The sequence below is a fragment of the Anas acuta genome, chromosome W, assembly GCF_963932015.1.
Source record: "Anas acuta chromosome W, bAnaAcu1.1, whole genome shotgun sequence".
Taxonomy (NCBI): Eukaryota; Metazoa; Chordata; class Aves; order Anseriformes; family Anatidae; genus Anas; species Anas acuta.
The window spans coordinates 5,781,609-5,853,101 of record NC_089016.1 but is presented as its reverse complement, the minus strand read 5'-3'; the positions used below and the strand labels follow the sequence as shown (position 1 = coordinate 5,853,101).

General features: G+C 47.4%; 1 pseudogene; it reads left to right on the top strand.

Moving 5' to 3' along the window:
• Nucleotides 1-43,553: 43,553 nt before the first annotated feature.
• On the top strand, nucleotides 43,554-65,145 carry LOC137847546 (acid-sensing ion channel 2-like; annotated as a pseudogene).
• The last annotated feature ends 6,348 nt before the right edge of the window (nucleotides 65,146-71,493 follow it).

Below are 71,493 nucleotides of genomic sequence, written 5' to 3'. Positions count from 1 at the left end.
CGACTGCCAGGCGTGCTAGGGTTATATTTAGGCTTGCGGTGAAAGAGTGAACCCGGAGGGTCCAGTTGCATGTGGGGCTGCATAAAGGCTCCCCTGGGGAGTTCAGTTGTACTCAAAGCCTTCCTTTGGGGGCACTTCTGGATGGGTGAATGGGGCTTGAAACGCTTTTTCTGTGGCCCGAGTTTTCAGTTTTCTGCCATGGTGGCTAGGGGTATATTTAGGGTTGCTTGTAAACAGCGAACACGGGGGGTCCAGTTGCGTATGGGCCTGCATAAAGGCTCCCCTGGGGAGTTCAGTTGTACCCAAAGCCTTCCTTTTGGGGGCACATTTGAATGGTCGAATGGGGCTTGTAGCAGGTTTTCTGTGGCCCGAGTTTTCAGTCGTCTGCCATGCTGGCTTGGGTTATATTTTGGGTTGCTGTAAAGAGCGAACACGGAGGGTCCAGTTGCATGTGGGGCTGCGTAAAGGCTCCCCTGGGGAGTTCAGATGTGCCCAAAGCCTTCCTTTGGAGGCACTTTTGGATGGGCGAATGGGGCTCATAACACATGTTCTTTGGCCCGAGCTTTCAGTCGACTGCCAGGCGTGCTAGGGCTATATTTAGGCTTGTGGTGAAAGAGTGAACCCGGAGGGTCCAGTTGCATGTGGGGCTGCATAAAGGCTCCCCTGGGGAGTTCAGTTGTACCCAAAGCCTTCCTTTTGGGGGCACATTTGAATGGTCGAATGGGGCTTGTAGCAGGTTTTCTGTGGCCCGAGTTTTCAGTCGTCTGCCATGCTGGCTTGGGTTATATTTAGGGTTGCTTGTAAACAGCGAACACGGGGGGTCCAGTTGCGTATGGGCCTGCATAAAGGCTCCCCTGGGGAGTTCACTTGTACCCAAAGCCTTCCTTTGGGGGCACTTTTGGATGGTCCAAGGGGAATCGCAATGCGTTTTCTGAGGCCCGCTTTTTCAGTCTTCTCCCATTGCGCCGAGGGCTATATTTAGGCTTGCGGTGAAAGAGTGAACCCGGAGGGTCCAGTTGCATGTGGGGCTGCATAAAGGCTCCCCTGGGGAGTTCACTTGTACCCAAAGCCTTCCTTTGGGGGCACTTCTGGATGGGTGAATGGGGCCTGAAACGCATTTTCTGGAGCCCGAGTTTTCAGTCTTCTGCCATGGTGGCTAGGGGTATATTTAGGGTTGCTCGTAAACAGTGAACAAGGAGGGTCCAGTTGCATGTGGGGCTGCGTAAAGGCTCCCCTGGGGAGTTCACTTGTACCCAAAGCCTTCCTTTGGGGGCACTTCTGGATGGGTGAATGGGGCTTGAAACACTTTTTCTGTGGCCCGAGGTTTCAGTTTTCTGCCATGCTGGCTAGTGTTATATATAGGGTTGCTTGTAAACAGCGAACACGGGGGGTCCAGTTGCGTATGGGCCTGCATAAAGGCTCCCCTGGGGAGTTCACTTTTACCCAAAGCCTTCCTTTGGGGGCACTTTTGGATGGGCGAATGGGGCTTGTAGCACGTTTTCTGTGGCCCGAGTTTTCAGTCGACTGCCAGGCGGGCCAGGGTTATATTTAGGATTGCTGTGAAAGAGCGAATACGGAGGGTCCAGTTGCATGTGGGGCTGCATAAAGGCTCCCCTGGGGAGTTCACTTGTACCCAAAGCCTTCCTTTGGGGGCACTTCTGGATGGGTGAATGGGGCTTGAAACGCATTTTCTGGAGCCCGAGTTTTCAGTCTTCTGCCATGGTGGCTAGGGGTATATTTAGGGTTGCTCGTAAACAGTGAACAAGGAGGGTCCAGTTGCATGTGGGGCTGCGTAAAGGCTCCCCTGGGGAGTTCAGTTGTACCCAAAGCCTTCCTCTGGGGGCACTTTTGGATGGGCGAATTAGGCTTTTAATGCATTTTCTGGGGCCCGAGTTTTCAGTCGACTGCCAGGCGGGCCAGGGCTATATTTAGGGTTGCAGTGAAAGAGCGAACCCGGAGGGTCCAGTTGCATGTGGGGCTGCGTTAAGGCTCCCCTGGGGAGTCCAGTTGTACCCAAAGCCTTCCTTTGGGGGCACTTTTGCATGGTCCAAGGGGAATCGCAATGCGTTTTCTGAGGCCCGAGTTTTCAGTCTTCTCCCATTGCGCCGAGGGCTATATTTAGGCTTGCGGTGAAAGAGTGAACCCGGAGGGTCCAGTTGCATGTGGGGCGGCATAAAGGCTCCCCTGGGGAGTTCAGTTGGACCCAAAGCCTTCCTTTGGGGGCACTTCTGGATGGGTGAATGGGGCTTGAAACGCATTTTCTGGAGCCCGAATTTTCAGTCTTCTGCCATGGTGGCTAGGGGTATATTTAGGGTTGCTCGTAAACAGTGAACAAGGAGGGTCCAGTTGCATGTGGGGCTGCGTAAAGGCTCCCCTGGGGAGTTCAGTTGTACCCAAAGCCTTCCTCTGGGGGCACTTTTGGAAGGGCGAATTAGGCTTTTAACGCATTTTCTGGAGCACGAGTTTTCAGTCGACTGCCAGGCGGGCCAGGGCTATATTTAGGGTTGCTGTGAAAGAGTGAACCCGGAGGGTCCAGTTGCATGTGGGGCTGCATAAAGGCTCCCCTGGGGAGTTCAGTTGTACCCAAAGCCTTCCTCTGGGGGCACTTTTGGATGGGCGAATTAGGCTTTTAACGCATTTTCTGGGGCCCGAGTTTTCAATCGACTGCCAGGCGGGCCAGGGCTATATTTAGGATTGCTGTGAAAGAGCGAATACGGAGGGTCCAGTTGCATGTGGGGCTGCATAAAGGCTCCCCTGGGGAGTTCAGTTGTACCCAAAGCCTTCCTTTGGGGGCACTTCTGAATGGGTGAATGGGGCTTGAAACACATTTTCTGGAGCCCGAGTTTTCAGTCTTCTGCCATGGTGGCTAGGGGTATACTTAGGGTTGCTCGTAAACAGTGAACAAGGAGGGTCCAGTTGCATGTGGGGCTGCATAAAGGCTCCCCTGGGGAGTTCACTTGTACCCAAAGCCTTCCTTTGGGGGCACTTCTGGATGGGCGAATGGGGCTTGTAGCACGTTTTCTGGGGCCCGAGTTTTCAGTCTTCTGCCATGCGGGCGAGGGTTATATTTAGGGTTGCTTGTAAAGAGCGAACACGGAGGGTCCAGTTGCATGTGGGGCTGCATAAAGGCTCCCCTGGGGAGTTCAGATGTACCCAAAGCCTTCCTTTGGGGGCACTTTTGGATGGGCGAATGGGGCTCGTAACACATTTTCTGTGGCCCGAGCTTTCAGTCGACTGCCAGGCGTGCTAGGGCTATATTTAGGCTTGCGGTGAAAGAGTGAACCCGGAGGGTCCAGTTGCATGTGGGGCTGCATAAAGGCTCCCCCGGGGAGTTCACTTGTACGCAAAGCCTTCCTTTGGGGGCACTTCTGGATGGGTGAATGGGGCTTGAAACGCATTTTCTGGAGCACGAGTTTTCAGTCTTCTGCCATGGTGGCTAGGGGTATATTTAGGGTTGCTCGTAAACAGTGAACAAGGAGGGTCCAGTTGCATGTGGGGCTGCGTAAAGGCTCCCCTGGGGAGTTCACTTGTACCCAAAGCCTTCCTCTGGGGGCACTTTTGGAGGGGCGAATTAGGATTTTAATGCATTTTCTGGGGCCCGAGTTTTCAGTCGACTGCCAGGCGGGCCAGGGCTATATTTAGGATTGCTGTGAAAGAGCGAATACGGAGGGTCCAGTTGCATGTGGGGCTGCATAAAGGCTCCCCTGGGGAGTTCACTTGTACCCAAAGCCTTCCTTTGGGGGCACTTCTGGATGGCTGAATGGGGCTTGAAACGCATTTTCTGTGGCCCGAGTTTTCAGTCTTCTGCCATTGTGGCTAGGGGTATATTTAGGGTTGCTCGTAAACAGTGAACAAGGAGGGTCCAGTTGCATGTGGGGCTGCGTAAAGGCTCCCCTGGGGAGATCACTTTTACCCAAAGCCTTCCTCTGGGGGCCCTTTTGGAATGGCGAATTAGGCTTTTAATGCATTTTCTGGGGCCCGAGTTTTCAGTCGACTGCCAGGCGGGCCAGGGCTATATTTAGGGTTGCTGTGAAAGAGCGAATACGGAGGGTCCAGTTGCATGTGGGGCTGCGTTAAGGCTCCCCTGGGGAGTCCAGTTGTACCCAAAGCCTTCCTTTGGGGGCACTTTTGGATGGTCCAAGGGGAATCGCAATGCGTTTTCTGAGGCCCGCTTTTTCAGTCTTCTCCCATTGCGCCGAGGGCTATATTTAGGCTTGCGGTGAAAGAGTGAACCCGGAGGGTCCAGTTGCATGTGGGGCTGCATAAAGGCTCCCCTGGGGAGTTCAGTTGTACCCAAAGCCTTCTTTTGGGGGCACTTCTGGATGGGTGAATGGGGCTTGAAACGCATTTTCTGGAGCCCGAGTTTTCAGTCTTCTGCCATGGTGGCTAGGGGTATATTTAGGGTTGCTCGTAAACAGTGAACAAGGAGGGTCCAGTTGCATGTGGGGCTGCATAAAGGCTCCCCTGGGGAGTTCACTTGTACCCAAAGCCTTCCTTTGGGGGCACTTCTGGATGGGCGAAAGGGGCTTGAAAGGCTTTTTCTGTGTCCGAGTTTTCAGTCTTCTGCCATGGTGGCTAGGGTTATATTTAGGGTTGCTGTAAAGAGCGAACACGGAGGGTCCAGTTGCATGTGGGGCTGCGTAAAGGCTCCCCTGGGGAGTTCAGATGTACCCAAAGCCTTCCTTTGGGGGAACTTTTGGATGGGCGAATGGGGTTCGTAACACATTTTCTGTGGCCCGAGCTTTCAGTCGACTGCCAGGCGTGCTAGGGTTATATTTAGGCTTGCGGTGAAAGAGTGAACCCGGAGGGTCCAGTTGCATGTGGGGCTGCATAAAGGCTCCCCTGGGGAGTTCACTTGTACCCAAAGCCTTCCTTTGGGGGCACTTCTGGATGGCTGAATGGGGCTTGAAACGCATTTTCTGGAGCCCGAGTTTTCAGTCTTCTGCCATGGTGGCTAGGGGTATATTTAGGGTTGCTCGTAAACAGTGAACAAGGAGGGTCCAGTTGCATGTGGGGCTGCATAAAGGCTCCCCTGGGGAGTTCACTTGTACCCAAAGCCTTCCTTTGGGGGCACTTCTGGATGGGCGAATTAGGCTTTTAACGCATTTTCTGGGGCCCGAGTTTTCAGTCGACTGCCAGGCGGGCCAGGGCTATATTTAGGGTTGCTGTGAAAGAGTGAACCCGGACGGTCCAGTTGCATGTGGGGCTGCATAAAGGCTCCCCTGGGGAGTTCACTTGTACCCAAAGCCTTCCTTTGGGGGCACTTTTGGATGGTCCAAGGGGAATCGCAATGCGTTTTCTGAGGCCCGCTTTTTCAGACTTCTCCCATTGCGCCGAGGGCTATATTTAGGCTTGCGGTGAAAGAGTGAACCCGGAGGGTCCAGTTGCATGTGGGGCTGCATAAAGGCTCCCCTGGGGAGTTCACTTGTACCCAAAGCCTTCTTTTGGGGGCACTTCTGGATGGGTGAATGGGGCTTGAAACGCATTTTCTGGAGCCCGAGTTTTCAGTCTTCTGCCATGGTGGCTAGGGGTATATTTAGGGTTGCTCGTAAACAGTGAACAAGGAGGGTCCAGTTGCATGTGGGGCTGCATAAAGGCTCCCATGGGGAGTTCACTTGTACCCAAAGCCTTCCTTTGGGGGCACTTCTGGATGGGTGAATGGGGCTTGAAACGCTTTTTCTGTGGCCCGAGTTTTCAGTCTTCTGCCATGCTGGCTAGGGTTATATTTAGGGTTGCTGTAAAGAGCGAACACGGAGGGTCCAGTTGCATGTGGGGCTGCGTAAAGGCTCCCCTGGGGAGTTCACTTGTACCCAAAGCCTTCCTTTGGGGGCACTTCTGGATGGGTGAATGGGGCTTTAAACGCATTTTCTGGAGCACGAGTTTTCAGTCTTCTGCCATGGTGGCTAGGGGTATATTTAGGGTTGCTGTAAAGAGCGAACAAGAAGGGTCCAGTTGCATGTGGGGCTGCGTAAAGGCTCCCCTGGGGAGTTCAGATGTACCCAAAGCCTTCCTCTGGGGGCACTTTTGGATGGGCGAATTAGGCTTTTAACAGTTTTTCTGTGGCCCGAGTTTTCAGTCGACTGCCAGGCGGGCCAGGGCTATATTTAGTGTTGCTGTGAAAGAGTGAACCCGGAGGGTCCAGTTGCATGTGGGGCTGCATAAAGGCTCCCCTGGGGAGTTCACTTGTACCCAAAGCCTTCCTTTGGGGGCACTTCTGGATGGGTGAATGGGGCTTGAAACGCTTTTTCTGTGGCCCGAGTTTTCAGTTTTCTGCCATGCTGGCTAGGGGTATATTTAGGGTTGCTTGTAAACAGCGAACACGGGGGGTCCAGTTGCGTATGGGCCTGCATAAAGGCTCCCCTGGGGAGTTCACTTGTACCCAAAGCCTTCCTTTGGGGGCACTTTTGGATTGGTGAATTAGGCTTTTAACAGTTTTTCTGGGGCCCGAGTTTTCAGTCGACTGCCAGGCGGGCCAGGGCTATATTTAGGGTTGCTGTGAAAGAGCGAATACGGAGGGTCTAGTTGCATGTGGTGCTGCTTTAAGGCTCCCCTGGGGAGTTCACTTGTACCCAAAGCCTTCCTTTGGGGGCACTTCTGGGTGGGCGAAAGTGGCTTGAAACGCTTTTTCTGTGGCCCGAGTTTTCAGTCTTCTGCTATGCTGGCTAGGGTTATATTTAGGGTTGCTGTAATGAGCGAATACGGAGGGTCCAGTTGCATGTGGGGCTGCATAAAGGCTCCCCTGCGGAGTCCAGTTGTACCCAAAGCCTTCCTTTGGGGGCACTTCTGGATGGGTGAATGGGGCTTGAAACGCTTTTTCTGTGGCCCGAGTTTTCAGTCTTCTGCCATGCTGGTTAGGGTTATATTTAGGGTTGCTGTAAAGAGCGAACACGGAGGGTCCAGTTGCATGTGGGGCTGCGTAAAGGCTCCCCTGGGGAGTTCAGATGTACCCAAAGCCTTCCTTTGGGGGCACTTTTGGATGGGCGAATGGGGCTCGTAACACATTTTCTGTGGCCCGAGCTTTCAGTCGACTGCCAGGCGTGCTAGGGCTATATTTAGGCTTGCGGTGAAAGAGTGAACCCGGAGGGTCCAGTTGCATGTGGGGCTGCATAAAGGCTCCCCTGGGGAGTTCAGTTGTACCCAAAGCCTTCCTTTGGGGGCACTTCTGGATGGTCCAAGGGGAATCGCAATGCGTTTTCTGAGGCCCGCTTTTTCAGTCTTCTCCCATTGCTCCGAGGGCTATATTTAGGCTTGCGGTGAAAGAGTGAACCCGGAGGGTCCAGTTGCATGTGGGGCTGCATAAAGGCTCCCCTGCGGAGTTCACTTGTACCCAAAGCCTTCCTTTGGGGGCACTTCTGAATGGGTGAATGGGGCTTGAAACGCATTTTCTGGAGCCCGAGTTTTCAGTCTTCTGCCATGGTGGCTAGGGGTATATTTAGGGTTGCTCGTAAACAGTGAACAAGGAGGGTCCAGTTGCATGTGGGGCTGCATAAAGGCTCCCCTGGGGAGTTCAGATGTACCCAAAGCCTTCCTTTGGGGGCACTTCTGGATGGGCGAAAGAAGCTTGAAACGCTTTTTCTGTGGCCCGAGTTTTCAGTCTTCTGCCAAGCTGGCTAGGGTTATATTTAGGGTTGCTGTAAAGAGTGAACACGGAGGGTCCAGTTGCATGTGGGGCTGCGTAAAGGCTCCCCTGGGGAGTTCAGATGTACCCAAAGCCTTCCTTTGGAGGCACTTTTGGATGGGCGAATGGGGCTCGTAACACATTTTCTGTGGCCCGAGCTTTCAGTCGACTGCCAGGCGTGCTAGGGATATATTTATGCTTGAGGTGAAAGAGTGAACCCGGAGGGTCCAGTTGCATGTGGGGCTGCATAAAGGCTCCCCTGGGGAGTTCAGTTGTACCCAAAGCCTTCCTTTGGGGGCACTTCTGGATGGGTGAATGGGGCTTGAAACGCTTTTTCTGTGGCCCGAGTTTTCAGTCTTCTGCCATGCTGGCTAGTGTTATATTTAGGGTTGCTGTGAAAGAGCGAATACGGAGGGTCCAGTTGCATGTGGGGCTGCATAAAGGCTCCCCTGGGGAGTCCAGTTGTACCCAAAGCCTTCCTTTGGGGGCACTTTTGCATGGTCCAAGGGGAATCGCAATGCGTTTTCTGAGGCCCGCTTTTTCAGTCTTCTCCCATTGTGCCGAGGGCTATATTTAGGCTTGGGGTGAAAGAGTGAACCCGGAGGGTCCAGTTGCATGTGGGGCTGCATAAAGGCTCCCCTGGGGAGTTCAGTTGTACCCAAAGCCTTCCTTTGGGGGCACTTTTGGATGGGCGAATGGGGCTTGAAACGCTTTTTCTGTGGCCCGAGTTTTCAGTCTTCTGCCATGCTGGTTAGGGTTATATTTAGGGTTGTTGTAAAGAGCGAACACGGAGGGTCCAGTTGCATGTGGGGCTGCGTAAAGGCTCCCCTGGGGAGTTCAGATGTACCCAAAGCCTTCCTTTGGGGGCACTTTTGGATGGGCGAATGGGGCTCGTAACACATTTTCTGTGGCCCGAGCTTTCAGTCGACTGCCAGGCGTGCTAGGGCTATATTTAGGCTTGCGGTGAAAGAGTGAACCCGGAGGGTCCAGTTGCATGTGGGGCTGCATAAAGGCTCCCCTGGGGAGTTCAGTTGTACCCAAAGCCTTCTTTTGGGGGCACTTCTGGATGGGTGAATGGGTCTTGAAACGCATTTTCTGGAGCCCGAGTTTTCAGTCTTCTGCCATGGTGGCTAGGGGTATATTTAGGGTTTCTCGGAAACAGTGAACAAGGAGGGCCCAGTTGCATGTGGGGCTGCGTAAAGGCTCCCCTGGGGAGTTCACTTGTACCCAAAGCCTTCCTTTGGGGGCACTTCTGGATGGGTGAATGGGGCTTGAAACGCATTTTCTGGAGCCCGAATTTTCAGTCTTCTGCCAGGCGGGCCAGGGCTATATTTAGGGTTGCTGTAAAGAGCGAACACGGAGGGTCCAGTTGCATGTGGGGCTGCGTAAAGGCTCCCCTGGGGAGTTCAGATGTACCCAAAGCCTTCCTTTGGAGGCACTTTTGGGTGGGCGAATGGGGCTCGTACCCCATTTTCTGTGGCCCGAGCTTTCAGTCGACTGCCAGGCGAGCTAGGGATATATTTAGGCTTGCGGTGAAAGAGTGAACCCGGAGGGTCCAGTTGCATGTGGGGCTGCATAAAGGCTCCCCTGGGGAGTTCACTTGTACCCAAAGCCTTCCTTTGGGGGCACTTCTGGATGGGTGAATGGGGCTTGAAACGCTTTTTCTGTGGCCCGAGTTTTCAGTTTTCTGCCATGGTGGCTAGGGGTATATTTAGGGTTGCTTGTAAACAGCGAACACGGGGGGTCCAGTTGCGTATGGGCCTGCATAAAGGCTACCCTTTGGAGTTCACTTGTACCCAAAGCCTTCCTTTGGGGGCACTTCTGGGTGGGCGAAAGGGGCTTGTAGCACGTTTTCTGTGGCCCGAGTTTTCAGTCGTCTGCCATGCTGGCTTGGGTTATATTTAGGGTTGCTTTGAAAGAGCGAATACGGAGGGTCCAGTTGCATGTGGGGCTGCATAAAGGCTCCCCTGGGGAGTCCAGTTGTACCCAAAGCCTTCCTTTGGGGGCACTTTTGGATGGTCCAAGGGGAATCGCAATGCGTTTTCTGAGGCCCGCTTTTTCAGACTTCTCCCATTGCGCCGAGGGCTATATTTAGGCTTGCGGTGAAAGAGTGAACCCGGAGGGTCCAGTTGCATGTGGGGCTGCGTAAAGGCTCCCCTGGGGAGTTCACTTGTACCCAAATCCTTCCTTTGGGGGCACTTCTGGATGGGTGAATGGGGCTTGAAACGCTTTTTCTGTGGCCCGAGTTTTCAGTCTTCTGCCATGCTGGCTAGGGTTATATTTATGGTTGCTGTAAAGAGCGAACACGGAGGGTCCAGTTGCATGTGGGGCTGCATAAAGGCTCCCCTGGGGAGTTCAGATGTACCCAAAGCCTTCCTTTGGGGGCACTTTTGGATGGGCGAATGGGGCTCGTAACACATTTTCTGTGGCCCGAGCTTTCAGTCGACTGCCAGGCGTGCTAGGGTTATATTTAGGCTTGCGGTGAAAGAGTGAACCCGGAGGGTCCAGTTGCATGTGGGGCTGCATAAAGGCTCCCCTGGGGAGTTCACTTGTACCCAAAGCCTTCCTTTGGGGGCACTTCTGGATGGGTGAATGGGGCTTGAAACGCATTTTCTGGAGCCCGAGTTTTCAGTCTTCTGCCATGGTGGCTAGGGGTATATTTAGGGTTTCTCGGAAACAGTGAACAAGGAGGGCCCAGTTGCATGTGGGGCTGCGTAAAGGCTCCCCTGGGGAGTTCACTTGTACCCAAAGCCTTCCTTTGGGGGCACTTCTGGATGGGTGAATGGGGCTTGAAACGCATTTTCTGGAGCCCGAATTTTCAGTCTTCTGCCAGGCGGGCCAGGGCTATATTTAGGGTTGCTGTAAAGAGCGAACACGGAGGGTCCAGTTGCATGTGGGGCTGCGTAAAGGCTCCCCTGGGGAGTTCAGATGTACCCAAAGCCTTCCTTTGGGGGCACTTTTGGATGGGCGAATGGGGCTCGTAACACATTTTCTGTGGCCCGAGCTTTCAGTCGACTGCCAGGCTTGCTAGGGCTATATTTAGGCTTGCGGTGAAAGAGTGAACCCGGAGGGTCCAGTTGCATGTGGGGCTGCATAAAGGCTCCCCTGGGGAGTTCACTTGTACCCAAAGCCTTCCTTTGGGGGCACTTCTGGATGGGTGAATGGGGCTTGAAACGCTTTTTCTGTGGCCCGAGTTTTCAGTTTTCTGCCATGCTGGCTAGTGTTATATTTAGGGTTGCTTGTAAACAGCGAACACGGGGGGTCCAGTTGCGTATGGGCCTGCATAAAGGCTCCCCTGGGGAGTTCACTTGTACCCAAAGCCTTCCTTTGGGGGCACTTTTGGATGGTCGAATGGGGCTTGTAGCACGTTTTCTGGGGCCCGATTTTTCAGTCGTCTGCCGTGCGGGCCAGGGTTATATTTAGGGTTGCTTTGAAAGAGCGAATACGGAGGGTCCAGTTGCATGTGGGGCTGCATAAAGGCTCCCCTGGGGAGTTCAGATGTACCCAAAGCCTTCCTTTGGGGGCACTTTTGGATGGGCGAATGGGGCTCGTAACACATTTTCTGTGGCCCGAGCTTTCAGTCGACTGCCAGGCTTGCTAGGGCTATATTTAGGCTTGCGGTGAAAGAGTGAACCCGGAGGGTCCAGTTGCATGTGGGGCTGCATAAAGGCTCCCCTGGGGAGTTCACTTGTACCCAAAGCCTTCCTTTGGGGGCACTTCTGGATGGGTGAATGGGGCTTGAAACGCTTTTTCTGTGGCCCGAGTTTTCAGTTTTCTGCCATGCTGGCTAGTGTTATATTTAGGGTTGCTTGTAAACAGCGAACACGGGGGGTCCAGTTGCGTATGGGCCTGCATAAAGGCTCCCCTGGGGAGTTCACTTGTACCCAAAGCCTTCCTTTGGGGGCACTTTTGGATGGTCGAATGGGGCTTGTAGCACGTTTTCTGGGGCCCGATTTTTCAGTCGTCTGCCGTGCGGGCCAGGGTTATATTTAGGGTTGCTTTGAAAGAGCGAATACGGAGGGTCCAGTTGCATGTGGGGCTGCATAAAGGCTCCCCTGGGGAGTTCAGTTGTACCCAAAGCCTTCCTCTGGGGGCACTTTTGGATGGACGAATTAGGCTTTTAATGCATTTTCTGGGGCCCGAGTTTTCAGTCGACTGCCACGCGGGCCAGGGCTATATTTAGGGTTGCTGTGAAAGAGCGAATACGGAGGGTCCAGTTGCATGTGGGGCTGCGTAAAGGCTCCCCTGGGGAGTCCAGTTGTACCCAAAGCCTTCCTCTGGGGGCACTTTTGGAGGGGCGAATTAGGCTTTTAATGCATTTTCTGGGGCCCGAGTTTTCAGTCGACTGCAAGGCGGGCCAGGGCTATATTTAGGGTTGCTCGTAAACAGTGAACAAGGAGGGTCCAGTTGCATGTGGGGCTGCGTAAAGGCTCCCCTGGGGAGTTCACTTGTACCCAAAGCCTTCCTCTGGGGGCACTTTTGGATGGACGAATTAGGCTTTTAACAGTTTTTCTGGGGCCCGAGTTTTCAGTCGACTGCCAGGTGGGCCAGGGCTATATTTAGGGTTGCTGTGAAAGAGCGAATACGGAGGGTCCAGTTGCATGTGGGGTTGCGTAAAGCCTCCCCTGGGGAGTTCACTTGTACCCAAAGCCTTCCTCTGGGGGCACTTTTGGAGGGGTGAATTAGGCTTTTAATGCATTTTCTGGTGCCCGAGTTTTCAGTCGATTGCCAGGCGGGCCAGGGCTATATTTAGGGTTTCTCGTAAACAGTGAACAAGGAGGGTCCAGTTGCATGTGGGGCTGCGTAAAGGCATCCCTTGGGGAGTTCACTTGTACCCAAATCCTTCCTTTGGGGGCACTTCTGGATGGGCGAAAGGGGCTTGAAACGCTTTTTCTGTGGCCCGAGTTTTCAGTCTTCTGCCATGCTGGCTAGGGTTATATTTATGGTTGCTGTAAAGAGCGAACACGGAGGGTCCAGTTGCATGTGGGGCTGCGTAAAGGCTCCCCTGGGGAGTTCAGATGTACCCAAAGCCTTCCTTTGGGGGCACTTTTGGATGGGCGAATGGGGCTCGTAACACATTTTCTGTGGCCCGAGCTTTCAGTCGACTGCCAGGCGTGCTAGGGTTATATTTAGGCTTGCGGTGAAAGAGTGAACCCGGAGGGTCCAGTTGCATGTGGGGCTGCATAAAGGCTCCCCTGGGGAGTTCACTTGTACCCAAAGCCTTCCTTTGGGGGCACTTCTGGATGGGTGAATGGGGCTTGAAACGCATTTTCTGGAGCCCGAGTTTTCAGTCTTCTGCCATGGTGGCTAGGGGTATATTTAGGGTTGCTGTAAAGAGCGAACAAGGAGGGTCCAGTTGCATGTGGGGCTGCGTAAAGGCTCCCCTGGGGAGTTCAGATGTACCCAAAGCCTTCCTCTGGGGGCACTTTTGGATGGGCGAATTAGGCTTTTAACGCATTTTCTGGGGCCCGAGTTTTCAGTCGACTGCCAGGCGGGCCAGGGATATATTTAGGGTTGCTGTGAAAGAGCGAATACGGAGGGTCCAGTTGCATGTGGGGCTGCATAAAGGCTCCCCTGGGGAGTTCAGTTGTACCCAAAGCCTTCCTTTGGGCGCACTTTTGGATGGGCGAATGGGGCTTGAAACGCATTTTCTGGAGCCCGAGTTTTCAGTCTTCTGCCATGGTGGCTAGGGGTATATTTAGGGTTGCTCGTAAACAGTGAACAAGGAGGGTCCAGTTGCATGTGGGGCTGCGTAAAGGCTCCCCTGGGGAGTTCACTTGTACCCAAAGCCTTCCTTTGGGGGCACTTCTGGATGGGTGAATGGGGCTTGAAACGCATTTTCTGGAGCCCGAATTTTCAGTCTTCTGCCAGGCGGGCCAGGGCTATATTTAGGGTTGCTGTAAAGAGCGAACACGGAGGGTCCAGTTGCATGTGGGGCTGCGTAAAGGCTCCCCTGGGGAGTTCAGATGTACCCAAAGCCTTCCTTTGGAGGCACTTTTGGGTGGGCGAATGAGGCTCGTACCCCATTTTCTGTGGCCCGAGCTTTCAGTCGACTGCCAGGCGAGCTAGGGATATATTTAGGCTTGCGGTGAAAGAGTGAACCCGGAGGGTCCAGTTGCATGTGGGGCTGCATAAAGGCTCCCCTGGGGAGTTCACTTGTACCCAAAGCCTTCCTTTGGGGGCACTTCTGGATGGGTGAATGGGGCTTGAAACGCTTTTTCTGTGGCCCGAGTTTTCAGTTTTCTGCCATGGTGGCTAGGGGTATATTTAGGGTTGCTTGTAAACAGCGAACACGGGGGGTCCAGTTGCGTATGGGCCTGCATAAAGGCTACCCTTTGGAGTTCACTTGTACCCAAAGCCTTCCTTTGGGGGCACTTCTGGGTGGGCGAAAGGGGCTTGTAGCACGTTTTCTGTGGCCCGAGTTTTCAGTCGTCTGCCATGCTGGCTTGGGTTATATTTAGGGTTGCTGTAAAGAGCGAATACGGAGGGTCCAGTTGCATGTGGGGCTGCATAAAGGCTCCCCTGGGGAGTCCAGTTGTACCCAAAGCCTTCCTTTGGGGGCACTTTTGCATGGTCCAAGGGGAATCGCAATGCGTTTTCTGAGGCCCGCTTTTTCAGACTTCTCCCATTGCGCCGAGGGCTATATTTAGGCTTGCGGTGAAAGAGTGAACCCGGAGGGTCCAGTTGCATGTGGGGCTGCGTAAAGGCTCCCCTGGGGAGTTCACTTGTACCCAAATCCTTCCTTTGGGGGCACTTCTGGATGGGTGAATGGGGCTTGAAACGCTTTTTCTGTGGCCCGAGTTTTCAGTCTTCTGCCATGCTGGCTAGGGTTATATTTATGGTTGCTGTAAAGAGCGAACACGGAGGGTCCAGTTGCATGTGGGGCTGCATAAAGGCTCCCCTGGGGAGTTCAGATGTACCCAAAGCCTTCCTTTGGGGGCACTTTTGGATGGGCGAATGGGGCTCGTACCCCATTTTCTGTGGCCCGAGCTTTCAGTCGACTGCCAGGCGAGCTAGGGATATATTTAGGCTTGCGGTGAAAGAGTGAACCCGGAGGGTCCAGTTGCATGTGGGGCTGCATAAAGGCTCCCCTGGGGAGTTCACTTGTACCCAAAGCCTTCCTTTGGGGGCACTTCTGGATGGGTGAATGGGGCTTGAAACGCATTTTCTGGAGCCCGAGTTTTCAGTCTTCTGCCATGGTGGCTAGGGGTATATTTAGGGTTTCTCGGAAACAGTGAACAAGGAGGGCCCAGTTGCATGTGGGGCTGCGTAAAGGCTCCCCTGGGGAGTTCACTTGTACCCAAAGCCTTCCTTTGGGGGCACTTCTGGATGGGTGAATGGGGCTTGAAACGCATTTTCTGGAGCCCGAATTTTCAGTCTTCTGCCAGGCGGGCCAGGGCTATATTTAGGGTTGCTGTAAAGAGCGAACACGGAGGGTCCAGTTGCATGTGGGGCTGCGTAAAGGCTCCCCTGGGGAGTTCAGATGTACCCAAAGCCTTCCTTTGGGGGCACTTTTGGATGGGCGAATGGGGCTCGTAACACATTTTCTGTGGCCCGAGCTTTCAGTCGACTGCCAGGCTTGCTAGGGCTATATTTAGGCTTGCGGTGAAAGAGTGAACCCGGAGGGTCCAGTTGCATGTGGGGCTGCATAAAGGCTCCCCTGGGGAGTTCACTTGTACCCAAAGCCTTCCTTTGGGGGCACTTCTGGATGGGTGAATGGGGCTTGAAACGCTTTTTCTGTGGCCCGAGTTTTCAGTTTTCTGCCATGCTGGCTAGTGTTATATTTAGGGTTGCTTGTAAACAGCGAACACGGGGGGTCCAGTTGCGTATGGGCCTGCATAAAGGCTCCCCTGGGGAGTTCACTTGTACCCAAAGCCTTCCTTTGGGGGCACTTTTGGATGGTCGAATGGGGCTTGTAGCACGTTTTCTGGGGCCCGATTTTTCAGTCGTCTGCCGTGCGGGCCAGGGTTATATTTAGGGTTGCTTTGAAAGAGCGAATACGGAGGGTCCAGTTGCATGTGGGGCTGCATAAAGGCTCCCCTGGGGAGTTCAGATGTACCCAAAGCCTTCCTTTGGGGGCACTTTTGGATGGGCGAATGGGGCTCGTAACACATTTTCTGTGGCCCGAGCTTTCAGTCGACTGCCAGGCTTGCTAGGGCTATATTTAGGCTTGCGGTGAAAGAGTGAACCCGGAGGGTCCAGTTGCATGTGGGGCTGCATAAAGGCTCCCCTGGGGAGTTCACTTGTACCCAAAGCCTTCCTTTGGGGGCACTTCTGGATGGGTGAATGGGGCTTGAAACGCTTTTTCTGTGGCCCGAGTTTTCAGTTTTCTGCCATGCTGGCTAGTGTTATATTTAGGGTTGCTTGTAAACAGCGAACACGGGGGGTCCAGTTGCGTATGGGCCTGCATAAAGGCTCCCCTGGGGAGTTCACTTGTACCCAAAGCCTTCCTTTGGGGGCACTTTTGGATGGTCGAATGGGGCTTGTAGCACGTTTTCTGGGGCCCGATTTTTCAGTCGTCTGCCGTGCGGGCCAGGGTTATATTTAGGGTTGCTTTGAAAGAGCGAATACGGAGGGTCCAGTTGCATGTGGGGCTGCATAAAGGCTCCCCTGGGGAGTTCAGTTGTACCCAAAGCCTTCCTCTGGGGGCACTTTTGGATGGACGAATTAGGCTTTTAATGCATTTTCTGGGGCCCGAGTTTTCAGTCGACTGCCACGCGGGCCAGGGCTATATTTAGGGTTGCTGTGAAAGAGCGAATACGGAGGGTCCAGTTGCATGTGGGGCTGCGTAAAGGCTCCCCTGGGGAGTCCAGTTGTACCCAAAGCCTTCCTCTGGGGGCACTTTTGGAGGGGCGAATTAGGCTTTTAATGCATTTTCTGGGGCCCGAGTTTTCAGTCGACTGCAAGGCGGGCCAGGGCTATATTTAGGGTTGCTCGTAAACAGTGAACAAGGAGGGTCCAGTTGCATGTGGGGCTGCGTAAAGGCTCCCCTGGGGAGTTCACTTGTACCCAAAGCCTTCCTCTGGGGGCACTTTTGGATGGACGAATTAGGCTTTTAACAGTTTTTCTGGGGCCCGAGTTTTCAGTCGACTGCCGGTGGGCCAGGGCTATATTTAGGGTTGCTGTGAAAGAGCGAATACGGAGGGTCCAGTTGCATGTGGGGTTGCGTAAAGCCTCCCCTGGGGAGTTCACTTGTACCCAAAGCCTTCCTCTGGGGGCACTTTTGGAGGGGCGAATTAGGCTTTTAATGCATTTTCTGGTGCCCGAGTTTTCAGTCGACTGCCACGCGGGCCAGGGCTATATTTAGGGTTGCTGTGAAAGAGCGAATACGGAGGGTCCAGTTGCATGTGGGGCTGCGTAAAGGCTCCCCTGGGGAGTCCAGTTGTACCCAAAGCCTTCCTCTGGGGGCACTTTTGGAGGGGCGAATTAGGCTTTTAATGCATTTTCTGGGGCCCGAGTTTTCAGTCGACTGCAAGGCGGGCCAGGGCTATATTTAGGGTTGCTCGTAAACAGTGAACAAGGAGGGTCCAGTTGCATGTGGGGCTGCGTAAAGGCTCCCCTGGGGAGTTCACTTGTACCCAAAGCCTTCCTCTGGGGGCACTTTTGGATGGACGAATTAGGCTTTTAACAGTTTTTCTGGGGCCCGAGTTTTCAGTCGACTGCCAGGCGGGCCAGGGCTATATTTAGGGTTGCTGTGAAAGAGCGAATACGGAGGGTCCAGTTGCATGTGGGGTTGCGTAAAGCCTCCCCTGGGGAGTTCACTTGTACCCAAAGCCTTCCTCTGGGGGCACTTTTGGAGGGGTGAATTAGGCTTTTAATGCATTTTCTGGTGCCCGAGTTTTCAGTCGATTGCCAGGCGGGCCAGGGCTATATTTAGGGTTTCTCGTAAACAGTGAACAAGGAGGGTCCAGTTGCATGTGGGGCTGCGTAAAGGCATCCCTTGGGGAGTTCACTTGTACCCAAATCCTTCCTTTGGGGGCACTTCTGGATGGGCGAAAGGGGCTTGAAACGCTTTTTCTGTGGCCCGAGTTTTCAGTCTTCTGCCATGCTGGCTAGGGTTATATTTATGGTTGCTGTAAAGAGCGAACACGGAGGGTCCAGTTGCATGTGGGGCTGCGTAAAGGCTCCCCTGGGGAGTTCAGATGTACCCAAAGCCTTCCTTTGGGGGCACTTTTGGATGGGCGAATGGGGCTCGTAACACATTTTCTGTGGCCCGAGCTTTCAGTCGACTGCCAGGCGTGCTAGGGTTATATTTAGGCTTGCGGTGAAAGAGTGAACCCGGAGGGTCCAGTTGCATGTGGGGCTGCATAAAGGCTCCCCTGGGGAGTTCACTTGTACCCAAAGCCTTCCTTTGGGGGCACTTCTGGATGGGTGAATGGGGCTTGAAACGCATTTTCTGGAGCCCGAGTTTTCAGTCTTCTGCCATGGTGGCTAGGGGTATATTTAGGGTTGCTGTAAAGAGCGAACAAGGAGGGTCCAGTTGCATGTGGGGCTGCGTAAAGGCTCCCCTGGGGAGTTCAGATGTACCCAAAGCCTTCCTCTGGGGGCACTTTTGGATGGGCGAATTAGGCTTTTAACGCATTTTCTGGGGCCCGAGTTTTCAGTCGACTGCCAGGCGGGCCAGGGATATATTTAGGGTTGCTGTGAAAGAGCGAATACGGAGGGTCCAGTTGCATGTGGGGCTGCATAAAGGCTCCCCTGGGGAGTTCAGTTGTACCCAAAGCCTTCCTTTGGGCGCACTTTTGGATGGGCGAATGGGGCTTGAAACGCATTTTCTGGAGCCCGAGTTTTCAGTCTTCTGCCATGGTGGCTAGGGGTATATTTAGGGTTTCTCGGAAACAGTGAACAAGGAGGGTCCAGTTGCATGTGGGGCTGCGTAAAGGCTCCCCTGGGGAGTTCACTTGTACCCAAAGCCTTCCTTTGGGGGCACTTCTGGATGGGTGAATGGGGCTTGAAACGCATTTTCTGGAGCCCGAATTTTCAGTCTTCTGCCAGGCGGGCCAGGGCTATATTTAGGGTTGCTGTAAAGAGCGAACACGGAGGGTCCAGTTGCATGTGGGGCTGCGTAAAGGCTCCCCTGGGGAGTTCAGATGTACCCAAAGCCTTCCTTTGGAGGCACTTTTGGGTGGGCGAATGAGGCTCGTACCCCATTTTCTGTGGCCCGAGCTTTCAGTCGACTGCCAGGCGAGCTAGGGATATATTTAGGCTTGCGGTGAAAGAGTGAACCCGGAGGGTCCAGTTGCATGTGGGGCTGCATAAAGGCTCCCCTGGGGAGTTCACTTGTACCCAAAGCCTTCCTTTGGGGGCACTTCTGGATGGGTGAATGGGGCTTGAAACGCTTTTTCTGTGGCCCGAGTTTTCAGTTTTCTGCCATGGTGGCTAGGGGTATATTTAGGGTTGCTTGTAAACAGCGAACACGGGGGGTCCAGTTGCGTATGGGCCTGCATAAAGGCTACCCTTTGGAGTTCACTTGTACCCAAAGCCTTCCTTTGGGGGCACTTCTGGGTGGGCGAAAGGGGCTTGTAGCACGTTTTCTGTGGCCCGAGTTTTCAGTCGTCTGCCATGCTGGCTTGGGTTATATTTAGGGTTGCTGTAAAGAGCGAATACGGAGGGTCCAGTTGCATGTGGGGCTGCATAAAGGCTCCCCTGGGGAGTCCAGTTGTACCCAAAGCCTTCCTTTGGGGGCACTTTTGCATGGTCCAAGGGGAATCGCAATGCGTTTTCTGAGGCCCGCTTTTTCAGACTTCTCCCATTGCGCCGAGGGCTATATTTAGGCTTGCGGTGAAAGAGTGAACCCGGAGGGTCCAGTTGCATGTGGGGCTGCGTAAAGGCTCCCCTGGGGAGTTCACTTGTACCCAAATCCTTCCTTTGGGGGCACTTCTGGATGGGTGAATGGGGCTTGAAACGCTTTTTCTGTGGCCCGAGTTTTCAGTCTTCTGCCATGCTGGCTAGGGTTATATTTATGGTTGCTGTAAAGAGCGAACACGGAGGGTCCAGTTGCATGTGGGGCTGCATAAAGGCTCCCCTGGGGAGTTCAGATGTACCCAAAGCCTTCCTTTGGGGGCACTTTTGGATGGGCGAATGGGGCTCGTACCCCATTTTCTGTGGCCCGAGCTTTCAGTCGACTGCCAGGCGAGCTAGGGATATATTTAGGCTTGCGGTGAAAGAGTGAACCCGGAGGGTCCAGTTGCATGTGGGGCTGCATAAAGGCTCCCCTGGGGAGTTCACTTGTACCCAAAGCCTTCCTTTGGGGGCACTTCTGGATGGGTGAATGGGGCTTGAAACGCATTTTCTGGAGCCCGAATTTTCAGTCTTCTGCCAGGCGGGCCAGGGCTATATTTAGGGTTGCTGTAAAGAGCGAACACGGAGGGTCCAGTTGCATGTGGGGCTGCGTAAAGGCTCCCCTGGGGAGTTCAGATGTACCCAAAGCCTTCCTTTGGGGGCACTTTTGGATGGGCGAATGGGGCTCGTAACACATTTTCTGTGGCCCGAGCTTTCAGTCGACTGCCAGGCTTGCTAGGGCTATATTTAGGCTTGCGGTGAAAGAGTGAACCCGGAGGGTCCAGTTGCATGTGGGGCTGCATAAAGGCTCCCCTGGGGAGTTCACTTGTACCCAAAGCCTTCCTTTGGGGGCACTTCTGGATGGGTGAATGGGGCTTGAAACGCTTTTTCTGTGGCCCGAGTTTTCAGTTTTCTGCCATGCTGGCTAGTGTTATATTTAGGGTTGCTTGTAAACAGCGAACACGGGGGGTCCAGTTGCGTATGGGCCTGCATAAAGGCTCCCCTGGGGAGTTCACTTGTACCCAAAGCCTTCCTTTGGGGGCACTTTTGGATGGTCGAATGGGGCTTGTAGCACGTTTTCTGGGGCCCGATTTTTCAGTCGTCTGCCGTGCGGGCCAGGGTTATATTTAGGGTTGCTTTGAAAGAGCGAATACGGAGGGTCCAGTTGCATGTGGGGCTGCATAAAGGCTCCCCTGGGGAGTTCAGATGTACCCAAAGCCTTCCTTTGGGGGCACTTTTGGATGGGCGAATGGGGCTCGTAACACATTTTCTGTGGCCCGAGCTTTCAGTCGACTGCCAGGCTTGCTAGGGCTATATTTAGGCTTGCGGTGAAAGAGTGAACCCGGAGGGTCCAGTTGCATGTGGGGCTGCATAAAGGCTCCCCTGGGGAGTTCACTTGTACCCAAAGCCTTCCTTTGGGGGCACTTCTGGATGGGTGAATGGGGCTTGAAACGCTTTTTCTGTGGCCCGAGTTTTCAGTTTTCTGCCATGCTGGCTAGTGTTATATTTAGGGTTGCTTGTAAACAGCGAACACGGGGGGTCCAGTTGCGTATGGGCCTGCATAAAGGCTCCCCTGGGGAGTTCACTTGTACCCAAAGCCTTCCTTTGGGGGCACTTTTGGATGGTCGAATGGGGCTTGTAGCACGTTTTCTGGGGCCCGATTTTTCAGTCGTCTGCCGTGCGGGCCAGGGTTATATTTAGGGTTGCTTTGAAAGAGCGAATACGGAGGGTCCAGTTGCATGTGGGGCTGCATAAAGGCTCCCCTGGGGAGTTCAGTTGTACCCAAAGCCTTCCTCTGGGGGCACTTTTGGATGGACGAATTAGGCTTTTAATGCATTTTCTGGGGCCCGAGTTTTCAGTCGACTGCCACGCGGGCCAGGGCTATATTTAGGGTTGCTGTGAAAGAGCGAATACGGAGGGTCCAGTTGCATGTGGGGCTGCGTAAAGGCTCCCCTGGGGAGTCCAGTTGTACCCAAAGCCTTCCTCTGGGGGCACTTTTGGAGGGGCGAATTAGGCTTTTAATGCATTTTCTGGGGCCCGAGTTTTCAGTCGACTGCCAGGCGGGCCAGGGCTATATTTAGGGTTTCTCGTAAACAGTGAACAAGGAGGGTCCAGTTGCATGTGGGGCTGCGTAAAGGCTCCCCTGGGGAGTTCACTTGTACCCAAAGCCTTCCTTTGGGGGCACTTCTGGATGGGCGAAAGGGGCTTGAAACGCTTTTTCTGTGGCCCGAGTTTTCAGTCTTCTGCCATGCTGGCTAGGGTTATATTTATGGTTGCTGTAAAGAGCGAACACGGAGGGTCCAGTTGCATGTGGGGCTGCGTAAAGGCTCCCCTGGGGAGTTCAGATGTACCCAAAGCCTTCCTTTGGGGGCACTTTTGGATGGGCGAATGGGGCTCGTAACACATTTTCTGTGGCCCGAGCTTTCAGTCGACTGCCAGGCGTGCTAGGGTTATATTTAGGCTTGCGGTGAAAGAGTGAACCCGGAGGGTCCAGTTGCATGTGGGGCTGCATAAAGGCTCCCCTGGGGAGTTCACTTGTACCCAAAGCCTTCCTTTGGGGGCACTTCTGGATGGGTGAATGGGGCTTGAAACGCTTTTTCTGTGGCCCGAGTTTTCAGTTTTCTGCCATGCTGGCTAGTGTTATATTTAGGGTTGCTTGTAAACAGCGAACACGGGGGGTCCAGTTGCGTATGGGCCTGCATAAAAGCTCCCCTGGGGAGTTCACTTGTACCCAAAGCCTTCCTTTGGGGGCACTTTTGGATTGGTGAATTAGGCTTTTAACCGTTTTTCTGGGGCCCGAGTTTTCAGTCGACTGCCAGGAGGGCCAGGGCTATATTTAGGGTTGCTGTGAAAGAGCGAATACGGAGGGGCCAGTTGCATGTGGTGCTGCTTTAAGGCTCCCCTGGGGAGTTCACTTGTACCCAAAGCCTTCCTTTGGGAGCACTTTTGGATGGTCCAAGGGGAATCGCAATGCGTTTTCTGAGGCCCGTTTTTCAGTCTTCTCCCATTGCGCCGAGGGCTATATTTAGGGTTGCTGTGAAAGAGCGAATACGGAGGGTCCAGTTGCATGTGGGGCTGCATAAAGGCTCCCCTGGGGAGTTCACTTGTACCCAAAGCCTTCCTTTGGGGGCACTTCTGGATGGGTGAATGGGGCTTGAAACGCTTTTTCTGTGGCCCGAGTTTTCAGTTTTCTGCCATGCTGGCTAGTGTTATATTTAGGGTTGCTTGTAAACAGCGAACACGGGGGGTCCAGTTGCGTATGGGCCTGCATAAAGGCTCCCCTGGGGAGTTCACTTGTACCCAAAGCCTTCCTTTGGGGGCACTTTTGGATGGTCGAATGGGGCTTGTAGCACGTTTTCTGTGGCCCGAGTTTTCAGTCGTCTGCCATGCTGGCTTGGGTTATATTTAGGGTTGCTGTAAAGAGCGAATACGGAGGGTCCAGTTGCATGTGGGGCTGCATAAAGGCTCCCCTGGGGAGTTCAGTTGTACCCAAAGCCTTCCTCTGGGGGCACTTTTGGATGGGCGAATTAGGCTTTTAATGCATTTTCTGGGGCCCGAGTTTTCAGTCGACTGCCACGCGGGCCAGGGCTATATTTAGTGTTGCTGTGAAAGAGCGAATACGGAGGGTCCAGTTGCATGTGGGGCTGCGTTAAGGCTCCCCTGGGGAGTTCAGTTGTACCCAAAGCCTTCCTCTGGGGGCACTTTTGGATGGTCCAAGGGGAATCGCAATGCGTTTTCTGAGGCCCGCTTTTTCAGTCTTCTCCCATAGCGCCGAGGGCTATATTTAGGGTTGCTGTGAAAGAGCGAATACGGAGGGTCCAGTTGCATGTGGGGCTGCATAAAGGCTCCCCTGGGGAGTTCACTTGTACCCAAAGCCTTCCTTTGGGGGCACTTCTGGATGGGTGAATGGGGCTTGAAACGCTTTTTCTGTGGCCCGAGTTTTCAGTTTTCTGCCATGCTGGCTAGTGTTATATTTAGGGTTGCTTGTAAACAGCGAACACGGGGGGTCCAGTTGCGTATGGGCCTGCATAAAGGCTCCCCTGGGGAGTTCACTTGTACCCAAAGCCTTCCTTTGGGGGCACTTCTGGATGGGTGAATGGGGCTTGAAACGCATTTTCTGGAGCCCGAGTTTTCAGTCTTCTGCCATGGTGGCTAGGGGTATATTTAGGGTTGCTCGTAAACAGTGAACAAGGAGGGTCCAGTTGCATGTGGGGCTGCGTAAAGGCTCCCCTGGGGAGTTCAGTTGTACCCAAAGCCTTCCTCTGGGGGCACTTTTGGAGGGGCGAATTAGGCTTTTAATGCATTTTCTGGGGCCCGAGTTTTCAGTCGACTGCCAGGCGGGCCAGGGCTATATTTAGGGTTGCTGTGAAAGAGCGAATACGGAGGGTCCAGTTGCATGTGGGGCTGCATAAAGGCTCCCCTGGGGAGTCCAGTTGTGCCCAAAGCCTTCCTTTGGGAGCACTTTAGGATGGTCCAAGGGGAATCGCAATGCGTTTTCTGAGGCCCGTTTTTCAGTCTTCTCCCATTGCGCCGAGGGCTATATTTAGGGTTGCTGTGAAAGAGCGAATACGGAGGGTCCAGTTGCATGTGGGGCTGCATAAAGGCTCCCCTGGGGAGTTCACTTGTACCCAAAGCCTTCCTTTGGGGGCACTTCTGGATGTGTGAATGGGGCTTGAAACGCTTTTTCTGGAGCCCGAGTTTTCAGTTTTCTGCCATGCTGGCTAGTGTTATATTTAGGGTTGCTTGTAAACAGCGAACACGGGGGGTCCAGTTGCGTATGGGCCTGCATAAAGGCTCCCCTGGGGACTTCACTTGTACCCAAAGCCTTCCTTTGGGGGCACTTTTGGTTGGTCGAATGGGGCTTGTAGCACGTTTTCTGGGGCCGATTTTTCAGTCGTCTGCCATGCGGGCCAGGGTTATATTTAGGGTTGCTTTGAAAGAGCGAATACGGAGGGTCCAGTTGCATGTGGGGCTGCATAAAGGCTCCCCTGGGGAGTTCAGTTGTACCCAAAGCCTTCCTTTGGGGGCACTTTTGGATGTTGGCGAAAGCGGCTCAGGGCGTGTCTTCTGGGGCACGAGTTTTCAGTCGTCTCCCATGCTGACTACGGCTATGTTTCGGTTTGCTCGGAATGAGTGAAAAAGGAGGGCCCAGTTGCATGTGGGGCTGCATAAAGGGTCCCCTGGGAAGTTCACTTGTACCCAAAGCCTTCCTTTGGGGGCACTTTTGGATTGGCAAAAGAGGCTTGGAACGCGTTTTCTGGGACCCGATTTTTCAGTTGTCTCCGATTCCGGCTAGGGATATATTTAGTCTTGTTGTGAAAGTGCTAATAAGGAGGGTCCAGTTGCATGTGGGGCTGCGTAAAGGCTCCCCTGGGGAGTTCACTTGTACCCATAGCCTTCCTTTGGGGGCACTTTTGGATGGGCGAAAGTAGCTTGGAACATATTTTCTGGGACCCGATTTTTCAGTTGTCTCCAATCCTGGCTAGGGCTATATTTAGGGTTGCTCGGAAACAGCGAACGCGAATGGTCCAGTTGCATGTAGGGCTGCGTAAAGGCTCCCATGGGGAGTTCAGTTGTACACAAAGCCTTAATCTGGGGGCACTTCTGGATGGGCGAAAGGGGCTCAGGACGTGTTTTCTGGGCCATGAGTTTTCAGCCGTCTGCAAGGCGGGACAGGGCTATCTTTAGGGATGCTTGGAAAGAGCGAACCCGAAGGGTCCAGTTGCATGTGGGGCTGCATAAAGGCTCCCCTGGGGAGTTCAGTTGTACCCAAAGCCTTCCTTTGGGGGCAGTTTTGGATGGGCGAAAGGAGCTTGGAACGCATTTTCTGTGTCCCGATTTTTCAGTTGTCTCCAATCCTGGCTAGGGCTATATTCAGGGTTGCTCGGAAACAGCGAACGCGAATGGTCCAGTTGTATGTGGGGCTGCGTAAAGTCTCCCCTGGGGAGTTCACTTGTACCCAATGCCTTCGTTTGGGGGCACTTTTGGATGGGCGAAAGGGGCTCGTATCGCATTTTCTGGGGCTTGATTTTTCAGTGGTCTCCTATGCCGGCTAGGGCTACGTTTAGGGTTGCTTGGAAATAGCAAACACGCAGGGTGCATTTGTATGTGGGGCTGCATAAAGTCTCCCCTGGGGAGTTCACTTGTACCCAAAGCCTTCCTTTGGGGGCACTTTTGGATGGGCTAAAGGGGCCATCCAAAGCAGACCCCATTGATGCTAGCACAGAGGTCGCCCAGTACTGGAGCGTGGGTATTCGGGAAGGACGGCTGCGGCTCCGGAGAGGAGAGAACCCCAGTTCCCCGCAAGTGCCAGCCCACGAGCCGGCAGATGACAGCCTCACACTTCGCAGCAAGTCTAGCTCCGACGCCGTTCGTGGCCAGACGACCGTGTCATGTGATCACCTTCCTCGAGCCGCCCAAGGTGGGACCCGGACCCGGGTTCGGCCAGCACACACGTCGCCCAGGAGCGGACCACAGAGTCCCCATATGGATGACTGCTGCACCGTACAGGACTGAACCCTTGGTCTCGGGGACGACCAGTCCCCGAGCCGGCGGATGACAGCCTCCGGCTTCCCGGCATGGCTGGCACCCACAACGCTTGTTGACGGACAACCGTGTCTTGGGATCGTTGTCCCCAATCCACCCGAGACAGGACCCGGACCCCAGTGCGGCTAGCACACACGTCGCACAGGACCGGAGCCTAAAGTTTCGGGAAGTAGGAACCACGCAGCCCGTGGAGAGACACACGTGTCCTGCGATCGAAATAGCGGAGCCGACCGATGTCCGACCTGGACCTAGTGCGGCTAGCACATACGTTGCCCAGGACCGGAGCGGAAGGGCGGCCGCCGGTCCGGACAGGACAGAAGCCCTGGTCTCGGGGACAGCCAGCCCCTGAGCCAGTGGATGACAGCCTCCTGTTTCACGACACGGCTAGTACGCATGCAGCTCGTGGCCGGACCACTGTGTCGTGGGATCTCCTTCCCCGAGCCACCCAAGACCGAACCCGGACGCCGGTGCAGCTAGCACACACATCGCCCAGGACCGGAGCCCAGGGTCCACATATGGACGCCTGCCGGTCTGGACTGTCTGAATCCCCAGTCCCTGGCACTGCGTAAATCCGAGCCGTGAACGACAGCCTCCACTTCTCGACACAGCTAGCAGCCACACCGCTTGTGGCCGGACAACCGTGTCGTAGGATCTCCTTCTCCGAGGCGCCCGAAATGGAATCCGGACCCCGGTGCAGCTAGCACACACGACACCCAGGATGGAGCCAAAGGGCTCGGGAAGCCGTACCCACATTGCCCATGGAGGGACACTCGTGTCCTACGATCGAAATAGCGGAGCCGACCAATGTCCAACCTAGACCTAGTGCGGCTAGCACACACGTCGCCCCGGACTGGAGTGTGGGTGTTCGGGACGGACGGCTGCCGCTCCGGAGAGGACAGAACCCCAGGTCCCCGCGAATGCCAGCCCACGAGCTGGCAGATGACAGCCTCACGCTTCGCTGCAAGTCTGGCTCCCATGCCTCTCGTGGCCGGACAACCGTGTCATGGGATCGTTGTCCCCAATCAGCTCGAAACGGGATCCGGACCGCGGTGCAACTAGCACACACGTCGCCCAGGACTGGAGCCTAGGTGTTCGGGAAGGACGGCTGCAGCTCCGGACTGGACAGAACCCCTGGTCTCAGGGACAGCTACTCCCCGAGCCAGCAGATGACAGCCTCCTGTTTCACGACATGGCTGGTACGCATGCAGCTCGTGGCCGGACTACCGTGTCATGGGATCGTTGTCCCCAGTCCGCCCGAGAAGGGATTCTTACCCCGGCGCTGCTAGCACACGTCTCCCAGGACCGGAATGTTGGTGTTCGGGAAGGACGGCCGCCGCTCCGGACTGGACAGAACCCCTGTCTCGGGGACAGACAGTTCCCGAGCGAGCGGACCACAGCCTCCTGCTTCGCGGCAAGGCTGGCACCCACAACGTTTGTGGCCGGTCAACCGTGTCGTGGGATCTCCTTCCCCGAGCAGCCCGAGACCGAACACGGCCCCAGGTGTGGCTAGCACACATGCCACCCAAGATGGAGCATAGGGTTTCGGAAAGCTGGACCCACGCTGCCCATGGAGGGACAAACGTGTCCTGCGATTGAAATAGCGGAGCCAACAGAGGTCTGACCTGGACCTAGTGCGGCTAGCACACACATCACCTAGGATGGAGCCTACGGGTTCGGAAAGCCGGACCCACGCTGCCCGTGGAGGGACACTCTTGTCCTGCCATCGCCAGAGCGGAGCCGACTGTGCCCCAGAATGTTCTTCTTCTAATTCTAATTCTAATTCTAATTCTAATTCTAATTCTAATTCTAATTCTAATTCTAATTCTAGTTCTTCTTCTTTATTTCTTCTTCTTCTCCTTCTTCTTCTTCTAATTCTTCTTCTTCTTCTTATTTTAATTTTAATTCTAATTCTAATTCTTCTTCTTTAAATCATCATCATCTTCTTCTTCTTCTAATTCTAATTCTTCTTCTTCTTCTAATTGTTCTTCTAATTCTTCTACTTTTTCTAATTCTTCTTATTTAATTCTTGTTCTTCTTTTCTTTTCTTCTAATTCTAATTCTAATTCTAATTCTAATTCTAATTCTAATTCTAATTCTAATTCTAATTCTAATTCTAATTCTAATTCTAATTCTAATTCTAATTCTAATTCTAATTCTTTTCTTTAACTCTTCTTCTTCTTCTTCTAACCTTAACCCTAACCCCAACCCCAACCCTAACCCTAACCCTGACCCTTACCCTGACTCTGACCCTGACCCTGACCCTAACCCTAACCCTAACCCTAACCCTAACCCTAACCCTAACCCTAACCCTAACCCTAACCTTAACCCTAACCCTAGTCATAGAAGTCATAGAAGGTAGAAGTAAAGGTCCAGATAACCACCCTGGGTTCCAGTGACATCTCTGCTCCAGTTGTTGTGTCTGTGATGGTGGTGGGTGCATATGATTTGTGCACCTCTGATTTTTACACCTCTGATTTGTGCTGTTTATGAGTTAATCCCCACCTCCAGCTCTTGCTTCATATACTAATTATTCCAAGACTGTGTCCCAAGACTTTCTTGAAAGGTTGTTGGTGTGGTGGTTGCTGATGCCTCTTCTCCTGCAGCTACAGAAACACCGGTGCTAAGGTGTCTCAGATGCTTACCAAAGACAAGAAAATAGGCTCTAGGAAAGTGTTATTGCACCTGTCCTTGTCATTTATTATCCTGGTATGTGTCTCTCTATAGTTGTGTTTATGGCTTCCTCCTTTTCTCATCATTTTGTTTTCATTGAAAAGGCCCTTGACCACATACTCTTAAGGGAACAGATGTTTTCTCCTTCCATATAATTTTGGAGTATTTACTGGATATCAGATCTTACCCTGGTTCTGGTCCAAATGATCTGATTAGATCTCTTGGCATTTATCTCCAAGGGTGGATGGGAGTAGGAGGATGATGGAGACTAATGCTTGGGTGTGACCTCACACATTAAGAACAATTTTTTGTTTTCAATCCGTGCTGTTAAAATATGAAAAAATATATATTTTACATATTTTAATACACCCCATTACCTGTGTGGCCTAATTTATTTATTTTTTGAGGTCCCTTCCATCCCCTTCAGTTCTGTGATTCTGTGATCTCCAACCCTGTGACATGAAAAACATAAGTTTGTGTCAATGTAGGTGTAACAGACACTGTATTGTTACAGCAAGATTGAAATATTCTTTGTACAGCAAGGTTGTTGGAAGTTACAGTTCTTTCACATACAACTTCAGTCAGTTATGAATAACTGGTTCTGTAAAGTTTTGGATAACTCTTTTTTAGTAATAGCCAATATTCCAATATAATTTTGAAAAATATATATATTATGATTTAAATAAAAATATATATTCCTTCAACAAGATCCTTGTATCAGAGCAGAATAGTTTTCTGATGTGTTGGGTTTAGTCATCAAAGCATTCCCATGAATAGGAAGGATCTATTCACACACAAAACCGACCCTATAACAGTAAGAATCTGAACTTCCCTTTCACCAGCCATAGAGTCAGTTCTTCAAAATATTGAAGTCACAGATATGTCTGAATTCTTATGCATGCAGAATTAAATATCTACTAAAGTAATATGGAAATTAATCATTTTATAAGCTTAATACTAATCCTATATATTTCTTAATTTGTATATACTTCTGATACAGAATTCGTAATTAATAATAAAAAGAAGTTAAGATGTTCTTGTCTTTCTAGGTATATAGGCTGTATATTGTATATTGCTAACTGATTAACATGGAGAATGCAAGTAGCATGAAGGAATTCATTCTTCTCATACTCTCAGGAAATCAAGTAATTTAGAAAATATGTTTTGTTATGGTTTCTTTTCTCGTGTATGATTATCATGCCAGGAAATCTGCTCGTTGTTGTTGGTGTAGTGAGCAGTCAACATCTGAAATTGCACACGTATTTCTTCCTTTCCTACCTGCACTTTGTAGATATTTGTTACACTTCTGTCATAGCTCCCAAAATGATTGCTCATTGAAAATAAAAACCATCCCATTTGTGGGTTGCATAGCACAGATGTTGAGTACATTTCTATAGCTGCACTGAGATCTTCATCCTCACCGTAATGGTCTAAGACTGTTATACTGCCAACTGCAGACTCCCTAATTATGACCCTAACCCAACATCTATGTCACCAAATTGTCCCATCAAAACATGCTCACAATGAAAGACTTTTGGTAGACCTGAACTTCCTTGGGCAGTCTTTACACAACCCCCCACACACAACAGGACTCTGCATTGTTTCTCTCTCCGAACCCTAATAACCCTAACCCTAAGCCTAATAATGACTCTAACCCAACACCTACATCACCAAATTCTCCCAAAACTAACACTAACCCTAACCCTATTTATGACTCTCTATATATCCAAGTAAATGCATATATTTGGAAGAAACCTGTGAATTTAGGGTCTCTGATAGATAGGGCTCTGTAAGCAGGCAGCTGTTAATATTCTCTTTGCTACTCAGTTTTTGTTCTTCTGGTAATAAATACCTGCATCTGTTGCTGTTGAAATTGCAGCCTTGCTACTAAAAAATGGGAAAAAAACCATCAGAGATTGACATGTGCAGAAATGAAATACAGGATTCGTGTCTTGGCTTGTCCTATACTTTTGCTTATCAAGGTCTCAGCCCTAGTTCACTCACCTGATGTTTAACATAATGCTGTGGGACCTCATGCTGGACCACAACACATTGGAAATGCTGTTGGGTTAATGCAATAAATGAGGCATGCAGTGCTCTGCAATTGCTTATAGCAGGACTGAGTGAGCAGCTGGAGAAAGGATGTAATGTTTCTTCCAGCTCTGGAGTAACAGCTGGCTGGGAATTTTGATGAAAGTCTCTTCCCCAAGTGCCAGCTCTGGATTTAAAGCTACTTGTGGGAAAAGGTCAGTTTTGAATTACCTATTTATAAATAACTCTGGGGAAAAAAGGTTTGAAACTACTTTTTGCTTTGATATTATTGAAATAATAATTTCCATTTTGGTTCAGAATTACTTTCAATTCAAGAATTCATAGAATCATAGAATATCCTGAGTTGGAAGGGACCCTTAAGGATCATCAAGTCCAACTCTTGACACCGCACAGGTCTACCCAAAAGTTCAGACCATGTGACTAAGTGCACAGTCCAATCTCTTCTTAAATTCAGACAGGCTCGGTGCAGTGACCACTTCCCTGGGGAGCCTGTTCCAGTGTGCATTCACATAAAATGAAAGTTTAAAATATTAAAAAATAATGATGAGAGAATATATTGTTCAGTAGCCCTTAAATTTGTGCAAATTTATGCAGGTTCTTTGCAAAGAATGTTAAAGTTTGCCTACAACTGAAGCAGGAAAGAAAAAAAAAAAAAAAAAAGAGAGGGAAAAGTCAATATAGTCCTTTGTAAATTAATGTTGCAAATTAATTTACAATATATTATTTACAATATAATATTTACAAAATAATTATAAATTAATGATTCTGCTAAAAGTCACAGTTCCATGAGAGTTCAAGCCATCCCAGCATCTCTCCTGGTTTTCCAGTCCCTCTGCTCACAGACAGCTGTTTCATTTCCTGTGGCTCAACAAATCCCTAGTCCCAGAGTTCCTGATCAGGGGTTTAGTTAATGTCTAACCCTGATTCCTGTTGACAACAAGATAGCTTTATGTTACATGTCAGGCTAGGGGGCACTGAAGAGGGTGCAAAATTATATTAGCTTCCAGGCAGGCATTGTGTAAGATTGCCTTTGTGTCTCTGAGAATTGCATCTGTGCGGAGCAGTCACTGGGGCAGTGCTTGTGCCTGATGCTATAGGACAAGAAGTCTTTCATGGTGGGACCATAAATGTTGTGACAAAGGTGGAGTACAGTGAGAGAGGTGATATCTTTTATTGGACCGACAGATAGAGTCAGAAAATAGAAGAGTTTTGGTATACACCCTCTTCTTGAGGTCTATAAAACATAGCTCTTTACAACCATAAAAAGTCAAGGGAGAGAAACAAACCTCAAGCTACTGCCATCCAGCAACACAGCTAGCAAGGCTGGGAGAAGGAACTCATCTGGACAGCACACATGTGAAGGACTTCAGACCTCAACAGCACAGCCTTGACCTGGGCAACGGCCCCTTGCCCTCTCCCAGCACATTTGGCTCAGGACAGACCCAGTGACAGGACATGAACTGCCCAGGACTGGTGGTATTGAGTGGATGGAGCTTATGCCCCCATTCCTCCACCTGGAAAATACCGAATTTCTGCTGTGGGGACCCAAAGCAGACCTAGGCATGTAGCCAAGCGACACTCCCTCTTCCTGCCTTGTCCAAGCTCTGCACTTCATGCTGCCAAGTTTGATGGGATCTAGCACCTTGGCAAAATGCAAGGTGCTGGGAGAGACTGTTCAAATCAAGGCCTGATCTTGCTGTCCTACAGAAGTGAAAAAAAGCATGCTGCAGGCAGCAGCAATATAGCCAGGTGTTTCATCCAGCCTCCACTGGGGTCCTGCAGGAAAAGGGCCAGATCATGAACGACTGAGAAATGTGCTCTTCACACATGGAGATAGTGCTTCAGTTCTCTTCTTGGCTGCACAAAGTGGGGTCTTGCCTCCTGACTGGAGGCTCTCTAGAGTTACTGCACAACATGGAAAACTTCTCCAACAGCTATAGGTTCTCCTCAAGGGTCTCTCACTGTGCAGAAGGCCATGGCTGTGGATGTGGCTGCTGGACAGGGGTACGCAGATCATCCTGTCATTGTCATGGAGGTGATTTGGGGAAGGTGCCCACCCATCTCTGCCACACCCTTCTTCCCCATACACGCAGCAAAGCTAATGCTACTGTGATGCTGCATGAAGAACATGGAGGTGTACTGTTGAAAAGTGCATGCTTTCAGCTAGGAACACACATTTCTTGGTTGTTCATTGCTTTGCAGGGGGGAAGATGTTTTGTTAGAAGGTTTCTTTTGCCTTCTCCCTAGATGCACAGTGCTATTTGCTTTCTGAATGTTGGCAAATTTGTCTGTAGCAGTACAGGAACAGAAAAGGCCAAATCCTGTCCCCTTCCACTGTGGGACTGTGCCTGTCTTGCATACCTCACCCTAAGTTTGGAGCAGTGACCTGGAAGTGCATAGATGTGCTGCCCAGTGCTGAAGCATCACAGAAAGCTCCTCTGAGATTATTTTCTTTGCAGGCACTACCATCTAGTGCAGTGCACTGGAACTTCATGTTTTCTCCTAAGATTTTGTTCTGCAATTGCACTCAGTCACTGGAGCTGGTGGAATACTTGGTGCTTAATAAAGTTGCCACTTCACAAAACTATTTATCCTTCTTAACCATTGCCAACAGCTCCCAAACTGGGCATGATTCCTACAGATTAATATAGTGATATATATAGCTATTCCTATAGTGAGGGTGATGGGACACTCACTGCTGGATTCACTTTTTCTGAAAGAGAATTTGCACAGTGGTACTGGCTGCTCTAAATGGAAGTGATTTCATCTTCTGGAGCATGACACAGGCAAGCAGGATAGTAGTGGGCAAGGGTAAGGAAAAGGGAAAATCATCGCCTTGCAAGAGGTTTGTGGTTCACCCACAAACCAAGCAAGTAAAGGGTGTGGACATTTCTCAAGGACCTTTCTCAAGAGCACCAAATACATCGAGTCAAACCATTCCACCAGGACAGGCCCTTCTTCAGTGCTAGGTACTCTACAAATTTAATCTTAGATATTCTTGATTTTTCTATGATCTGGCTCATTTTTCATAGTAATTGCCATGTAACAGATAACAGTGCAGGCATGGTGGTATAGAAGGCCTTTGCTCCCCAAGCCTCATTGCTGGATAAGCTGCAGGAAGGGATACTGGAAGATGCAAATGGAGAGGTTCCTTAAAGCCAGATATGATTTTCTTTCCTGACAAAGGTCTCAGTGTTGGAGTGGACCATGCCATGTGTGGTGGTTTCACTCCAGTGTTCTGATATCACTCCAGTGTTGTGGTGTTTGTGTTTATTGTGTCTGTTGCTGCATAGTACAGAGCACAGCACTGTGTGGGCTGCTGCAGGGAAAGGTGACTCCATCCCAGACAGACCCAACACACCATGACTTTTACTAAGGACCTTTGGAGCTAATACCTGCAGGGGTTACAGGCTAAGCTGGAGAACTTGCCTTTTATTTGTGGACCAGACTGTGGAGCAGGGCACTGCCAAACTGCCACCTGTTTGCACTGTCAGTGTCTGGGGCAGCCCTCCATCCCTGATAGCTGCTCACAGTTGAGCAGAAGTTTCAAGCAGTGGAAATAAAATGACATTATTCCAGGCAGAGCTGATTTCATGAAAAATGCATTGTCTTTCTACATCTTCAACAAAAATTCATTAGCTGCTGCCAGATTTAATTAGAAGCCATCTATTAAGCCATCTATTCTCAAAACTTGGGAAGAACAGGCACGAGAGGGGAGTGAATACAAAAGGATTGAGATGCATCAGGTCTTTGGCAGTGACTGAATTAACTGACTTTAACCATTTGCCTGTAAATGAAAATAGTCACGTCTCCTCCTCCTGAACATGCACTGGAAAGTAATTAAATGGAAATATTAAAATGTCTATCTCTTTCTGATCTGGGTTTAGGAATCATTGCTTTGCTGTGGTTTTGTTTTGAATGTATAATTTTTGTCCCCAAACATGAGGCAAAGCTATTATTTTATTAGAATTTATGATTAAAACTATTAACCTTCCCTAAAAAATAGCGGTAATGTTGAGTTTCACAGAAAGTTACATTCAACAAAAGTGAAATGCTTCTGTTTAATTTAAAGATACTTCAAATCTTGTTTGTTTGTTTGTTTCCTTGTTTTGCTTTGTTTGTTTGTTTGTTTTTTCTTTTTCCAGTATTGCATTCTGGCAGACTTTGAGAAGAATGTAAAAAGCACTGCAGTGAGAAAGCAAAACATTTCATTTTATAGGTATGAAGATGAACAGTTTCAACTTTTCTGAAATCTTTCTACCCGTTCTATTTGAGCTGAACTCAGCAAATCAGTTTGGGAAAATCTGAAAACAAATAAATAAATAAACAAATAAATGCCAACTACGGGGATCTTTGAAAGTAATTTACTTCCTTTTCAGGAGAGGACTAAAGCCTTGTTTGCTGAAAGGTGGTTTGTAATAACCACCAAAATGGACCTTATTGTTGGAGCTCCCAGGCTCATGTAGGAGACCAGCAGCTTCATAGGCTTTTTGGAGACCTCTTGGAAAGATTCAGAAGAGCTGTTGATTGAATCCAGGTGCAGCTTGTGTAGAGTTCAGTCAGAACTGGGACTGATTTGGAAGTGATGGCCCAGACTGCCAGCCACTGGTTCACATCAAGGTGCAGTCTCATAGTGCACAAACTGAATTTCCTTCCTATTAAGACAAGCAGGAAGATTTACTATTGGATCTGAGTCCCAGATCATTTTTGGCCACTAGAAAACTTCCAGTCACCTCTCATTTGGCCAAGGTCTCAGGCAGACTGAGCCATGGCATTGACATTAGTTGTGGTTGCTTTGCTGTTCCATTAAAAATTGATTTGTTGCTGTACTAAAACATGAATAACTGAGGAAACAAGAATGGGACTTTGTTCTTCGCTGACTGATATTAAAATTCTAAATCAGGTTGCCTACAGCCATCTCTCTTACCTTTGAAAATGATAGCAGGGAATTGTCTTCTTTCACCCCTGACCACAGATGCAAGCAATGCTACTAAAGCACCCACATTTTTCTGAGCCTGCTGTTTGCAATATTAGACTCAAACAGGATATCTCAGGAAAAGGACTTGGAGACTCTTCTCCCAGCAGGAACCTCTGATGATTCAAACCTGCAGAGAAGACAGAGTGGACATGTAATTGGGCTGTGCCTTTGCCTTGCTGTGCTGCCTGGATCTCTTATAACTGTAAATCAAGTGACAAACTTCTCAGGTGTGGGTATTTGTATTACAGAAAATTGCATTTGGGTGGATTTTCTCTGTCCATAAAACCCTAACCCAGAAATGTTGCTCTTGCTGAGACATGACATGAAGGAGTGCAGAGAAGGTCATGAGGAAAAGGGGATCTTAATCTTCTATTACATTTAGGCTGATCTAATTTTAATTCCTTGTTTCCAAATAAAAAATAAATCCCAATGTTTTATTTTTGATTGGACTTCTTGTTGTTACACCATGTTTATGGTAATGTTTTATTTTGTTTTGTTTTCATTTGATTTTTCTGGCAGACTTCTTTGCCCATGTATCATTCAAATAGCTCTGGCTGACCTGAAAATACATTTCCACTGATTGGATAATTCATCTTAAATGCTCTTTCAAAGGAGTCACTCATGTCTCTGCAAACCCAGGACCAGCCTGCTTCACGAGCCAGGCCAGCACAGCTCACACCCACAGGCAGAGAGTGCTCAGCAGCTTGTTTTTTTTGTTTGTTTGTTTGTGTGTGTGTTTTTTTTGTTTTGTTTTGTTTTGTTTTGTTTTTTTCCTGATGCCATTAACCAGGGAAAAGCAATTGCTCCTCCATCTTCTGGAGTGAGCTTTCTGTTCCTCCTATAGAGAGGAGACCAGCAAAGACAGCAGGGCTGGAGTCAGAGGGCAGACAGAGGGGAATGAAGTTAGCATGGAATGCCAGCAATGGACATCGAGGAGAAAGTGAGTGATGCTGTCTGGTCAGGTCATTGTAAACTTGCAAAACCTTTTAATGCTGGGTCAGGAAGCCCAGACTACACAAGTAGATTTATTAATAACTGACACCAGAGGGAGTTGTTTTTCATTTCTTTGGGATGTCTGAAATATCAAGCAGGAAAAGTCAACTGCAGATGGAACAGATCATTTCAATTTAGGTCTTAGGTCCTTCTCCTTTTGGTTTTAATTTGTGATGTTTTCTTTTGGTGTTGTAAATTTGGACACAGTATTTGACATGAAAATCTTGCAAAAAAATCTATTGAGCCCAGTCTGCATTTTTCCACATTGAAAATAGGCAAATCTCTGCTTCAGTTTTTCTGAGCCTTTCTTCTCTCTTAAGGTTACGTAGGACCTCAGTGAAACTCCCTGTCTTCCTGCTTCTCCCACTAATGGAGAAAGACAAGCACAGCAAATGTTTGAGCACCTCCTCACTCAGCTCCTGGAGGCCAGAACATGAATGATCTCAATGTGCTCATCAAGGATCCAGCCCTCTCCTGTGCTGCCATATGATGATGCCTACAGGTGATGAACAGGGCAAGTGTATATGATTTTCCTCTACTCCCCAGACACCCACAACATTTCCACTTAGAAGATTCCTGGGATGGTTTCTGTGTAACCATCAGCAGGTCTTTGTACCATGGGCTTCTCCCATGTCCTCCCCAGCCCACACAAAGCCTCATGCAATCTACATGTGTCTCTCTACCAACCTTGGATGAATACCTATGATAATTACTGAGCCAACATGCCTCTCTTGGTGAGCTGGATTACAGCCCCATTTTATGAAAGCTCAAGCTAATTTAAAGTGCTCTACACTAAGATCAGCTTGCCTCGTGGTTTGGTAGAACCAGGTATTGGGACTTGTGGCACCCCAAGAAATATCACAGGTACAAGGATTTTTGCAAGAACTGTACAGAAATGAGTACACTGGAAAGTTGCCTGGCATGATGTCGCTCCACAAGAGCAAAAGGCATATGGTAAGGCCCTCTCCTGTCACATACTGGGCAACATGAAGGGAGTCTGGGCAGCTCCACTGAGCAGTAAAGCCTGTACTGCTCAGTTCTGCAAAGGGAAAACTCTGCTCTATGCAGTTATTGCTGTATCACTTTGCTCTGACTTAAATTATATCCAAAAGGAATACAGAAATTTAATCTATTCTTCCCTTTCAGAAATGACAAAGATTTAGGATGACACTTGTATTCTCAGTTCAGGAACAGCTCCTCTCTGGCATGGAAATAATCTTGCTGAAGAGTAAATACCATAATCTGGTACAGTCCCTGTCCACAGCTGCTTCACAGACCATTGAATAAACATCAACTAAGTCATCCAACACCCCCAAGGAAGGGAAGGGATTAGGCCCCTTCAGCACACTGGGAAGCAAAAACAAATTGATATATGTGCAGGCAGTAGCATAAGACCTGGGAAGCAGACACTATGAGTAGACTTCTTCTCCCCTTCCTTATCCATCTCTCATTCCATAACAAGATGTTTAATGGTGTCGGGGACTCAGCTAGACATGTAAATTGGTCCCCACAATACATAGAAATTTGGGGAGTCTTTTTTAAGTCCAGCTGCCCTCCGGAACCCCATAATGGGGACCACCACTGACTTATGGAAATGGAACAATTTTTGCCAAATGAAGTTGAAACAGGCTTAAAGTAAACCTCCCAAGACTGACATTGTCTCGCATTCATATTGTCCTCCAGTGCATCACCAGAGACCTAACCCAAGCTCCAGAAGCCTCTGGAAAGGCCGAGGCTGAGCGCAATTCATGCCATAATCATGGCACAGCTCCTGGCTCTGCATTGGTTGGGACCAAGCACCACCACCATGCTGCTGGCATTGCCAGTGTCACATCCCAGGGCCACCAGCACCAGTGAGAGGAAGTGGATGGGAGAGCAGCAGTGAGAATCACACCTCCATTATAACAGCCCTGAGCAGCTTTATTAATTCACTCTAATGATTCAAGCTGGGATTTGCTCTTGATACAAGCAAAAGTTTTCTACCTGCTGGCTGAACAAAGTCAGTTAGGGCTGGGAAATCTTGACATGTCCTTGTGGTGCTCAGCAGGAGCTTGAAGCTGGATCTGAAAGCTGCTCATTACTGTGACATGCCGGGAGCAGAGCCAAGTCCCTCTTTCTCTGCTCAAATGATTGAAGCTTTTGTATCAACATCAGCTTCTCTTTTCCTCTGACAAGAACATGTCACTAGAGTAAATGGCTCGGATGTTTTGAGTTTCCTATACAAAGCACTTCCCAGAGCAAATGTTACATAAGCATGGGGGATGTGCTGATATCCTGATGGGGGACATCCGCCTTCAGGACCCTCCATGGGGGTCTCCTTGTGCATTGCTCTCTGCACTCCCTTTGAATACCCTGGAGATTTTTTTGACCCAACCAGACCCAGGGAACAAATCAGCTCATCCTAAAGCAGATCCTTACTAGGGCCTCTGTGGTGTCTGCTGGGAGCTGGGACCCCCAACTCACATCCCAGCTTTGCTCTTTTGGCAACAGGAAAAACAATTGCTTTTTAAATTGATTTTCTTTTTCTTTTTTTTTTTCTCAGTTCAGTTACTTGAGGAAAGACAAACAACGTTCCCATAGTAATAAAAAGCTGGGTTCTTAATTTGTGGGATTCTTTGTCTTAATTATTCTGAATCGTAGTCCTGTGAAAATTGCCTTCTTTGGAGAGTTTGAGTTGGGAGCCATGCCAGCACTGAAGGAGAATTTAAAAATAGAAAAAAGGTGATGAAGATATTAACGAATTTATATTTATTATAATTATATTATAACTATATTATATATTTCAGTGAGTTTTCCTTGCCTATTTCACGTGCCAAAAAGTGTAAATGCCTGGTGTTATCCAGACAGAAGCACCTGGAATGGCCCCTAAACTTGAATTATTTCTGAGTAATTCAAGGTGCTTTCATAGGCTTTTCAAAGAACAGGCAGAACCAACACCTACAAGTCAAAACAAAATCATGTAAAGCTTAACAGGGAATGAGTATTTGATTCCAGGGGTCATTTAAAAGGGGAGATGCCAGAGGAAAATTTTCATACATTGCATTTTTCATTCCCAAATATCCAAGCACAAGACACAGGCTAGAAGCAGCATTGCCTTCATTTTGTAATGTAAAAACATCTTGGCTTGCTCAGCATCCCTCAGCATGGCAATGGCATGTGAGGATGGAGCTGGAGGCCCAGTAGATAAATATGGCCCCGGAGAGAGTTAATAAATCCAAGTTATTGCAGAGGTGCTTGGAATGTCAGAGCAAGTGGGACAGGCTCTGACTGCTGAAAAACACTGCTTCAAATCCAATATTCCATTTCTGTAATAAAATCTGCAGATGTAATTCAGTTGGTTTGCAAACTCTGGGCTGGTTTGGGCTTGGAGTGATCTCTGTGCGCAGGGAAAGCCTCTTCCCCTGTCACCAGTGAGGTCTGGAGGCTGATAGCATTAATAGTGATGAGCTGTTAGGTGCAGGTGCTTTAGCATTTCTGCAGGAGGAGGAGGAAGACATCCCAGAAGGTCATATCTGCATGAGGATACCAGACATGTCTGGTGGAGAAATCTTCCCTCAAAGGAGTTCTTCCACTGGCAAACACAGCATCTCTGTGAATATGATATTTTTATCAGCATCTTTTTTGGGGCAGTGGTAAAAAAAATAAATAAGAATTTTGTTGTTTCTGAACACCTTCCTTTAGAAGGTGTTTGACATATGCAGCCATTTAAATGCTTTTGGTTTTCTTTCAAGGAGAGTTTATATTCTTTTTAATGGCTTTCATTTTATACCCTATTGTAAATCCAAGCCTAATATTTAATACATTGAAACCCAAACAATTTTTTGATTTTTTAATACATAGTAATAGCTATTTAGTTGAGCCAAAGCTACCTTGGAAGGGATCAGATTTAATTTCAGGGGAAACATCAATATTCCACATTATGTTCCCATTTGGAAAGGAAGACTCATTCAAGTAGCCAAATACTCTCTGCTTAATGGAGCTATGGGTCCCCAGTAGCTTGAAGCTGTTGGCAACAAGCAGTTAGGTGACAAGAGGCTCCAAAACGGTTGGAGTAAAGGCTGAGAAATGAAGTGAGACTTACAGAACTACAGTCATCTTGAGCCAATGAAGATGTGGTGAAAGCAGCTTCCCATGAAGCTGAAACACTGATGGGGACATTTTCCCCTTGCTCGATGCAACCATTCCTGTGCAACCAAGATATCTGGATCTTCATCTGGGCCAGGGAAGGTGAACTGATTTGCTGGACTGAAGTGCTCTTTGCTTTTCTTTCTTTCTTTTGTATTTTACCCATCGAGTCCAGAGGGAACCATAAAACCAATTTTTGACAGCAAACTCTGGTGCTAAAAGGAGGGGTCTTGCCCAGGGTGTGCTGAACCATGCAGGGGACCAAGGAACCACCTTTTATTTTAAAAACAAGCTATTGATCTGTGTTCAAGACCCCTCCTGGCTTTCCCAATGTAAACCATTCACTTGCGACACGCTTCTAGGAGGGCTCAGGTGATGCTGGAGTCTCTTCTCCCTCCCCAATAAAACCATTTCCCATGTTTCAGCACTGGCAGCCCTCACGCTGAGCACTGCAGGATGTGCTTGAGACACAAGAGGGCAGGCGCAGGCTGTGCAATGAAACAGGATCAGGCTTTTCTCCCCGTGTCCCTCGGCCACCCTAGCCCTGCCATCCCCTTCCATCACTGCACCCCCTACCTCCCTGCTATTAAGGGGTGGAAAAGCGGATTTTCTAAGGCTCCTGCCTTCTGGCTCTGCCTATCCCTTGTTTTCAGAACCCGTTTGAAGCAGCAAGATTTTCAAGAGATATTCTGGGGTTGAGCTTGGGCTGTGAGCCTCGACGGATGTAGCACCCTGCCCCAGTTGCCCAAAGGAGGGTAGCACAGGTATCTTTAGCTGGGGTCTGACATCCTGAAGATTTTTGTGGGACCGGCCAGGATGCTTTGTCTTTACATTGCACGCAGAGAGGCCACTGATATGGTTGGCAAGAGGTGCAAACACCCCAACCATCACTTGCAGCCTGTGCCACACATCCTCACCAGTGTCACCCCACAAAACACAGCCCCAGGCATGACCAGAGCTACCTTCCTCAGCTCTAGGGACACCCTGGCCAATGCCAGCCCCTGGGGACAACCAGACCCAGGCTGTCAGCAGGGCACCAGGGCCCTGTGGTCCAGCCCCAGCCCCACCAGTGATGCAGAAGAGCTGTGAGTCTGTGCTACAACCATGCAGCACCTCTAGGTACAGTGGTTGTTCCTCCAGACTGCACCCAAAGAACTCTGTGTAGTTAAATAATAACAGGCAGCACATGGATATACGGTATGAATTACAGACAACAGGATTTTAAAGGCAGTGTGCATAGTGAATAAATGAAAGCATTAATACATCAGGCCAAATAATGCAGATGGTAGGAGAAGAGAGAGATTTGTAGCTGGGATGGCAATGCAGGGGGAAGGAAGCCTGTTCCTGACAGGGGATTTTTAGGGGGAAAATGATCTTGTCTCTTCCCTGGAGAGATGGTGAGAGGGAGGGGAGGCAGCTCTGGTGCTACAGCCCCTCTGCCCTGAGCTGTCTTCTGGTTCACACCTTGCTTGGATCTGCTCTGTGGTGTCTTCTCCACCCCTCCTGGACAGTACAGGGCAAGATACAGGAGGCTCCTAAGGTTTCAGAGAACCATTATGATGCTCTGAAAGTCCTAGCAGTACATTCAGCTCATAGCCACAGAAAGGGCTTTCTGGGCGACTGTTCACAAGTCCTTTGGCATCTCTTTGCCTCAGTTTCCCTGGTGTAAAATGGACAGACCAGCATTGCACTGCCTGTGTCAAGTTGCGTAGCTCAGCCTGAGAAATGCTCCAACAGGATGCTTTAGGCTGGGAGATGACACAGCTGGGATTTGGCTGCCAGGGCCAGATGTGGGTTTGGTTGTAGCAAAAGCAGAAACTGCCTCATTTTGGTGTTATCTCAAGGTGAAAAGCATCAAGGGAGGACAGGGCAGCTCATGGTAATGTTGGCTGATGTCCCTGACGGGACTCGGGTGTCCACTGGTGGAGATAAAGCAGCTGATGGGCCAAATGTAAAATGTGGGGCTCTTTCAGAGTCTACTCTGATGATAACAGGACCAAAACTGGGCTCATTTTACCCTGGATAATCTTTGAGTCTGCCCTTGAGATATCTTCACAGGTGGCTGAGAGCCACTGGGTATCACACCACAGACTGTGGCAGGCTCTGTCTGTGCTTTCACCCTCTGTTCCCACCTCATCTGAGCTGGGAATGTCACTTCCTGAGTGCCACCACAGCCCCCGAGATGCTCACCTGCCATACTGCTGGATGCTGTATGGAGAGACAAAGAGTTTTTCTCTTCTGGATCTCTGAAAAAAAAAACAGGCAAAAATTCAGCTGTGCACAGAGCAAATGTGGAATGGAACTACCCCAGACCCTGCTCAGCCGCAGGGCTGAACCCTGCTCATTCCTATCTCTTACAGTGTGCAGTAAAGCTGCTTTCATGGCTGGAGGCATTGTTGCAGGATTTTGCAGTATCTCTTATGTAGGAAAATTTTCCCAATTTGCCCCCCACCCAGCATCGCTGTTCCTCCAAACCTACCATCTGAACCCATATCTAGGAGCAGCTTCCTGAATGCATCCATCATAACTGCCTTCCAGAGGCAAGAAAAAAAAAAAAAAAACTGGATGCTGCTGTCTGACTGTCTTCCAAATCCTGAGCTCAGGGTCCACAGGTGCTGCTTGGAACAGCAGCCCTGGTCCTACCAAGATGTGGACACTGAGACTCATCTCATCTCTCTCTCCCCTAATAGGGTTTGATTACTTTCCAGAGGGGAGGGGAGAGATACGGGTCCCAGTTCCAGCTACAGACTGACCCAAAAAGCAGTGCCAGGATTTCGCTAGCTACTCTGCATGGATCTGAAGGACAGCACCAGTGAGGGCAGCATGGGGAACATGTAGCCTTCCAGTATCCAGATTTTTGCCAACACCTCCACGCTCCATGGGATCCGTCATGTCTTTGTCTACGGGCCAGTGACCATCAGACACCTGCTCTGGACCTTGGCCTTTGTGGGCTCACTGGGGCTCCTCCTGGTTGAGAGCTCAGATCAAGTGGCTTTCTACTTCTCCTACCAGCATGTGACCAAAGTGGACGAGGTAATGACTAACAGCCTGGTCTTCCCTGCTGTCACCATCTGTAACCTCAATGAGTTTCGCTTTTCCCGGCTCACCACCAATGACCTGTACCATGCTGGAGAGCTTCTGGCCCTGCTCGATGTAAACCTGCAGATCCCCAACCCTCACCTGGCTGACCCGGCCATCTTGGCCATCCTTCAAGAAAAGGCCAACTTTAAGCAGTATAAACCAAAAGTTTTCAACATGCAGGAGTTCCTGGCACGGGTTGGCCATGATCTGAAGGATATGATGCTGTACTGCAAATTCAAAGGCCGAGAGTGCAACCATGAGGACTTCAAAACTGTGAGTATGAGCAGATGTTCTGCTTTTCTCTACTCTGGGTGTGTGGACGGTGCTGGTGCAGGACCAGGACAGCTAGGATGTCACTGACCAACCTGCGTCAGCATGGTGCAATGAGCAGATAGTGTCTGTCAGGCTCTGGCATGGCAGAGGAGAATGAGGCATCCTGTTGAGTTGAAGTTTATTTGCTGGAGTCCTTCATTTTCTTCTTCCAGGCATGGCATGGGGTGATGTGGGGGCAAGCAAGGGATCTGCAGCAGGTCCACCATCCATCTTTCAGGAGACACACAGCTCCCAGGGTGCTTGGTGTCAAGCTGGGGCATCAGATGGGTCCTGCTGAGCAACTAAGGGGGCTTGTGAGGTCTCTTGCTATGGTCAGTGAGAGGGCTGGAAAGAGGCCAGAGAGACTGGAAGGCATTTGAGGATGGTCTGAGCAACATCCATAAGCCAACTGTATTTCCTTGGGTGTTTGTACCCTTGCTGAAATTGTGGCTTCTGATCTAACTGGAAGGGGAATTTTTCTGCTTGTTCATTGTGGCTGTGGCTCATAAATCCTAGTTTGCTGCAGAGTTGTGGTGAATGGAGCCAAGTCCAGTTGGAGGCCAGTCACTAGTGGCGTCCCCCAGGGCTCGGTGCTGGGGCCGGTCCTCTTTAACATCTTCATCAATGATCTGGATGACGGCATCGAGTGCACCCTCAGTAAGTTTGCAGATGACACCAAGCTAGGTGCGTGTGTCGATCTGCTCGAGGGTAGGAAGGCTCTGCAGGAGGATCTGGATAGGCTGCACCGGTGGGCTGAGGTCAACTGTATGAAGTTCAATAAGGCCAAGTGCCGGGTCCTGCACCTGGGGCGCAATAACCCCAAGCAGAACTACAGGCTGGGAGAGGAATGGTTGGAGAGCTGCCAGGCAGAGAAGGACCTGGGAGTGATGGTGGACAGTCGGCTGAGTATGAGCCAGCAGTGTGCTCAGGTGGCCAAGAAGGCCAACGGCATCCTGGCTTGTATCAGAAACACTGTGACCAGCAGGGCTAGGGAGGTGATCGTCCCCCTGTACTCGGCTCTGGTGAGGCCGCACCTCGAGTACTGTGTTCAGTTTTGGGCCCCTCGCTACAAGAAGGACATCGAGGTGCTTGAGCGGGTCCAAAGAAGGGCGACGAAGCTGGTGAGGGGCCTGGAGAGCAAGTCCTACGAGGAGCGGCTGAAGGAGCTGGGCTTGTTCAGCCTAGAGAAGAGGAGGCTCAGGGGTGACCTTATTGCTCTGTATAAGTACATTAAAGGAGGCTGTAGCGAGGTGGGGGTTGGCCTGTTCTCCCATGTGCCTGGTGACAGGACGAGGGGGAATGGGCTAAAGTTACGCCAGGGGAGTTTTGGGTTAGATGTTAGGAAGAATTTCTTTACTGAAAGGGTTGTGAGGCATTGGAACGGGCTGCCCAGGGAGGTGGTGGAGTCACCATCCCTGGAAGTCTTCAAAAGACGTTTAGATGTAGAGCTTAGGGATATGGTTTAGTGGGGACTGTTAGTTTTAGGTCAGAGGTTGGACTCGATGATCTTGGAGGTCTCTTCCAACCTAGAAAATTCTGTGAAATTCTGTATGGCCAGCAACCAGGTCCCTTCTTGGTGTTGTTTTAGAAAAAGGGAAAAAAATAAAATAAAGAAGAAAAGAAATCAGGTTCTGCTCTTATGCCAGCCTGCTCTCAGGCTGGCAGGGAGGTGGAGAGTGCTGGGTAGCCTGAGGATCCTGAAGGCAGCAGACACTGCTCAGCTTATGGCTTCTGGGTGACACCCTGAAAGCAGTGCAGGCTGGCATGGGCATCTCAGCTGGCAGGCATTGTCAGCGTGAAATAGGAAGAAAAAGTAGGTTGCTTGGAAGAGGTGATCCCACCCATGCACTGCTGGTTGAGAGAGGGGCTGCAGAAGGGGCTGCTCCCCCCAAACTGGTGTCTTGAATCCTGCCTCAGCAGAGCTGCAGGCATGAGGCATGGGATGAGGCTAAGTTGTACTTTGCTCTTAGACCAATCTGGCTGGCTCCTTCTCACTGATTCTCCCTGGCATGCCCTGGCTGGGGGCTTGGTGACCCTGGAGTCAGCAATGCCAACAGATCTCAGCCCACTGTTTCTCTGGGAGTGATGCTGTTTTTTCTGCTCCATGTCCTGCAGATAGGCAGGGGCTGTAACAGGTTTCGTACTGTTTGCCAGTAGGATTTTGGTCTGTTTTTAGGAGAAGAGAGTATTTTGTGTCTCTGATGCTTTTGGATCCCCCAGCAAACGAGTCCAACTGATTCATGCTCCAGAGTCACTGCCATTACCTGGACTGTGCTCTCTTTCAATGTCTGAGCAGGAATGTTTTGTCTGATGTCTCAGTTGTTGCCTGTGCATAACCCTGATGCCATACCCATTTTGGACTGGATATACAGGCAAACTGCTCCTTTTCTTCTGCTTCTTGGGCAGATCTGATCAGAGGTAGGGTGGTAGGTCTCATTCTCAGATGAGACAGGAGCTCTCGCTAGCTTCCATAGGAAACAAGAACTGTAATCTCCATGGCCACTTAGTTTTTGAGGTAGCTGCTTCTGAAACAATGTTTTTTATTTCCATGGGTACACAGCAGTTTCCAGAAAGGTTAAACTCTCCCTGGCTGCTAAATAAATCCCTGTTCTCCTAAATCAGGTTAGGGCCAGCTAGAAACATATGGGCCGACAGCTCTTGTCCTTGTTAAAGCACTGCAGAGATTCAGAAACAGGGAAGTGAAACACTTTAGTCCGTTATGCAAAGCAACTCCTAGATGATACAGAAGACATTGTCTTCTACACCTTTCTAACACAGAGAAATATGTTAAAGGAGATGCTGAAAGCACAATTAGGTTTTCCAGTCTCACTGACTTGAGGCACTCCCTTAGGTTAGGGAAATCCAGGGAGCTGTGCTCAAAAGGGACTGAACAGCCTTGTTTTCCTTCTAGACTGTGCTTCTAAGAGACAAAAGACAGCAAAAAAAGCCTGCTTAAATGCTAAATAGATCTTACTGGAGGGAGCATGGTGTTAAGGTCTTTGAACTGCCTCTGTGCTGAATCAGAACCTCCAGTTCTGGAGGAATTTTGTGTTTAATCATCAACAACCTGTTGCAACTTAGTGTACGGACTGTGTGGCAACTTATCCATTCTGCTGCATTGCCAGTTGGAAAGAGGGAAGCATCATCACTGAAGGCTGATTTCTTTCCTCTCAGGAAGCAGAGAGTGTAAATCCCAGAGCAGTTTTGTAATACGTCATCCTGATGAAGAACTTCAGCTCTCTCTTTCCATACTCCCCAAATTCATGCACCTGGGAGAAGAAGTAGGAGTTTTGCAGTAGGAAGCTGCATCAAAGCAGAAAACTCTGCAATAAGATGCTCCTGAGGAAGTTAGTGCCGTAGTGCCAGCTGGTCACCTGTCCCACTTAGAGTATATATCTATGTGTGTTGTATGCAATGCTGCATGGGAAAGCAGATGCCCATGAAAACATGGCAGTGCCCTGGCACACTGAAAACGTGAATTTACTTTCCCTCCTCCACTTCCGTGTTCCAATTCTCCGTTGCAGATTTTTTAACAGGATTTGAGCTGTGCTCTCCTTGCACTCAATGTTCCTTCTCCCCAGATGATGTCTAATGCTTTTCAGAAAACAGGTCCCCATATTATGGCCTGCTCAGAGGCATGAGTCCTTTAAGCTTTTCTGCAGAGATACATCCAAAGGGAACAGCAAGAACTTAGCAGAACATGTGCTGATTCCTGAACTGGCATGGCAATGTACTGAGCAGCAGATAAGATAATGCTGTAGGCAAGGTAATAAAGAACAAGAAATTGGCAGAACGAGCTTCAGCAAACCTATTCCTTTATTGTATTTGGAGGAGGAAAACCTGATAACAACAGCAGCAGCTGAGGAAATTCCCTCTTTTTTTTTTTTTTTTTCTTTTTTTTTCTTTTTTTTTTGTGTATTGCTCCTTCCAGGAGGTCTCCATTGAAAATGACCTCACAGACGGCATCTTTCTGGAGGAGCTGTGCTCATGCTGCTCAACATGACATTAAAGTCTTCCCAACCTACTGCTGCTGAGAGTGATAAAGCTGTGACTCGTCAGCCCTAGACACACAGCTGTGGTTTTCTGGTTATCTCTATGAGTGTGCTGGACCAAAGCCTCCTTCCTGGGTCTGCAGTCATGGCTTGTGGTCCTTTGCCAATCCAATATGGGATGAACTGAGCAGTGGCAAGGGGACCTTGCAGGAGAATTTCTATGGGTGGCACAGCAAACACATGGAGTAACAGGGGAGAAAAATCTATGAAAACTGTTTCACCCCATGGGGAGAATGACAGATGGCGTGGTGGGGTTGCAGATATCTAGAATATGAGGAGCATGGGGAATAGGATATCTCAGTCCCAACTTGCTGAGAAAATTAGCCCCAGCAGCCAAGCCCTGCCTGAATGATTCAAGATACAGCAGCGACTGCGCATTTTGGTATGTGAGCAAGTGTGGTGGTTTTACTCAGGTGGGCAGTTGAGCTCCACCACAGCCACTCTCTCACTCCCCCTCCTCAAAGAGAAAGAGGGAGAAAATATTGTTTCTCACTCCTCTCTCTCTCCCAGCTGCTGTATAGCCATGTTTGTTTGTTTGATTGGTTGGTACCCTGGCGGCGTGAGGTGCGCGCCGTTGGCGGAGCCAAGACTCCCCGGCCGCCCAGCGCTGTTTTGCTTGCTGTTGGCTTACTCAATAAATTCCTTTCTATTATTAATGCAATGCTCTCTGAAAATTAATTAAGGGGGCAATTTATAACAATGACCACTTTATATTTAATATTTTTTCTGAAAATCATGACTTTTTCCAAAGTTTGCCTCAGTCCGTTAAAGATGCCAAAATGGGATCTGCCATTTTCTGCTAACTTTTACACAAATAAACGGTTCTTGCACTAGAAAAGCAAATATTTCTGCATCTTTCTGAGTCTGTGCTTAAACACCTTATGTTTGCACATGCTGTTGAATATTGGTGCCTGGTCTTAGGCACGGGAGGGAATGCAGGGTTATTGTGTTCCTGTTGTAGGTGCCTGAGTTCGGTGTCTAAAAGTAGATGGATTGTATCTGGGTCATATATCTGGCTTATGTACAAACCTCATCCTTGAGAAATGTAGACCTTTATTCTACCCAACATTAGCCTTGTCTAAATTTTTCTGTCCCTCAGACATCTAGTTGTAAAATGATTATGGTAGGTCTTGTCCATGGAGCTGATGGGCTTTGTACTTCCTTAATTTATTACAGAATATTGGGATAATGATTTGAAATTCACCAGAAAGATTCTTGGGAGGATATCTGTTGTGATGAGTATCTGTTCACAAATATAAAAGTTTCCTGGGTAACTTGAATGGATATTGAGGTTAAAAAATAAAGAAGATAAGCCTGTGGAACCTCTCAGTGGGGTCTTTTTGTGGCAAATTATAAGTCATTTAATACAGAAAGCATTTACACTGGATGAAACAACTGACGTAAGACCAAAAAATCAGAGGTGTAAGTTATTTACTTGAGATGTGGGTCATCTGTGTCTGAGAGACTGCTTTGACTCAAGACCTGCTCAGCTCAGTGATTAACTCTTCCTTAATTTTCTTTTTAAAAGTCTGTGTTTTGTTCTGATTTAAGCTGTTTCTTGACTGGGCACACTCCTCTTCTCATTAGGAGTTTTGGGAACAAAAACTAAAGATCTGATGTCACAGAAAAGAGCACATCTGAAGTATCAAAAACATCTGCAGATCAGTGGGCTGTGAGTGCAAAGGGAGACAAGACACCAGAGCAAGAAGGACAAAGCACTTCTGTGCCTAAGAGCCAGATGTGAGCTCAGCATTCCCTTGCCTATGGCCTTGGTTTATATGATGCACCCATCCACTTCATTTGATGAAGAGGAAGAGCCACTCTCGTCTGTTAAGTGATGTCTATTCATCACAATTATTTGTCAGGAGGCCAAGTGAGTGTGGATTCCTCTGTCCCCCATCCACAACACACCTGCTAAGGGCTTTGCACATAAGATGGCATCTGGAGCTGAAGCAAAATGAAAACACTGCTGTGAGCAGAGAATAATGCTGTCAGATGAGGAGGAAATACTCAACAAGAATGATTTCATCAGAGTTGCAAGGATGGAGACATTTGAGGGCTGCAGAGCTTCACCTGTTTGTTTTTTTTTTTTAATGGAAATTGCATGAGGTTTTCCCATGCATTGGAAATATCTCTGAGTAGGACATTCTGCACATCAGCTCTCCTATCTAAAAAATGGGAGGAAATTACTTTTATCCATGGAGAGACACTGACAAGTAAGATGCTGGAAAGCTGTGAAGAGGCAAGGAAGTAAAACTCAGAGCTCAAGGTTGTGTCTTTAAGCCACAGTGTTCTATTGTTTCCTTGCTGTCTGCAGTGGACAAAGTGTTAAATGACCTGAAGCAGTCAAATGTACCTGTGCTCTTTCTACATGAACCACATTTAAATCTAGTCATGCCTAAAACTGTAAGTGAAGACTAGGAAAAAACAGGGACATATTAAAAAAACAACAACATGGTTTCTATCTGGAGAGAGAAACTGGAGCAACATAACTTGTCCTGACCTTCCTCCATATACCTCATGCAAGTTCTCCATTGAGACTTCTTGAGAAATAATATATAACCTCCCAGATATTCACTTTTGTGGAATTTTGTGCTTATTTGACCAAGTGCATGCTAAAAACCATGATGTGACTGCTGTGAAACCATGTTGTATATTTACTCTAAGTGCTCCTAGCAAAGCACTGGCCATTACAGGTCAGTGTCTGTGATCCCAATGGAAGGCAATGGGCACAAATAAAACTGGTGATTGTAAACAAAGGCAGGAGAAGTTCTTAATAAAAGAGAAAGCAGGTCTGACTTCAGTATTGGCCTGAGTGGCTTCTCGAGGTCCCTTCCAAACTGAATTATTTAATGTATACATATATCTATATACATTATAAAGTATATCATATATTTCCATAATAAAAAGTGGGTACATACCTACTGGGTTTTGTCCCATGTTGCTATTTGTCATGCTTAATTCACTCAATCTTTACTGTGAGCATGAAAAATAATTTTGAGAGGCAGTTACCCTCCCTGTTGTGAGCCTTGCATATAAGTTTGAGTTTATGTTACTGACCTGAGGAAAAAAATATGGCATTAAATGCACAGTTGTTGATGACTCTCTGCATTGAGCATCTGAGGCATTCACAACTCTGATACCATAATAAACCCCTCACAGTCTCTCTGGGTGGGTGTCTGTCCTTCTCCATCTTCTGGAACCATTACCATGCAGTTTGAAAGGAGACAGCAGAGATACCCTGAAAAAAATACCTCAAGTGCATTGTTCAGCTCCTCTTTGCAGAAAAAGCATGCCTGACAGCTCTCCAGGAGTGCAGCCAGTTGCAGGACAGCAGGGACAGAGGGCACAGAGGTATCTCCATCTCCTCTGGCAGAACCTGGTGTCCAGAAGCTCTGCATGGCTAGTCCGTCCTGTGCCTTTGCAAAAACATTATTTAAAGGAATTTATATCTGGAGTGCAAGCCAGACCAGGCTTGGTTCTCACAGCAGCATTATGCATGAATTGGCTGTAATGGGGACACACAGTCAGTGTGTAGGCAATAAAATGCTCAGCTGCTGTGATAAGGTGGGACCAAGCAGGTTGTCAGGTGGATGTCACAGCTCTACCAATTGTATATAGTTTTCAAAAGAGATAGCAAGTATTTTGCCTAGTTTCATTGATTGTTCTTTTAAGATTGCTGTGACATTTTGTGTGGATTTCCATAGCAAGAGCTCTTTGGAAAACCACATCCATGAGAACTCCTTGCCTGAAAGACAAACAGAGCTATGAGAGCTGTGTAGTGGTGAGAATGAGGGAATGAAGGTCCTCCCATAGATTCAGAAGGATTAAAACATGAACAGTGGCTATATTTACAGGTTGCAAAAATTGTCGGCTATTTTGCCACCTGCATCTGCTGAGAGGTTTATTTTAATTATTATTTAAAAAGTTTTAAATGTATTCTCTTTATTGAGGGATATTCTCTTTATTGTGGGATGAACACAACCTGAAAGGGACTTGGCCCATCCAGGTATTTTCATGTAGAACAGAAGTTGCTTCATTGATGACTCCTGTGGATGAGACAGTTCTTCATGGAGATTTCCTTCGTTTTCCACTGTACTGGCTCCTTAGGGGCTGGAATTTGAGAAGAAAATCGGAAATAAAAAAGACTGAGCCAAATTCAATTGACTCACCAGGTGTTTCTTCAGATCAGCTTGACCTGCACATGAGAAGGTGATTCCAGGTTCTGCCCAAGCAGGGTGAGCTTCATGCCAAGCCTGTGCAATTTCCTCTTAGCCAGAAAGTTGCTCAGATCTCACTTCCAGCATGGGTTTTTTAGAAAATGGAGTTTGTCCTGAGGGAAACTGGCAGCTCAGAGTCTGTCTTTATTGCGTATCTGGAAAACAGGCAAAAAAACAACCAAACCAACAACAAGAAAACAAACTAGGTTAAAGGCCAAAAGTTTTATTGAGATGAAGTTTTAGTCAGTTTTAAAAATCTGAATTTTCATGGTGTTTTTTTCAAATATATTAAACGCTTGTCAATATAAATGAAAGCAATATAAAGATAGGCATGAAATTAAATGAATTTAAAATGTTTGCCTTTTCAAAGCTTTTTAGATTATTAGGGGAAGAAAATCAAAACAATTCATTTAAACATTTTCTTTTTTTTTCATGTTTCCAAGCCTTCTGAAATCCCATGCTCCCATGGTGGAGGACAGTCATGCAAGGACTTCACAAGACAGCTGAATCCCATGGCAGTGATTCAAACTGTTCACCTGAACGTTTAAGAGAAATTAATCTTAGGCCAGGAGATGAGAATAAATAAATCCAAGCAAATGTTCTCTGGTGATTTAACTGCATGTACTGTGAGCAACATATTTTAAGGGCTCAAATCTCTGCCACAATGCAGGGTGACATACGTCCCCCAGCTAAAGTAGAAAATGATGAGCTGAAGCCCTGGTACAGCAGAGGAGTGCATAATTGTCATGTGGGATCACTCAATATCAGGCAAGAAAATATCTTCACAGTATGTAATCAGCTGGACAGTAAGGGGTAAATCCACTGAACTGATTGCAGAGGAGAGTAAACAATCAGTGAGAAGAATTAATGTAAGCTTAACCCTTGAGTCACTAATTTTTCAAGATCACACTCTACTGCTCCCTGGTACAAAAATGAATGTGATATATAGAGCAGTACTTTAGAGCCTCTGTATTTCTTCTACTGCCACTTGCTATGCTTTGGAAAAGAAGCATGTGTGATGGTTCCATCTTTGCCTACTATGCATGAAACAGCAGTGTTAGCAGCACTGTTAACTCATCAGCAATTTTCCAGTGATGGAGACAGCTGAACAAGAATATCAGGCTTCAGATCAACCTCAAATGTTTGATAACATTATGTTTTGGGAGAGCTTGCTTTTTTTTATTTTTTTTTTTTTCATTGTATTCCTATTTTCCTTAGGCTTGTTGAACACACTGGTTGGATTTTATCTCTCAGAATATAACACAGTGTTCTCTTTTGCTACAGAGGTGATGGCTGGTTACAGCAGTTGCACGGTCCTGTTATATACATTTTTTTTCTTTGAAGCACCTCATATTTGGGGATTTTTCCTTTTTACAGTTAAAGGACACAGAATCTTCCCCCAAAAGCTTTTGTGAAAACTGCCACTGTGATTGCTTCTTAAACATTGCTCCCATCTAAACCAAATTTTACATAAAAATTTAAGTCAGTGGCATGGCCAGACAGAGATGTTGATATCATGTCCTCATTAGAAGGAGTTGTTTTGCCAGATGTTAACCCTCATACTTGTTGATTGAACAGCATTTTTTTTGTACTCCACCCTGGTAATGAATCCCACAGCTACCATCCCTTCTACAGATGCTCCAGGAACACTGTAAGTGGCCATTAACTAATGTTAAATTATGATGGAACGTCTCCTGGAATACACGTGACATCCACGTGCATAATAAATGAATCCATTCCTGTCAAGACAATGACAATGGATTGCAGTTGAATTAACACAAGTGTCATTTACTGCTCTACACCAACTGCAACAAGTTCCTTGTGGGGTGCATGTAATTAAGGAACATAAACAACATGACAGCAGAGGGATGCCATCAGTGTGAAGATGTAGCACTATAGACAGCCATTAAACATAAGCTGTGGAAGAAAGCAAGTCCCAGGCTGACAAACCAGTCCTATTCCTATTGAACTTCAGTGGAGTTTGCTTCTTAAAGACATTAGTGAGAGTGAAATCAGGCTGTTAGCCCCCACAATTGCATCTATCCCTGGAAAAATCATTCTCTCACTTAGTAGAACAAAAGACCCTTAGAGGAGGTTAGGACTATGATGACATCTCTGTGTGTGAGCATCACTCCAAGGGAAACTGGGGCAAGGAGGGAAAGGTTTTTTGGTGGTGTTCATGCACAATACTAGAAAAATACACAATACTCTTGGTATTGGTGCATATAGAACTCTACAAATCATTTTTCTGTGGGTTGTGTTAGTGTTCAGAAACTTGTGTTACATATCTGCTTCCGTGTGTTGTGTCAGGTTGAGCTGTGGCTGCGCGTTCCTTGCTCACCATTTGTGTTGCATATCTTGAGGTGCTCTTCACAGTCTGCAGGTTAAATGAGGGGAAAAAAAGAGGAAGGGGGAAAAGAAAGGAAGAGAGAAGAGAAGGTATGACAGAAATAGGTGAAGACTGCTTATGTCATAAAGGAAAAAACCCTGAGGTTGGCTCAAAGAAAAACAAATTCATTTTAGAATTCAATTTTAGAAGCCAGCACAGGTTTTTGAAACATGGGTTGATGAGCCTGGAATTGGTTTGTATATTTCTATTGAAAACTTCTCTCTAGAAATGCATTCTGAATGAAAAAGAAACAAAACTTCTTTCCTAAAGTTACACTGACTGAGATGAGATTTCCCATAAGAAAAATGGAGGCTTTTTATCTTAAAGCATTTATTTTTTCCATTAAATTATTTTAAATTAAAAAAAAAAAATCTTAGAGCAAAACCAAATCTTGGAAGGCTGGGATGTTTTGTTAAATGGATATTTTGATTTTCAGCTAGTTCTGATTAAATAATGGAAAAAGTCACCCAGAGCTGGGGGATTTGCCACCACTTGGAGTCTCTACATCTTACACTTGTAGACCATGTGCACACCTGAGTCTATTTTAAATAATTTAGGGCAAAACCTGGTATTACCTGGTATTATGTATTATCAAAGGTGAGTCCTTGAGTTATATGCTCCTATTTTCTATTCCCTGAAGAAGGGGATTTCATATACTGCTTTCAAATTAGCTCCCCCCTTCACCTCCTCTTTGACGGGACAAGATGCCTTCTGACAGACTATCCTCTGAGCTTTCTGGAGATTGTTAATCTTTAGCCTTTTTTCCTGATAATACAAGGTTTCAGAAATTTAAAAATTGGATAATTTTGCCTCAGTTTGAATGACCAGGAGAAGTCTCAAAGATATTAGGTTTCTAAAAGTATCATGAAAACTGGCAGCTGAGAGATACCCAAACTCATGTCCACCAAGGAAAAGCAGGGACAATGACATTATGTATTTTGTCTGACAGCAAACAGCTGTCCAACAAACGTATGTGCCCCACTTTCTCCAAAATCAGCCTGGCGATGGCAAGACAGCTTACACTCTTCTGACAGCATGGACAGTATAACAAACTGAAAAATTAGTATGCATAGGGCTGTGCTACCCATGGGACATGAAGAAACAACCCAGAGGTAGACAGACATGTGCACATGCAGATAGGTACATGGATGTGGGTGATAGCTGCTCCTGGATTACTTTGTTGTTGTTTGTTTGTTTGATTTTTGGTGGGAATCCTCAGGGACTTCAGGCAGAGCAAGGAGAGGTTAGAAGATGAAATATCAGCAGCCTTTGGAGAGCAAGCTTCATTAATTCTTCTGTTTCAAGAGCAACTTTTTTTTTTTTCACTTACAAAAAGAATCACAGAAAAAAATCATAAAGTCCAGCATCTTCTGAACATCCATCCCAGCTGCTCATCCCAGCACCACATGGATGAGATTTAGTGGGTTCAGAATCTGCCTTTGCATGAAGTCCTGTGTGTGTTACAAAGGCAGAAAAGACCAGCAGCTGCTTGCTTGCCAAAGAGTCTCTCTTCTGCTATGTGAGTAACTGAACATGCACGCAAGCAACCTATATACATGTGTATTGACCTGCTGGGCTGCCGCTCTTCCTGCTGGGAGCACAGGTCCTGCATGCTGATTTTTTAACCACTATGCTGTCCAGACAGTGAGAGGAGCCTGTTTTGGTTTAATATTGTAGCATCTCTTTGTAAGGTTTATAGTGCTATATATACGACATGAGCTATTGAGAGAGAGAAGACTTGGGGGAGACCAGAGCCTCATGGTGTAGACTGCTTTATGCAATAAACATAATTTATTATTTATTAGCCACACCCCATTTCTCAGAAAGAAGGTGAGAATGTTGAAGAAGGACTGGGAGAGCAGAAACATTATTTTATTTTTAAGCTAAAGCCCAAAATAAAAGGCATGAATCTGATTCCTCCCCTCTGAGCTTGGAAAAGCGCATGAAAAGATTGAGTTTAAACCATTTTAATACCCCTTCTTGCAGGGCTCTGCAATTTTGATTTGTTCTTGACCATCCTAGTGTGACTTCTTTTGCACTCTGTGTCCCATGGTTCTCCAAAACAGGTGGGAAAAGGCAAGGAGTTGCTGCATGGAGCTCTCCAGCCTTGTTCCTGCTATGCCCTCTGCTATGCCTTCTGCTCCACCCCATGCACAGAAGGCTGTGAGCAGAAATATTGCCATTTCTCTTCAAAACCCTGGTTACCCATTTGCTCCCATTGCATCCATGATGGTTTGCTCTTGGGCTCCAACCTGAAGTGAGCCAGCAACAAAGGATATGAAACAGGGGCATTGATGAGTTTCCCAATGGAAAACTCAGGACAGATGGGATGGATGGGAGCTGCCTTGCACAGCTTATCCCAGGGATAAGAATGTCACCACAGGTAGGATGTATAAGAACAGCCTAGCTCTGTACTTCCATAACACAGAATTCACACACCTCTGTTTGGATTGATGATAATGTTTATCAGCTCCCTGGGGCAAGGACTGTCTTCCTGGCTTACGTTTATTATTAAACATTTATTTCTAAAATTGATTAAAATTTAAATAAGGGAGGGAATTTGTTTTAGCTTGCCTTGGAGAATGACACAGGTTGTGATTTTGTGCAGAAACAGAAGAATATCTAATGTTCTTCTTTGGAAGGAATTAAAACCATGCATTTTTCTGCAAAAGTTTTTGCTCAGAAACCATTTTTATGGCCTTCCTTCCTATATTTGCAATTCATGTATGCAGTGTACCTGAGCATCCACAGCTATTCCCAGCTTTGCATACCCCAGATAACTTCTGCAAGTGCCTACAGTCTAAACAGCATCCCTAAACAAAGCTCCTGCCTCCCGTCCACTTTGGAACACTGTTAAATGTGAAGGGTGTTTCTAAGCCTAAAATTACTTGCCCATTTTGTGTGCCATTGGCTGTTTATTGGTACAATTAATTGCAGCATATTTTCCTCCCATGTTTCAAAACAATCTATAATAGTACCCCTTGCAGGGGGTTAAAGTACAGCACAGCTACTACAGGTAAATTTTCGTGAACTATTTCTAGAGATCAAGCAAGGACAATTTAGTTACCAGGGATAGGGAAATGCATTGTGCATTTATTTTGTTGCAAATCAGATAGGTATATACACATTTGCAATGTAATCCAGGAAGCTGGGAAAGAGGTGTCAACGAATTGTTGACACTGTTATTGTTAGTCCTTTTAATGTGTGTAGTCTGGTCTTCCATGCTTTTCTGCAATAAGAGGAGAAATAAATGTATGAGTCAGGTATGTTCTTGTAAATACACGTCTTTCAAAAAGATTCATACACACCAGTTTCACTAAACAATAAAACCAGAAAGTGGAATACAGCTTCTTTGCTAAGAAAAACTTCAGTCTGTCCCCCACCCCAACCCAAAGCTGTATGCCCAAACAGCCCCATCTTACTGCAGTATTTCATGGTCCCACTTGCAACTGGACCAATTTGCTCTAGATATGAAGTACGTGCTGGTGGCTGTGACGTGGGGGGATCTTCTGGTGGCAATGATGTGCAGGTCTTGGGCTGACTCCAACGATGAAAAGAACATGGGTGTTCCTCTGCTCCACTCAGTAAAAACAAATCATGGTGTAGGAGCACCATATCAAGCATTTTCTTGAATTGCCACACTTTCCCAGGATGCAGGAATGTTACCAAATGCAGCATCACATAAATGTACCTAGATAGCTTTGGGAATGCAGGCTCATCTCCTTCCATAGCAGTTCATTCTGGGGTATCCACAAACTGCATTGCATTGTGCATTGCATTGCATTTTATGTAAAAACAAGAAGAGAAACATATCTAATAGTTACAGCTGATAGCATTATTCTACCAACTCTGAGATCAGCTGCCTTCTGTCCTACTTGTGTGATCTTAACTCCCAGAAAAGATTTGACTTCAAGGGAGTTAGGGACACTTCACACCTTGAAGGTCTGAACCTCCAGTTGCTTGAAATACTGCTTAGCAATACTCTTTGCCCATAATTTTTGTGCCAAACTATCATAACAATACATTTCCATACTAAATTTCCTCCCTCCCTTATTCAGAAATTAGAATTATCTCCCTGTTTCTTTGAAATTCTGGGGTTTAGCAGGTAGATAATTTATACTTCTTAAAATCCAGCCCCAGCTATAAAGCAAATACTCCTTTCCTGGCAGGGAACCATTCCTTTGCCTAGTTATTTTGAGCTTTGTTACAACTGTTACCATGCAATGTCAAATTTGTGAAAAGGAGGTTAAGTGCTAAGGTTCAAGCATAATTCAGAGTGCCCTTGGCAAAGACAGAAGTGTTACTGGGTCTCATTCATCATTACCTGACTACTTAAGGTGCTGGAGTGGCTCATTATTGTTTTTATATAACTTCGTGAGAGCTGTAATAGTCAAAGAGAGGAGTACCACAGTTTTCCTCCCTTAACCCACATTCAGTGGGAAATAATATTTAAGACCTCAGAGAGCAATGCAAAACAGCTTCCTCTTCAGTAACCAAACACCCCTGCATGAGCTATGTGGAGTGGCTCAGACTCAGCTCCATTGAGGTTTTTGTTGTCTCTGGTGTGCAGCATTTTGGAGCTGATTGTGAGGAGCTAGTTTTGAGAAGGTCAGACCTACCTTCAGAGAACTATCACCTGCTTCTAAGGCAACCAGTCAGCTACATTTAGTCAGCTACACTTTTCTATTATTGATCCTACCTGTCATTCCTCCAGCCTTCTTCCCACTAGGATCACAGTCCCAATTTCCATACCACATACAAATATCAATTCCTTGCTCATTCCTTGCTCCCCCACCAATTTTCACACCATCTCAATCCATTTGCACCTGTGTAAGGTGGCAGTGAAAATATACCAAACTGAGACATTCACGTGGCATCCTCTAGCAGCATTAGGCTTCCAGGCAGCAAAGTAACTCAAGAGGAGGGTTGAGTAAATCTTCAGCAGGGGCATGGCACTCTGCAGTGTGGGGAGAGATCACACCATCATGGAGTATTAAAATAAAAAGCTTCTGAAGTATAATAGATCTCAAACTTTATGGAGCAAAGACCTCCTTGCTGCTTCATTCTTACCTATTTGTCTTGCTCCCATTGACTCCAGGCAGTGGCTCAGAGTAGTCCATACCTGATAATTTTTGAACAAATAACCACCAGATTCATAATGCTGAAGCCCTAACTATTTTTTATGTTATGTGGCTGTTTTAACTTTGTGTGTGTTGACAAGAATCTTTACAAATTTGTTTCTTATAGCCATCAGGATTTGTTACTGTCTATTGGAGAAAGCAGTAGCAAATGCTACTGCAGGGTGAACAGTAACAGGCATTCAAATGCATCTGAACTGACTGGATCAGGAATAGAAAAAGAATACTGGGAGGATTAAAGAAAAGCACCTGTTCTAGAATGGAAGATTATGAGAATTTAGATTGTTTAAGCTAGCAAGGCAAAGGCTGTGTGAAGATATGCAATTACTTTGTAGAAAATATGTCAAGGGGATAAGCACTGAGAGGGAAATGGAGCCATTTCAGCTAAATGGTGATGCTGGCTTTGGAGCAAATGATATCTATTGGTCATGCTGGAAGTTAGAGGTTCTTGATTTTTTAATGCTTGAAGGAATGAAATCTTGAAGTAACTGCTCCATAGAATCAATGGGGGGGGGGGGGAGGGGGGGAGGGGGCAGGGAAGGAGGGAAGAAGAGGGGGAAAGGGGAGAAACTGGCAAGTTTTAAAACAGTATCATCACTTGTGGATGTGATTATATGATGAAGATGCTGGTAACAGGAAGTTGAGCTCAAGTACCAGTTCAATGCGCTGCAAAATTTTCCTTTACTGAAGGAAAGGATTGGTTGTACACCTGGATCATGGGTTGTTAGGCATATCTGATGTGGGTTCAGAGAGGTGGGAGGATGCCTGTGAAACCCAGGTATCTGTGGTCACCTCCTGGACAGGATCTTTCACCTCAGCTCTGGGAGGCACATAGTGTGAATCCTATGCTTCTTGACCATAGGAAGATTTTAATACACAGCTTGTCAGATTGGGAAATTTGATTTACTCACTCCCCACCTGCGTCTGAATGGAGACATTATTATTTAGTCCACCGGAGTGCAAGTCCACTCTTTTTGTCCATGAGGCTCCCATGTGGAGGCTGAAGCAGCTTCTGTAGATGACGGTGTCCATGTTGCATCTACCTAAAGTATGAGTGTGAGAAACCTGAACCACAGACCATCTTTTGTGAGTGTTGCTTACTTATGTGCTAATGCCATGCTAAGGATATCCCTAAATATTTGCCAGTGTTTTCACCTTCAAAGGGTGGCAAGAACTTCCTGGGAGCTTTGCCTGTGTACAATCTAGCTCAGATCAGGGCAGCAGATGTAGAATTTTTGTTTATCAGCTGTATTGATAGTTTGTCTGTGAGCCCCTGGAATGCTGTTGTGTTAGAGTTGGTATAAAAATTGTTGGAATGATGGTCTCTGCTCTCTGTTGCTTAAAGATAAGATAATATTCTCTCTGATTTAAGGGGAATCTGAGTAGCAAGGGGAAAAAAATAGGGGGAAAACATTGGTAGACTGATTCTGACCCATATAGCTTTCTACCATTCATAATATAATAGAGTTGTCTTTATCTGATAAGACAATAATGCAGCCCAGCCATAGAAATTAGTTAGTTGATCTTGATTTTTCCACCTGGGAACTCTGATTATTGTCTTGTGAAGCAGAGCACCTGGTCTATTATCCCATAAATAAGTGAGAGCAAATGCACTGTGTTTTCATTACAAAGCACGGCTTCCCTGCAGGGCTGCTGTGTGTATTGGAATATGCTGCAATACAGGAATGAAAGTTGGAAATTTGCCCTAAGGTTTCCTGGAGAGACAGGGCTGTAGTAGCAGTTAGAGAAATTCTTGCTCTGCCCACCGGGGTTCCCTTCCACAGCTAAAAATGTGATTGTTGTTACTATTAATTAGAGCTGTATGGAAACATTCACAGGCAAACCTCAAGCCACGTCAAACATGCCTCTCAGGGTTGTGTTACAAGCTTAAATTGCAAATCAACACTGGTGAAAAAAGCACTGAGATGCCTGAAGGGAGCTGGTGAGTGAGCTAGAGCTCTGGCATCAAATGCTGTGGGAATATATTTAGGGCAAACCAAGTCCCAGATGTGGACTAATTAAGACTCACTTTCAGTTGACTTGGGGGATATTATCTAAAAACTCCAGGACTGCTGAATGTGCAGTTCAACCTCCTTTCTTCTTGATTTTAGTGCCCACACTGAAATTTTGCACTGAGTCTATTTTGTTCCCATTTAAATTCTAGATGTTGTGCTCAAAAGCTCCACTTAAAAAAAAAAAAGGATGGCAATGACCCTGCTAATACCACTTGGTGCTGCAGTCAGACCTAGTACAACTGAAAGCCTTTGATGCTTTGCTCGATGTAAAGGAGGTGTTAAGGATCAGGCCAATGAGATCTAGGCTGATACTGCTGCAAATGGAGGGATGCTCTGCTTAACCAATGAAGCCACTTAGGAGAGAGACTAAAAAGTAAATCCCTACTGGTTGCTCAGTACATAGTCCAATAAAGCTATTCATATAGGTGGGGAGACTTTGCTAGAGCTCACTGGGATGCTGAAAGCATCTCTCCTGGTTAGCAGGAAAAGGCTTATGCAGCTGAAAATGCAGCAGGAGGGAAGTATGAGGGATCTACCCCAGCATCACCTGTGAGATGTGTGTCAGACTGGGATGTGAGAGCTTTCCATCTCTCTCTGCCCTGTTCCAGAGCGTTTGTTTTGACTGTGTGCATATGCTGTCAATTCACCAGCACCTCTACACAGTCAGTTACAATTCACATTTGTTGCTTTTTAATGAATGTTTGTTCACTGGAGCATTTTCCAGGGAGTTTGCATGGTGCAGAGAGCCAACCCACATCCCATCAGCCTCCAACACAATTTAAGGTGAAGAAACAAGCTCAGAAACAACTCAAGAATATATTATGTGGCATCTGCCTCCTGTGGTGTCAGACAGAAAGAGACTCTGTGAATGGAAGCCTTGCAAGAAAGTCCTAACAACCATGTGGATTGAATAATTATTGCCAATGCAGTGGAAACTCCCAGGGAGAATCATGGCCAGCTGAGACAGCTTTAAAATCCAAATACAATCTCAGACACCACTGCACTGAATCATCTCACCATCTTCTGTTCCTACCACAAGGACATTATCTGGGATGCTATTCCCATCAGTGAGATGGAGAATGGAAGCAAACCAATGTCTATTGATTGCATGGTGATGAGTGGCCCTTGAGAAAAGATTTCTTGTCTGCCCACACAGCAAGCTCAGAAAGGTGGCCCCACCATGCTTGCTCCACATGGTGTCAAAGCACCACCACACACAAGTAAAGTACCAATTCAAAGGCTACTCTTGATGCCCTGTGAGGCCTCACTACCTAATTCAGAAGTGTTTGGCATCACAAAAATATTCCCAGGAGCCCCAGATCTTTGGGAAGTATTGTGAGACAGAAAGGACAAAGCCAAGACAGAAAGACAGAGCCAAGACTGACTGTGATACTTCTAAAGATCCAGGATTTGTGGCAAAAGCGAACTCATAGGCTATGTGAATTCTTCAGTGAGTAGTGGGAGCCCAATCCACTTCATTGATGCAGAGCAAGGCAAATTCATAATTACTGTCAATAAACATGTTGAAGTTAATTACTTCTACCATTTGATGTCTTTGCAAATGATACAATGACTAACAGAGACTGCTTTCCTTTCTTTGCTGTGAAAGCCAAGGCTGCAGCTTGGGGAGGATGTGTCAGGAATGCCAAGGAGTAGACAGAAGAGTGGACACCAGCATCAGGTGGCTCTGAATCCTGTTGGGGACATGAGCCTGAGACCAGGAAACTGGGCTCAGGTGGCAAAAATCTTTTACTTCCATCTCATTGCCCTCAAATGCCCTGCTTGGACATTAAATCCAACTTGGATTTAAAGTAGGTCAGACTCTCTAGAATTGAAGTCATCTAAGGATGCTTCACAGAGGAAGAAATGCATGTCAGTGTGACACCACTCTGTACAACGGCATTTAACAGAGTTGCTCTCCATTTGCTGATCCACATGATTCAGACAGTGGCTGTAACACAGAAGAAATGCTGCATCCAGATAGCACAACACATGGGTCACAAATCCCAGAAGAAGGGAAGGACTAGAACAGAGATGAAGACAACACAAGAGAAATATGGGAGCAGAGTCCAATATTTCAAGGTGCTTTCAACAAAAACAAACAACAAAAAAAAATGTGGAGAAATACTAGCATCCCAAGCACCTTTTAAGTGGATTTGGGATCTCTCAAAAACTGATGTATCCACTCAGATTCAAGTGTTTCATAACGTAATCCCAGGTTTTTGGGGATACTCTGTTAGCAATTCAGTCTGAACTATTTTAATAGCATGAGGGCATCATGGACACTCCTTTTAGGTCTCACACGTCTTCACAGTTTAGCATTTTGACCTGCTCATTAGCATTTTGGGACTCAGGAAGGCCACACCAATGAATCAGGATTTCAGGCGCTTGCTCAGCACCTGTGAGTTTTGTATCCTGTTAGCATTTCCAGGGAGTTTAAACTTGCTTCCAGGGAAGTGTTTCCATTGGCCTGGAGAGAAATTCACATTTTGTATCCTGTCATTCCACAGCAGTTGAATGTTTCTGCTTCATTTTCATGGGAGGTGGCAGTCCCAGGCACTGCAGCTGCTGAGCTGCAGTTTGCCCTGTTCACAATACACTCTGAAATCATTTAGTTTAACACATTAAGTCAATCCATTTCCTAAACCTAGCTGCAACTATAACCCTCCAGGGGTTCTTGGCAGCACTGCTGAGCCAATACCACTCATGGGCACTGCTTGAGCACACAGATTTTTTGGGAAGGCAGTGGAGTGGAGAGGAGGAGGAGCAGATCAGCAGAGCACTTCTGAGCAACTTTTTCTTCTCCCAGAGCCTCCTACCATTCAACAGAAACACAAAAGAGAATAGAAAAATAACATTTACTGACTCTCAGAGGAATGCACGTCAGAGCCAAACTCCATGTGAGGAATCTATGCATTATTTATGTCTCTCAGTGTTGTTCACTATCCCTCACTGGATGAGCAAGTTCTCTTGTTCAGAGAGATGCTTTTAACAGACAATTCTGTTTAAACCCAAATCCCTCTTGTCTCTACTCAGCTGGGACTGTAGAACATGGAGGCGTCACTGTGTTCACTTCATCTCCCCAGGTAAGAGCAGCCAAAAGGATTTGTCAGACCACCTGTCTGCAGGATGCGAACTCAAGCCTACAGAGCACATGGCACCTTCGTCGGCTCTATCAAAGCCAGCAGATCAATGCTGAGCTAGCTTTGCATTCTCCTGTCTAGACGGGCCTTGAAAATGGTGCTTCTGAGTTGAGATCTTCCAGCTGGGGGACGTTGATTGCACAGGCTTGCCTGAGGGTTTCCCTTGGAAATGAGGCTGGTCTGTGATGGGTTCTTGTCCTGCTGGAGTACAGCCCAGTAAGACCTGCTTGTTGAAGTATGCCAAGCCCAACTCATGGGTTTTTGCTCCTTGATGCAAACCAGCTTCTTGTACAAGGTACAACATGAGGCCTATAGCCAACTTTGGTACCTGCTTCACTCCTTCCTGCATCTCCCATGGGTCTGAGGTCTTACTCCACCTCACCAAAAAGCAGGAAGAGGCTGAGCCAGGCAAAACCTCCCTATGGCTCAGGATGGACAGACAGATCCCTGCTGAGGAATCTGGAACTGCCTCTTCCTGGTCCGCAGTAAAATAAATTAGAACAAAAATCAGAGCAATATCAAGGTAGCAACTGTAAAGTACGTTTCAGATACTGATATGGGCTTATTTGAATTTTACTTCTGTATTAACCTAAAATATGAACCTATATTTTAATATAACAAGTTTTTATATTGTGTCATACTAGACTTTGTATATTATTAAAAGTTTATATTAAATACAGTATTAAATGATTTTATTATGTACATTTATTAAGTGGATATTTAGTATACATTAGATGCTTCTGTAATTATAAAATGCCATCAGATATGTATATACGCTGTACAAATATGTACAGCAACATGCTGAAAATAAAATGGATTAAAGCAATAAGTGTGAATGGTCTGTTTTACCTACCTAAAACAAAATATGTTAACATTGTTGAAACTAAGCTAGGAAGTCCATGTGATTCATTTAGACTTTTGTCGTGAAGTGGATTACACTCACTCAAATTGAAACTTTGGTTTGAAGGGAAAGAGAAGAAAGGGGAAGAAAACACATTTTCCTCTTAAACATTTTCTAATCATTTTTCCCCTCCATGCCTGTCCCATGCTAAGCGCAGGAAGAAGCAGCCTTCAGGGCTTGGCCACGGGGGCTCTGGTAGGCTGGTGGGAGAGCAGAAGCCACGGGGGCAAGGTTTTGGAGTGATTGCAGAGGAAAACGCAGTACCACTTTAGTGGTAAAGCAAGTGTGGGTTTATTCCTCTGCCTCTAGCGTGGTCCTAATCTCTTGGGCTTTCAGTACGATTAACATTCTCCAGTGCTCATGTATGTACAGCAGGGATCCCCACCATACAAACATCCTGAACAACACTACGCTAGCAGGTATCCACACAAGCCTCCTGGAACACAGCCTTCATGGGTACAAGTGGTCAAAACCATGAAATAAAATACCCAAACATACACATGGACTCTGTGCCATGAGGGATTCCCTTTCAGATCATATCCCTGTGCTGGAAATGGCCTTTTTCTCTAAAATGCAAAATTTTCAGCTGAACAGATCCTAATCCCAGCTACACGTGCACACAGGCTGGGTGAGGTTGCTCATGAATGGAAGGCACTATATGGAGCTGGCAAGGCTCATGAGCCTTTGAGCACATGGGATCTCTCATATTTCAATTAGTTGGGCACCTTGGATACTTCAATTAGTTTTGCAGCAATTCTCCCTGCAATCACATACACACATGCTGCAAGGGGGAACTGTGAACACTCTTGAAGATGCCCGGGCAGAAGGCCCAAGTAGGAACATTCAGAAAGGCAAGAGCAATTGCCAAGAGCTTCCTTTTTCTTCTACACCAGCACTATTTATCGTGCCCACAGACCAATTCTCCATGTTGAGTTCCTCTGGAAGTTACAAGCAATGAGGTTTCGGAAATTCAGGCTCCATGGTTGGCTCCTCTGGTGACAAGCATTTTTGAGAGCAGACAAGACAAGCAATTTTACACCAGTGGTTATGAGTGCTTCAAGGAAGTGCTTGTAATACAGAGATAAATACTGGGCTCAGCTGTATATAGTGGCATACAGGGGAGGATAGGCAGGTGTCAGAGCTCAGTCCAAGCACCTGGAAAGCTCCTTTCCTGAATTAGAATCATAGAATCATAGAAACATAGAAACACAAGGTTGGAAAGGACCTACAAGATCACCTAGTCCAACCATCCTCCTGTCACCAATACTACCCACTAAGCAATTAAATCATATATCATAGCACCTCGTCCAGGCACTTCTCGAACACCATGAGGGATGGTGACTCCAGCACCTCCCTGGGCAGGCCATTCCAGTGCCTGACCACTAGTCAGTGGGGGCTTCTCAAACACAGGTACCCCTGTGGCTTTGAACCTGTGGAGGAATTCATTTTCCTAGCTGCATTTGTTAAGGGCTCAATGAGAGCTCATAAGAAAAGCACTGAAGATTTGTCAGCATGGCCCTGGAAAGACATCTCAAAGGAAAACATATTTTTTCCTCTTCTTTCAAGGATCTCCCACTTTTCATTCCTACCATATGCACACAAGGCAAGGGCCAGACGTGATGAAGAAGAAACACCTTCCCCACCCCTTCTAGGAGGTGTTCATCAAGGAAGAGGCACTGTAAATAATCCTTCTTTCCATTCACAGTTGTGGGATTTATGTAGTGAGAAACTAATGCCCTGCTTGCAATAGAGAGCGTTTGAAGCATTTATTTCCAATCCTCTCCCCCACACACACACCTTGGAATGACAAATAAAAGATTGTAATTTTCTGGGAGGCATGGTTTATGTGAAGCAATGCATTTTACCATCCAAGCAGCTAAATATTATGTAGCACAGCAGTTGATATGAGGTTTGGGCAGTATATTCTTTGGCAGACTTTCCATGATTTTCTGATTCACTGAGCTAATATGGGATGATTAAGACAAGTCATCCTTACTGGCTACTACTCTAATTTCTCCTCTGCATCATGTAATTTTTCCCAATTTACTTTGGCACAAGTGGACTGTTCCTCCTTTTCCATGTAAGTCTCCTGTATAAATTTTCTTTTCCTTATGCACCCTTGGTGGCTATGTCCCATGGAGAAGGTTCAGAAAGCATGTCTGTGTGTCTGTCTCAGTCGTGCTTAAGTTCTCTGTTCTAAAAGCTGGGAAACCTGGAGGATGCAGACCGCTTGTCCTGTGACTTGTGACTCCGAATCTGTTTCTGCACTGAAGCACAGCCTGTCCAAAAGGGCTATGCTGCAGATGACCCTCAGTACCTGAGACACATTTCTTGCTTAATATTGAGGACATCAGTCAGCAACCAAGTTGCCCACACTGCACTTCTTTGTTTAAAGCATACACAAATCTCATTGGTACTGTGGTTCTGTAATTGTTAACTCTATTTTAGAGAGATTTAATGGCATGTCTAACTCTTCCTCTGTCTTCATGAAATCTCTGTTCCTGATACTGGCATTTAACTGGCTAATATCCTTGTCTTGACATAATTTGGATGCTGTCCTGTAGTTAACAGGTTATAATATGCCTATTTAACAGTGCAGATAATTTCCTCTCCTTGGCCCTGGGAATTTACATTTGCCAGCTTCTACAAACCATTGCATAGCTGCCCATCTCAAAATATAATGATGTTGCCTCTGCTTTTCTTCTCTGTCTTCAGGCTCTTGTTGGTGTTACTGGTGTCAGTGACCCACCACGAGCTGGTTACAGTTTTGCTTCTAGCCTCAGCAAGGCATAAGGAGCATAATAGAACTGTAAGCATGTCAAAGGACAGGCAATCTGTCTTTATGTTTTAATAATCTTAACAAAAAAGTTAAGGTTAACATGGTTACTTTCTGCTTTACTTTGGAGCACAGCATCATGTAAGGTTATCAGGTTCCTTGTTTTTCTGTTTTTTATTCACTCACTGAGTTTACTAGAGGATGCAGAGTGCAAATAACTGAAAGGGCAGGCTACATACACATCATAAGTGGATATGTTAGCATAGTTCTAGGTATAAATTCTCTCATGTATTACAGGAGCAGGTTAATATTCCACACCAGTGGTAATGGTAGCTACATAACAACTGAGATATAGAACACCATAATATTACCAATATAGTCTTGATGACTATCACTAAATTTAGAAATTGCATTATCCTCTTCATTTGTATTTTGTGACTATACTTGTGCTTATGTTATTTCTGCTATGTGATGAGAGAACATTATTTAGAAAAGAAGCAACAGGAGTTGTCATTGGCCTGGGGACAAGTGTAGGACACTGCTTGTTATTGAACCAGGATAAGGGCAAAGGCAGATCAAGGTAAAGCATTTAAGATAGGGATAGAAGAACATTAATGCACATTTGTTTGCAAAGAAATTCTGGTCACATGAAGAAGAAATCATAAAATAAACGGATTTCCTTTGACCTCCTAAATTTACAGAAAAAAAGAGTTGAGAGAAGAGCAGAAGGGTCTAAAAATACATCAGGAAGCCTCTGGAGAGAGGACAGGGATGACATACTCCATAACTGCAGTGATAGAAGATTCTGACTGTGTAAAAAAAGCATTGAAGATGCGTTAATGAAGCACTTGAGTAAGGTGTTTGGGAGCTTGGAAATGGTCCGTCATCAGTAGCCCTTAAGACAAGGAGAGATAAACACCTGCAGAAGCAATGTTAATAGAACTTACTGAAACAGAAAACTGGTTAAAAATCACTTTGCATTCCTTCTCATTAGAGTTGTGCTAACTTCCACCCAGAGGTTCTTCACTGAGAGGGTTGTGGCGCACTGGAACAGGCTCCCCAGGGACGTAGTCATGGCACCAAGCCTGTTGGAGTTTAAGAAGCGTTTAGACTGTGCTCTTAGTCACATGGTCTGAATTTTTGGGTAGACCTGTGTGGAGCCAGAAACTGGAGTCGAAAATCCTTATGGGTCCCTTTCAACTTAGAAGATTCTATGATTCTAAATGAGAAGTTTCTATCAGGTACTTGTAGGGTTTTAGACGTGAAGTTTCCTCTATTCCCACATCATTTTTTTAATGAGTGATGCAAGAAGACTGCTCCCATTGAGTATGTCTGGCAATACCCAAAACACACTGCCTTGGCAGTAGCAGCAAACTTTTAGCAATTGCAACTCCAGACCAGTGAGCAATACAACCACTGACTTTTCCTGGTGGGGATGGATTCACCATGAATAGGTAGTTACTGACCCAGTGGTTCTTCTTGTCACTGCTGGGACAAACTGGCCAAAGCCAAACTTTGGATGGGAGGGGAACATGATCTTAAATAGAAAAGTCAGGAGAGCCTTTGAGCATATAACTAACTTGCATTTGTGTCCCATCAAAGCTAGTGGAATGAAAGCTCATGGAGAAAGTGAACCCTGGAAAGCTGGGAGAGCTACTAAAGAGACACATTAGATGGATGCCCCTGATGCTCACCACAGCTTGGAAGGGACCCAAAGTCCAAGAAGGGAACAATCCCAGCAGAGGATTGTCTTAAGCATGGGCAGAGTGGGAAGATGAACAAATGGTTTGGAGTTGCTGTGGGAGCAACAAGAGCCTTTTTGGGAAGCTCTCAGCAGTGCTCACAAGACATTTCTGGTTGGGTCTGCTCCATGCTGGGCTGGATGGCAGCTCATACAGGTCCTGAAGTGACAGTGCTTGAGGGACCTCAAGCAGGGCCCTGGCAACTGTCCTATGTAATAAATAGTCATTACAACCTGTCATCCAGTGACTTTGCTTCACAACCTTAGCTAATACAGAGACAATTTATCTGTGTTATATTCTGTCCTTATAAATAGAATGTCATCAACTCCTGTTATAAGCATGAGAGTGGAGTCAGGGTCTCTTCAGTGAAGGCCTTAAATCCAGAGGAAAGCCGAAACATATCCCAGGTTATCCAAGGGGTGTCCCTGGCCTTTCAGTAGTAATTAATTTTGTTGTAGGCTGTTTCATGTACATGTCTCTGGGGATGCAAATTCCACCTGTTCAATTAATTTGTAGTTTTGCGCCCTGGCTAGCCCTCAGGTACACTCATCTCTCATCATTATTTACTAGTGCACATCATCTTTGTCCTCTCCAAAGGCATTTCACCAGCTAGACAGACTGTGGTTCTGTAATCAAAGCATTTTGTGATGAGAAAGGAAAGTTAGATTGGAACAGTAGACACCATGGAGGAAGGCTCAATGTATTTGCTCCTCATTTACAGTTAATCATCTTCCCACAGCATAGTGCCACAGGCCCTTAATTGTTGAATGTAGTCAAGTCTTTGGGTTTGCATCCTGTGAAGGGGGTGGTGTGGTGCTTTAGCCCCATTCTACAGTTAAAACTTGAAAGATGACATATGGAAACTAAAGGAATCCATTGTACTGGAAAAAGAACTGTTTCCTAGTACACACAAACATACGTAGCTTCCTACAGAATACAGAATTGTTTTTTTTTGTTTTGT